Source organism: Plasmodium fragile, assembly GCF_000956335.1.
Source record: "Plasmodium fragile strain nilgiri unplaced genomic scaffold supercont1.32, whole genome shotgun sequence".
Lineage (NCBI taxonomy): Eukaryota > Apicomplexa > Aconoidasida > Haemosporida > Plasmodiidae > Plasmodium > Plasmodium fragile.
This window is the reverse complement of record NW_012192612.1, coordinates 8,056-69,795: the sequence shown is the minus strand read 5'-3', so window position 1 is coordinate 69,795 and position 61,740 is coordinate 8,056. Positions and strand designations below refer to the sequence as shown.

At 37.6% G+C, this 61,740-nt stretch overlaps 13 protein-coding genes across 13 annotated transcripts; 7 read left to right on the top strand and 6 right to left on the bottom strand.

Annotated features, from left to right (window-relative positions):
• Positions 1 to 1,166: 1,166 nt before the first annotated feature.
• Positions 1,167 to 4,899, top strand: AK88_02997 (uncharacterized protein; the record flags this gene model as incomplete). The annotated part of the gene is made up of 2 exons (XM_012480620.1): positions 1,167 to 1,373; positions 1,561 to 4,899. The coding sequence occupies 2 exons, from the start codon at positions 1,167 to 1,169 to the stop codon at positions 4,897 to 4,899; spliced, it is 3,546 nt and encodes a 1,181-aa protein (XP_012336043.1).
• A 2,152-nt stretch (positions 4,900 to 7,051) lies between these two features.
• Positions 7,052 to 8,313, top strand: AK88_02996 (uncharacterized protein; the record flags this gene model as incomplete). The annotated part of the gene is made up of 2 exons (XM_012480619.1): positions 7,052 to 7,123; positions 7,270 to 8,313. The coding sequence occupies 2 exons, from the start codon at positions 7,052 to 7,054 to the stop codon at positions 8,311 to 8,313; spliced, it is 1,116 nt and encodes a 371-aa protein (XP_012336042.1).
• A 4,427-nt stretch (positions 8,314 to 12,740) lies between these two features.
• On the top strand, positions 12,741 to 14,482 carry AK88_02995 (uncharacterized protein; the record flags this gene model as incomplete). Its single annotated transcript, XM_012480618.1, has 2 exons — positions 12,741 to 12,851; positions 12,983 to 14,482. 2 exons carry the CDS (start codon positions 12,741 to 12,743, stop codon positions 14,480 to 14,482), a joined length of 1,611 nt encoding a protein of 536 aa, XP_012336041.1.
• Positions 14,483 to 17,215: 2,733 nt separating this feature from the next.
• On the bottom strand, positions 17,216 to 18,178 carry AK88_02994 (uncharacterized protein; the record flags this gene model as incomplete). The annotated part of the gene is made up of 2 exons (XM_012480617.1): positions 17,216 to 17,977; positions 18,110 to 18,178. 2 exons carry the CDS (start codon positions 18,176 to 18,178, stop codon positions 17,216 to 17,218), a joined length of 831 nt encoding a protein of 276 aa, XP_012336040.1.
• Positions 18,179 to 21,778: 3,600 nt separating this feature from the next.
• On the bottom strand, positions 21,779 to 22,489 carry AK88_02993 (uncharacterized protein; the record flags this gene model as incomplete). The annotated part of the gene is made up of 1 exon (XM_012480616.1): positions 21,779 to 22,489. One exon carries the CDS (start codon positions 22,487 to 22,489, stop codon positions 21,779 to 21,781), a length of 711 nt encoding a protein of 236 aa, XP_012336039.1.
• Positions 22,490 to 25,884: 3,395 nt separating this feature from the next.
• Positions 25,885 to 27,124, bottom strand: AK88_02992 (uncharacterized protein; the record flags this gene model as incomplete). The annotated part of the gene is made up of 2 exons (XM_012480615.1): positions 25,885 to 26,889; positions 27,059 to 27,124. 2 exons carry the CDS (start codon positions 27,122 to 27,124, stop codon positions 25,885 to 25,887), a joined length of 1,071 nt encoding a protein of 356 aa, XP_012336038.1.
• A 1,472-nt stretch (positions 27,125 to 28,596) lies between these two features.
• Positions 28,597 to 29,708, top strand: AK88_02991 (uncharacterized protein; the record flags this gene model as incomplete). Its single annotated transcript, XM_012480614.1, has 2 exons — positions 28,597 to 28,665; positions 29,001 to 29,708. The coding sequence occupies 2 exons, from the start codon at positions 28,597 to 28,599 to the stop codon at positions 29,706 to 29,708; spliced, it is 777 nt and encodes a 258-aa protein (XP_012336037.1).
• A 6-nt stretch (positions 29,709 to 29,714) lies between these two features.
• AK88_02990 (uncharacterized protein) lies at positions 29,715 to 30,053 on the top strand (the record flags this gene model as incomplete). The annotated part of the gene is made up of 1 exon (XM_012480613.1): positions 29,715 to 30,053. One exon carries the CDS (start codon positions 29,715 to 29,717, stop codon positions 30,051 to 30,053), a length of 339 nt encoding a protein of 112 aa, XP_012336036.1.
• A 5,243-nt stretch (positions 30,054 to 35,296) lies between these two features.
• Positions 35,297 to 36,083, top strand: AK88_02989 (uncharacterized protein; the record flags this gene model as incomplete). The annotated part of the gene is made up of 3 exons (XM_012480612.1): positions 35,297 to 35,398; positions 35,600 to 35,767; positions 35,940 to 36,083. 3 exons carry the CDS (start codon positions 35,297 to 35,299, stop codon positions 36,081 to 36,083), a joined length of 414 nt encoding a protein of 137 aa, XP_012336035.1.
• Positions 36,084 to 38,360: 2,277 nt separating this feature from the next.
• Positions 38,361 to 39,446, top strand: AK88_02988 (uncharacterized protein; the record flags this gene model as incomplete). The annotated part of the gene is made up of 1 exon (XM_012480611.1): positions 38,361 to 39,446. One exon carries the CDS (start codon positions 38,361 to 38,363, stop codon positions 39,444 to 39,446), a length of 1,086 nt encoding a protein of 361 aa, XP_012336034.1.
• Positions 39,447 to 40,089: 643 nt separating this feature from the next.
• Positions 40,090 to 42,357, bottom strand: AK88_02987 (uncharacterized protein; the record flags this gene model as incomplete). The annotated part of the gene is made up of 2 exons (XM_012480610.1): positions 40,090 to 42,117; positions 42,292 to 42,357. The coding sequence occupies 2 exons, from the start codon at positions 42,355 to 42,357 to the stop codon at positions 40,090 to 40,092; spliced, it is 2,094 nt and encodes a 697-aa protein (XP_012336033.1).
• A 5,156-nt stretch (positions 42,358 to 47,513) lies between these two features.
• AK88_02986 (uncharacterized protein) lies at positions 47,514 to 52,704 on the bottom strand (the record flags this gene model as incomplete). The annotated part of the gene is made up of 6 exons (XM_012480609.1): positions 47,514 to 48,137; positions 49,904 to 50,511; positions 51,105 to 51,153; positions 51,207 to 51,350; positions 51,463 to 51,506; positions 51,879 to 52,704. The coding sequence occupies 6 exons, from the start codon at positions 52,702 to 52,704 to the stop codon at positions 47,514 to 47,516; spliced, it is 2,295 nt and encodes a 764-aa protein (XP_012336032.1).
• Positions 52,705 to 54,040: 1,336 nt separating this feature from the next.
• Positions 54,041 to 58,694, bottom strand: AK88_02985 (uncharacterized protein; the record flags this gene model as incomplete). Its single annotated transcript, XM_012480608.1, has 6 exons — positions 54,041 to 55,429; positions 55,602 to 56,227; positions 56,669 to 56,680; positions 56,798 to 57,016; positions 57,471 to 58,359; positions 58,614 to 58,694. 6 exons carry the CDS (start codon positions 58,692 to 58,694, stop codon positions 54,041 to 54,043), a joined length of 3,216 nt encoding a protein of 1,071 aa, XP_012336031.1.
• Between the last annotated feature and the right edge of the window lie 3,046 nt (positions 58,695 to 61,740).

Here is a 61,740-nt window from a genome sequence, read left to right as displayed (position 1 = left end):
TGTTTTCTCTTTTTTTTTTTTTTTTTTTTTTTTTTTTTTTTTTTTTTTTTTGTTTTTGTTTTTGTTTTTTTTTTCTATAGCATAATTTTGTGAAGTAAAATTACATGTACTGTTAATTTTAAGAAAACGTAGAAGGCAATTGTTTGCGAAATTTTATTTTTCTTTTGTGATAAAGTCACAATTCCAATTTTATAACAATCGCAACTTGCTGGATGTTATGTATAAGTTCCTAGAAATGCGAACTTTTTTGCATGACTCTCATTTCTTTTAGATGCTTTTATACGTACATTGAAGCAATGACCGAAACGAAGTGACAAAGCAAAGAGGGAGGGATGTTGATACCATAGCATATATATATATACATATATATATATAGAATGAGCTATACATATAGATGTACAATATATATACATATGTATGGATGATCAAATGAACAAGCCTTTTTTTTTTTTTTGAATTCACCCTATGTTATTAGAGGATTTTGAATTTTATTAGTTTTTTTATTTTTTCGAAATGTAATATATATGGAGAGAGTTGCATAGTGAAAACATATGCCAATTCTTGAGAGTTCACTTGTAACTGCTTTTTGTTTTTTTTCTTATTGGTTTTTTGATTTTGACATTTAGCATTGGGCTTTTGTCATTTTTTATAACATTTCATCTTTACTGATTTTGACCGCACGGTTTTACCTTTACATATGCCAATTTTGTACCTTTCCAATTTGGGCAGACTTTTAGCATCTCCCTTTTTTTTTTTTTCGCAAAAGAAGAGTTTGCAAGGAAAAGAATGCGAGTATTAAGCGGCTATAGTTGGCCATACATGCGTGTGTTACCTGTGCGTCTAGAATTACTCGTATGTGAATTTGTATAAAAACACGTACGAATAGGGTGCACCCACACATGTTTGTAACTTGGGTTTGTAGTGCCCATCTTCACCAAAGTGAATATTCTATGAATTTTTTTTTTTCTTAATAAATTAATAAAATGTTTTTAAGTACCGTCTTATGACAAGTTAGGAGAGAAAAACATTTTCGAAGTATTTTTTGTTCATGCCTTCGCACACGTGGAAGCACGCAAAAGGAAGGAGTCTACAGAAACATTTGTGCAAATTACTTTGAATTTTTTTTTTTTTTTTTTTTTCTACACATTTAAAGGGATTCCATAAAAATGATAAATAAACGTTACAGTAGGAGTTTATTTACATATAATGGAAAGAATAATCAACATATGAGTAACATTTCAAACAGAACAGATAAGAGCACTGTGAAAAAGAATGACGCGAAGGAAAAAGTGAATAGATTTCCTGTTTTGTTTAAAGTGATTACATGCGTCGTTTTGATATGGGTATCGCAATCGCCTGAGAACCCCCGCGAGGTAAGCTTGCGGAAGAATAGGAGTGCACAGCAGAATAGGGATTCGCAATCCTGTTCGTGTATATATACATTTATGTGCATAAATATATGAACCCCGTATGAGAGGTTTCGTGTTTGTAGCTCGTCATATTTCACTGCTCAATTGTGTTCCCTGTTTTTTTTTTTTTTTTTTTCCCCCTTTTTCTCAGAATGCCTCTCACCAATCGTGGAACTACGAGAATGGAAAGTTATACAACCAAGCAGATGTAGCGTTTAAAAGATCATTAGCAGAATATAGTGACATAAATGAATTATATTTTGGTGCGAACAAAAATGTCGTTATAGAAAATGAATCCAGTGATAACTACCCATATGAAACTTCTACGGGAATTTCCGAAAGTCATGATATAGAAATTAATAAAATTATCATGGACCAGTTAGAGAACGAAGAAAACTTAAGTAAAGATATGACTAACAACCTGCGAAAGCGAAAACAGGGAGGGAACGAAGGTGGTAATGTAGAAGAAACGGTTGCACCAGTTAGCAGCACATTGGATAATGTGTCTAATAATGTAGAAAACAATGTTGCGGAACCTATAGAAGAGGTTGTAGAAGAAGCTGTACAAGAAGCTGCTGACGAAATCCTAGAGGAGGAGGTGACAAGTGAGAAACCTTCTGGTGCAATCGTAGAGGAGCCCGAGGATGCGGCAACGGTTGAATATGTTCAGGAGGCTGTGGAAGTTGTGCAAGAAGCTGCTGATGAGGTGATTGAGGAAGATAACACACAGAAAGCAGCGGAGGGAGTTATAGAGCAGGCTAACGAAGAAGTAATAGTAGAAAAGGAAGCAATGCATGAAAATATATTAAACGTATTAGAAGAAATAAAAGAAAGCATAATAGACAAATTGGATGTAAATGAGGAAGCACACGAAGCCGTATTTGAAAGCGCAGAAGAACCAGCCGCGGAGGTTGTTGCAGAAGATATATTGAAAAATTTAGAAGAAAATAAGGAAGCAAGTGAAAACGAATTAGAACATATAAAAGAAATGAAGGAAGAATTTTTAGACCATGTAGCAGAAAAACTAGAGGACAACAAAAACTTGCTAGTGGATATGATACAGGGTTTGGGAAATAGCGCGCACGTGAATGAGAGCGTATTAGAAAATTTAGAAGAAATAAAAGAAGATTTGTTGACTAATATTCAAATGGCCGAGGAGACTAAGGAAGATGTGTCGGACATTTCAGCAGAAAGTACAGAGGAGGTAGCCGCAGAGGAAAACATTGTTGATGTTATAGAAGAAATAAAAGAACAGGTATTAGAAAATGTGGAAGAAACGACAGCAGAAAGTGTGGAGGAAAGTGTAGCCCAGGGGGCGGATGAACACGCATTAGATGTTTTAACAGAAGTGCAGGCAAGCTTGTTAGAAAACTTTGGGCAGAAGTTAGAAGCCAGCGAAAATTTATTGGCAAGTGTATTAGAGAATGTGCAAGAAAAAGTAGAGTTAAATGAGAATGCGTTAGTAGACGTCGTGGCGGAATTAAAAGATGAAGGTATGGGAGAGCAGGAAACAGCGGAAGAGGTCGCAGCAGAGTTAGCTAAGGAAGCCGTAGTAGAGCCCGTAGTAGGGGTTATCGAAGATGTGACGGAAGAACCAAATGTTGAAGTAGCGGAAGAAATTGCGGCACATGTTGCAGAAGGATCTGCTACAGAATCCATAGAGGAGGCGTTTGAACAAATTATAGAACATGTTGCAGAGGTAATAGCTGACGAATCCGTAGAGGAAACCGCAGAGCAAGTTTTAGAAGAAGCTACACAATCTGTGACGGACACAGCCGCAGAATCTGTAGGAACAACTGTGCCAGGAGTAACAGAAGAATCTGTTGCGGCAAGTGTTGAAGATATTGTACAGGAAATTTCAGCAGAACCTACACAAGTACCTGTTGCAAGTACTGCAGCAGGGGCTATAGAATCCGTGGAACAAAACTTGGAAGCTGTGGAAGAGGCTGTTACAGATATTACAGAAGAGGCTGCGGCAGAAGCAGTAGAAGAAACTGTTGAGGAAGTTGTGGATGAAGTTGCAGGAGAAACTATAGAAGAGATTGTGCCAGAAACTCCAGAAGCTACTTCAGATGAATCTGTGGAAACAATTGTAGAACGCACCGTAGAAGATAACTTAGGAGACACGCTAGAAACGATTGTGGAGGACGTGGAGGAGGAAGCTACTGAGGAATCCGTACAGGAGGTTGTAAAGGAGGCTGCGGATGAAGTGATGGAAGAGGAGGAAAAGGTTATTGTAGAAGAGAAACCCGCTGTTGTGGTAAAGGAACTCTTAGACGAGGATGAAGAAGAAGAGGATGACGGCGACGAATCCGAGGAGGAGTCCGACGAAGAGGATGAAGAAGAAGAAGAGGATGAAGAAGAAGAAGAGGACGAAGAAGCAGATAAATCTGTGCCGCCCATGGACCAACTCATGCAGGAACAAATGAAAAAAATACAAGAATCTGTGAAACAGTCCCTCGAAGTTGTGCAAGGAGCAGTGGACGAACAAACAGAACAGGCCATGGGCCCCGCAGGAGCAGTCAAAACAGGTGTAGTAGAGGCACCTGTCGACGTTGTGAAGGAAGCGGAGGAGCAAGAAGGAGAAGAGGATGAAGCTCTAGTAAATGAACAATTAGAGAAAAACCTTTTAGATATATTTTCCGGAAAGGCAGTATTTAATCCAAGTATGTTAGGAAATTTAAGTAATATGCAAGGTTTGCAGGAGGGTGTACCTGGCGTAATGGACAATAACAAAGGGGTATCTCCAGCTGATATTGAATCTTTGAAGAATATATTTTCTGGTGCACTGGATGCAAGTGCTGTTAAGGGAATGCCACAAATGCCAATACCACCAGAACTACAATCCTTTATGATGCCACAGAAGGAGAAAAAAGCAAAGCGTAAAGTTCAAGTACCCAAACCTAAAGTTCCAAGTACAGAAATACAGGAGGATAAACCAGAAGAACAAGGTATATTCTCCGCAAAAAATATATCGGATGTTCTTTTATTTGCGAAGAATATATTTAGATCTATTAAGAACTTTAAAGATGCAGCAATAAAATTTTCAGACATGATTGGATTAAATGTTGAAACGATTAAAAAGCATTACACTACAGTTAAGAACTTCCTTATAAGAGTGGATGAACTAGTAGATAAAGAAGTTAATAATTTAATGGAAAGTACAGAAAGCGGTCAGAATGTTGTTGAGGCTAATGAAGGTTTTTTTGTTAAGATGAAAAGACTAATAAATAAATATAAAATATTCTCTATCCCATATTTCACTGGAACACTGGGTTCATTTGGATTTTTGGCGGTTGGAGCTGTGACTATGTCTATCCTATCATCTTGCTTAACAATTTTTGCCGTAACATATTTCGTGTCGAAAATAGATATGAAGGTCCACAAGGATAAAAAGAGAAAATTCTACTCCTTCTATATAGACGCATACAACAATATGTCGTACTTCAGAGAATATGTTGAAGCTGTTTACAACGAACTGGTGAAGTAATCAGGGTGATAGTGTACTGTACGTGAGTTGTGCATGTGTTTGTAGCGCATTTCGAAGAACTAGCTTTTTAGAGTACAAGGATAAAATAAAAATAGGGAAAGGTAGAGAAGAACACAATGTGTTGTTATTGCGTATAGTACTATACGGGGGGTGTATATCTTCATTTGCATGAAAAATTGCGAACTTTTTGAAACTCCCGATATGGTAAAAATGGAAAGGAGAATAGAAGCCTGCAAGAACCATATCATTATGTTTTTTTTTATTTTAGTTTTTTTTTTTTATGGTACTTGTTTACATATAGGGGCTGTCACTAACTTGTGTGTATCCCAGAAAAGGTGCGCTCTGGCAAATTGGGCAACTTTTTTTTTTCTCCAAATATATATATATATATTTTTTTTTCTTTCTTTTTTTTCCACGTACACTTTATTTCAACCAATTTTGTAAATATTGGACATAGAGAATGTATATTTTTGTGTAATTCCCAGTTAGCGCTCATATATGTGTGGTAAGAAGTGCGTGGAGGAAATCATTGCTTTTGCGTCTTCTTCGCATATATATGTACTTATAAGAGCGCAAACTTGTATATAGGCAAAGTGAGTGTTCTGGTATATACATCTTTGTGCACATCCCCAACCAATCTGTAATTTTTTTAAAATCGAAATATAAGTATATATATACATTTCGTGGATTAATTCACAAATTTTAACAATACATACAAATGTGCATAAAACATAGTTTGTATGTTCCGGCAACCCATTGGTTACAGGTACATATTTTAAACTATTTTTATAAACTTTAATTTTTAAATTTTAATTTAAATAAAAAAAAAATAAAAAAAAAATTCCTGCTCTTGTAGAGTTTTTATAGGTACTAAATTATATGATATATGCTTAATATTAACATCGTAGGGATTAGAAAAATTTTGCCGTACATAAAATATGGCCCTAAATGATGGCTTAGTAAAATTTTTATGGATGGAGAGGAAAAAAAAAAGGGGAAAAAAATAAAAAGAGAAAAAAGGAAAGCCCATTTTATACTAAAACTTTTGAAATAAAAAATGTGTAATAGGGCATTTGGTTTTAGCTTCGACATTCTTATATGACTTTTTAAGATTTTGTTTTCCGCTTTTTTTGTAAAAACATATAATAAAATACGGTCGTTTATGAAATAGTGTACTGTATCCCATGGATTTAAGATAATTATATGCATATAATAATGCTACATATTGACATAAGTTTTAAAAAAACCGTATAATATTTGTTTTGACCTATATTGTTAGTAAACACAAATTACTCATTCAGAGGGGTAGTTAAATATTTTTTTCTCTAAAACTGCCTTTCTATACATGTGCACTTAAAGTTGTATCCCGTTACAAATTAAGAATTTGCATAAAGTTGTATAATACAGTTAACCCATTTTTACACTTTTAAATATTCCCTTCATCCACAACGGCACCCGTGTGGTCTATATATACATATTTATTATGCGTTTTCGTAATTTTCGAATTCAATTGTTTTAGTTTGTTTAGGGTTTTAAGTGGTAACCGTGGGAATACATTATATTTTGGAGCAAAAGAAAAAAGTATATAAAAATGTTGCCCTGTTTTAAAATTCAACGACTGATTAATTCATCTATTTGTTAACATGTTGTAGCAATTTCAACTAGTTAAAATTACGTTGATATTATATTGTACTAATTATTAAAAAATAGTTTCTATATTATTACGAATTTGCAAAAAATGAAAAAATAAATTTTTTTAAAATACCTTTTCCTTTTGGGAATGCATAAATTTGTACATGTTTAACTGTCAGGATTATATTTACATACTTGTGTAAAGCCCAATGTAAGAGTCTTTTTTACTATATACCATGAAAAAAATTGAGATAGATGAAAAGAAAAAAAACTTATGTGGCTAACATAAATAAGCAATTTTAAAAAGTCACAACAAAAAAAAAAAAAGAAAAATCTCTATGACATATATATCTATAGAACTATGTATCTATATCTTCTATATGTGAATATGAGTATGTAGAGTATTTGCATATACGTACAAAGGTACTTTTATGTATATAATGGAAGTACCCTCCATCATAGCTACATATATGGCAAAGAACACGAAAGGAAACAGAAATTAGGGGAAAAAAAATATATCATGTTAGCCATTTTGTTGAAATTTTTTATGTTATTCATTTTGCTATTAGTGTATCAGTATAATAATAGCTTGGTAGGTATTATATGTATAATAACATTTCAACATCATGTACATTTTTTTTTTTTTTTTAAAAGCATACAATTCTTCATAATGATGTGGACATTAACACATTTCCTCTCATTGACAATCATGCACTCATTATAATTCTTTCTTTTTAGAGTTCATGTAGTATAAACCTAAAAAGGACGAATAGCGTTGCTGCAACATACCAACTAAGAACTAGTAGACTATTATTAGCAGAAGTCCAGGCGCATCCTGAATCAGTGTGTGAGTTAGAATCGAGCACCCCGAAAAATGAGGAGCCAACTCGCCAAAATCCAAGTAATGTTGTAGCTGTGCATCAAGCGTCCCCGTCAAATGATAAGCAGAAAGGAATTTCCTTACAGGATGGACAAAATTTAAACTATTCTGATGATAGTCATATATTAGAAGAAAATAAGAAACAACAAATATTAAAATGTGTGCAAGATGAAAAAGTAACACAAAATCAGGAACTGCCAAATCCTCCACAACAGGAAATAACGAACGTTAAAATGATTAATACAGAAAATAACACAGAGAAGGACAGAAAAAGTGCCGAAAAGGCTGACTCAATGAAAGAGAAAGCGTTGAGTACAGAAGTGACGAATGGGGTGGAATGTAAAAAGGAAGTAGATGTAGTACTTGAAAAAATTAAGAAGATGCAGCAAAAATTCAACGATCAGGAGGTAGTGAAAACAGAAGTACCTAAAAAAAAGGATGATGGGCAGGCCTCAAGAGAAATTAAGGATTCTATGAAAACAAAAAACAACAATGTTGTTTTCCCCGCCTCAGACAGTATGAAAAACACTACGAACACGAAAACAGGCATACCTAACCCAATTGGCATGTTAGATTCTGCAATAGAAAAAATGATATTTAAAGGATTGCGTTACGTAGATAAATGTGACAGGAATCGAAATATTAGCAAAACTAAACGCTACCTGGTCAGAGTTATGGTATACGGTGGTACATTCGCCTTACCCTTTATAATCGCCCTAGCGGGACTTGCATTTAAGGCGGTTGAAAGTTTGCATTGGGTGATGATTATATTTTGCTGCTTCAACATTATAGCATGCATTTACATCTTTGTAAAGATTGTGAAATATGACTTGAGATGTTCCGGTATACGTAAGCCTCATTTCATGGATTACGTGAAAACATTTATAGGATACATCATATGAATTGTTAGTTCGTTTTTCCATGTCTATATAAATATTTTTGAGCCCCTGACATTTACTTGGTCATATCTAGCTATTTGTGAGAATTTGGGAAAATTCTCCTTTGTTTAATTTGTTTCAAATTTGAATGTTTATTTTATTTATTTATTTTGTTTTTTGTTTATCCCAATGACTTTTTGTTGAGCTTACACGTGTGGCATGTCCAGTGTTTACTTAAGCTCCACCCCAATTTTCATAATTTGCGCAATTTGCAGGCATATGTGGGAATATACACATATGATCAATTGTGCAATATACTTTTCTGTTAAGTACAAGTTGCTACAACGGCGTTGACTCGTTTGATAATCTATATTTGTCGTCACCAAGTGTGTTCATCTGATTTTTTTGTTTTTTACTTTTCTAAAGTTAATTAAGATTACTTCTTATTTTAACTTAAAGGAAACTAACTAGTTGCATTTTTTTTTAATTTTTTAAAAATGACATTTTTTCTTTTTTAAAAAGCGTGGTTACAAAAATTGAGACACGGTGCTTATAAGAAGGAAGTTACGAATGAAATTATTCGAATTGTGTTTTCCCTTATTTCCTTTTTTTTTTTTTTTTTTTTGTGGTAATTTTCTTTATTTCAATTGATTACTTCGAAGCTTATTTATCAGATGTGTTATTCATGTTTTTGTGTTAATTATAAATACGCCTTGTTTTCTATTCAGTAGGACGAAAAGGCTTTGTTTTTCGTTTTTTATGAAATGTGAATATTTAGTAGACAATTCTGCCTTGCGGCCGCGTGAAGAGTCCTAGACGATGGGAATAGGTTTATGAAGGATCATTCGTTTTTACTTTTTTTTTTTTTTTTTTGTTAATCTGCCACGGCACGCATAAAAATATTTACAGGCATTAGATAAATTTATTTCCTTGAGCATATTCGTTAGAGTGGTTGATTAGCTCTGTTAGGTAATAACTCGATTTATTGTGGTAATGAATTTCAATTGAGAGAGGAACCGAGAGCAGCCCATCTTTGACGGTACGCCCTCTTATCATGTGACCCTAATACACACATGATAAAATAATTAAAGGTAGAGAAAATTACTGTTTCTATTTTAATCCTCCTTAGAAGGGTGCATTAACTGCGTTAGAGATATAGGCATATGCTATTGGTTCTTAGGGAGTCATTTCTGATTTGTTCCCTTTTATGGCAATTACATACCCATAGAAGAATTCGCTTAACGTTGAGTATAATGACATGAATTAATAAGTGTAAACGTGTATATGTGTCTATATGTACACTCCACTAATGACAGTACGATGCTTATGAATTTCATATGTATACTACGATTAGGAACACATTTATCTTTTCGCATACGAGCTAGCTGTTTGGATCACGTTGTACTAAATGCGCGATGGTGTTAGTGGCAATAATAAAGGGAGATTGATACCTCCAAATTAAGATTCCTCATTTTGTATAAAGATTAAAACAAGTAATGTTTCATATGTATACACTCCTAACCCAGGAGCGATAGCATATTTTGAATTGTTTATTCGCCTACTATGGGATAGAACCAATACATTGACTTCTATTTGCATGAACGTTTTAACTGTATCATAAAAAGAAAAACAAAAAATTCGCAGTTCTAGTTGCAAGACATCTGTGAGTAACTCATGTTTATTACATTTAATTAATAAAACCTGCTTTCATGTAATGCTGAAGCTATGAGTGAAATTGATACTTCTCTCTGAGTGAAAATTATACGCTTGTCATAACTTAAGTTGGTTTTACTAACCACATAAGAACCTCTCCCACTTTCGTTGTAATTAGTTGCACAGAAAATGGGAGGAGGATTAGCTTGTATGTGCAACATTTATGAGAACAGAAAATTGTCACTTCACTGATAATTAACAACAATTTTAAGAATTAGGGATTGTTAATTCTTTTTTTTTGGACAAAATTTACACTACATAAATACACATTCTTTTGTAGACACTAACATAGGCCAATTACTTTTTGATTGTAATTAATCCTGCGAAATATTACATGCCACAAAAAAATTTAGAATTAAGAGAAACTTTTATTCTTAGCAAAAATGTAGCCATAAAAACTGAGCTGCGTCGCATACCATCATTAACAGTTAAAATATGAATTACATTTTATTTTATAATCGGATTAGATAAAAATTATTTGATTCTGATGAAGAATTATAGTAAGCTTCGCAGTAGGGTATAATATAATTATAAAGGTTATAATTGATAAATCAATAGGATGTTATGAAATGCAATGAATATATGTGTTATATAGGTATTGTAAATTTTTTTAATTAAAAGTCATGTGCAAACAAAAATTAAATTCGTTAAAAGTAAATGCACATTTTTTATGAATTACACTACCACATTTTGTGAACACATAAATGTATAGATCATTTTTACGAACTTTATTTTGTATTGAAAAGAGAAACAAAATTAGAATATTCAAAAGGTTTAGTAAAGGTGAACGCCTATATAGAGTGATTAAATCTGTTAGCAGATAAAGACGAATCTGCAAATTTGTTGCTAAAAATATATCACATATTTTTTTGTAATTTACTTCATTTATGTAATAAATTAATGTTGAATGCATTTACAAGTTGTTAAATGTGTTTTGCACTTTTTCTACGTGCGTTCAAAGCAAATGGTATCACCATATAGAGCCTGATTTAGTGAATACAGAAAAAGTTAAGCATCATGCAAAATGAGACCATGACTATATGTTTAGTGAAACCAAGGAATAGTTACCCTAAATTGTAGAACGATTTTTTTTTTTTTTCTTAAAAATAAAAGGAAGCATTTTAAAATATGTTAATTTTCTTTGCTCATTTTATACCTACTAAATTTATATACACAAAATAGCCACTTGCGAGGAAACGAAAACAACATTTTTTGCGGGTAATTTAAAAATGCTACCAATGTTTCTCGTTAGAGCAATTGTTTAATTAGGGAGACAATTTGCGGAGTTGCATATATAAATAGAAATTATGGTTAAACATGTACATATAAAACATAAATTTATTGTGAGTGCTTATTTTTTTTCATACGTTTGTTGCATATTAGTCAACAAATTATGTTTTTTCTTTTTTCTCTTAAATGGTTATACTTGTATATTTTTATGCTGTTAAAAATGATCCTAAATTTATGAAAATTTTTTTGAAATTTAAATCAGGAAAAATTACAAAGACAGCAACTTCGCAAAATTATGCTGATATTTATTTTATAGCATATTTAAAAGGAAATATATTTGTGTTGCATATTATTATTATTTGTTGGTTAAACATATTGTTTGTTTTATTTGAGGAGATTTTTTCGAAATTTTTTATGCACTGTTATTGAATTTATGTCGTCCTCCGTAAATTTCGTTTCAGACATTTTCTTTTCATTATTAAACTCTTGAGTGTAAGAGATGAATTTATTTTCATACGTAAAAAAAGAAGAACAAATCACGCTGTTCTCAATTTACGAATTCTTTTTTATTTTACGAGTTATATTTAATACATGATGAATAATATATGTATTCATTTTATGGAAAAGTACAAAACAACATTCCAAATTATAGATGCGAATTGTAGTATTAAATAATAATGAAGCCAAAAAGTGAAGAAACAATTCCCGTCAACATTGTTTTAAATACCAAATGTTCTTTTTTCTTTTTAATATATGTCTCATTTGTTTACAACATAATGTAAGGACTTGGTTATTTTAACCTAGTTTTTTTTTTTTTTTTAGAATAAGAATTAGATAACGAATTTAATAAAAATTTACTATTTTTTTTGCTGTTTATGATTCTTATTATATTGGTATAATTTAATGATATTTATTTGTTTATTTATAAAAACTAATGTCGTAGTAAAAATATGTAGGACATTGTGATTTTGAATGTTAGGTAACATATTTTTTAGAAATTCTTTTAAGCCACAATTTTGCATATTTGTACAAGTACATTTTACCTAAATACTATATGATAAATATAGCATACAACTTTTTTTTTTTGAATAACTAGAGGAAGAGTATCTTTCATGGTTATTCTATATAAGGACTGATACGTATATATGTATACATATGCACATATATATATGTATTGTTATTTATGAAGCCATTATTACATACATGATTCTAGGCGAAGTTGTCTTGTTGTAGAAGCATTTTGTACGAATGTTTGAGTAGTACATTTTTGACGAACCCCGTCTTGTTTGTCACCCCATTACGTATTATACGATTAATATACATGTATATGTATACATATATAACCATATATATACACTACGCATGTACTAATAATTCATATATTTATTTTACATTTTTTATACAAAAAAAAAAAAAAAAATGATGAAAGGAGAATAACGTAATTGTAGCCTTACGTTCGATGGTTTATAATTTAAAAATCAATTTAAAATACTGTGTCCATTGATAATATGATTACGTTAAAGGACAAGCCGAGCAAAGAAAAAAGTAGTTGCTTCCTTTTTAAGAAAACTCTTATACTTTCCCTTTTCCTTTGGATATGTCTATATTGGAACAATGAGGTATAGATAACATTTTTGTTTATTATAACGCCCTCCGTTGTTGTTCTTGTTAAGAATAATACTTTTTACATATTTGCTAGCTTGTGAACTCTTTTTCATAATGATCCTTTTTTGCTTTAAACTTCACTTAGGGAACCATTAGTAAAGCATTAGATACGGGTCACAGCATAGATACCACACTTAATCCAAGATGTAATAGATTATTAGCCAAACACGAATTCATTAATACGGTAGATGAGGAAAATATAAAAAAACAGGTAGGACATAATAAACAGAAAAAAACTGTTCATCTAAGAAGTGGAGATAATTCAGACAATGAAGCAGCAAATCTGGGAAAGGTAAAAAGAGGGAATTCATCGAAGAGCCAAGATGTGAAAGGTTTGAATTTAAAATTTGGAGATGAATTAAAAAGGGGAGGAGGAAAAAACGGGAAAATACAAGTTATAAGTGAATTAAACGGTGAAAATAATATGAACCAAGAAGAACAGGAAAATAACCAGGGTCAGAAGAGCGAGAATGAAATGGCTGAAGAAGTAGAGGGAGAGAGCGATGACCGTAGAAGCCAAAATGAATTAACTGAGACAGATGCAGACGCGATAGTCGAATCCGAATGTGATGATGGGAAAAGTGACAATGAAATAACTACGGAAGTATTGGAAGCAGAGGGTGAGGGGGATGACAACACAGGTGGGGATAAATTAATTTACGAAGTTAATGAGGGAAATGATGATACAGAAATTAAGTGTAAAGGGCCAAAAAATAGAATTATAAATATTGAGGTTTTTTTAGAGAAAAAAGTAGAAAAACAAGGAATAATAAAAATAGAGCTTATACTAGAGGAAATTCGGAAAGTTAAAGATAAGCTGTTATGCAATGTCGATAACCTTATACGAACAGAATGTGTAGATTACTTTGATGGAGAAGGAGATGATGATGATGAGGAGGACGATGAGGAGGAGGAGGAGGAAGATGAGGAGGAGGAAGAAGAAGAAGAGGCAGAAGAAGACGACGATGAGGAATTTGATCAAGATGAAAATAATGATAAGGGCCTTATGTCAACGAATACTAAAAAAAAAAGAAAAAAACAATTTATGCTTATTTTGAAAAAAATAAAGAAGATATTGTCAGTATTAAATATTATAGGTATGTTGATAGATACGGTGAATAGAAAATTGGAGAAGCATGTTGAGAAACTTATGTTCAAGGTGTATGCTAAGGTAGACGAATATAAGAAGGATCCAAATATTAGTAAAAATAAATATCAGATGATAAATATTACTTATAAAGCTTTTTTCTTCATAATACCCATTATGATTGTTGCACTAGGAATAGGTATTACACAACTGGGTTCTGTAGGAACATATGGCTCTGGTATATTAATAATGATGGGTATTTCATTTTTCATAGGAAATATAAAGAGATCGATAAAATATCAATTTAAGAGGAAAGGAATTGAAAAGCCAGGTATTGAGGAATATATAGGTCTCTTGGAAAAGTTTTTATTGAAATTTGAAAAACAGGAGGAATGTCCCGAAGGGGAAAAATCTGAAAAGGAAAATATAGAGGACTCCCCCGAAGTGCAAAAATTGAGTAATATTTTAGCTTTTATGATTGATTCTCTTAATTATTAGTTGTTATGAGGTATAAAAAATGTACACAATTAATTTCGTACAATACAAGTAAAAATATATATATGCTTAATCTTAATACGAATTATGCATGTGTCCCTTCCACATTACAATATGAAAGTATATTGTTTGCAATTTAATTTTTTGTTTAAAAATATATAAATATTTGTATATATTTTTTTTTTCTTGTAATATTCAAATTGTTAAACCTGTTATTATACGGGAAGTGCAAAAAATGCATGACTCTACACTTGCATGATATTGCATATATATATCAATAAAAGTTATATGTGGATATGTATGTACAGATATATTGACTATACATTTACACATTCATTATTATTAATTTGTTAAATATTAATTAATACATTTTTGTTTTTTTTTAATTATTTAGTTAATTTATGTCTTTACCTTTCTATCATGTTTATAATTTTTTTAATTGTTTCAGTAACACATGAACATTTGGACAATTAAAAAATTCTCTTATTCGTTTACAAATAAAATATGTACAAGATAATCCTGTCTCGTCTTGTAAAACGATTTGGATAAAGTATGATATATGTATATATAATTTTAATTATATTATCAGAAAACTTAATATTATTTAATATGGCTACTTCGAAAAATACATTATTTTAATAGTGATTACGTTAAAAATATCACGGAGTAACATTCGTAATTGGAACTTTCTTTAAAAACACGTGCATGATGATGTAGTCAGTTTTTATCCTTTAATGAGTTAATTACACTATTATTACTATTTGTGTTATACTCAAATATTGTCAAATGATGTTTACTGTGTTGTGTGCGCACTGAGCATTGTACACATGGATGTGCATTTCAGGAAATCAACATATATCAAAATAAATATGAGTATCATGGCCTTATTCTTAAGGGCACTATTAAATCAGTAGTTTAGTTACCTAGCATTCAGGAAGTATTAAAGCACGGTAACATTGCCTCTTTTTATGAGTTTTACACACATATTAAGCGAATTAAAAATGTGTTGTATAATATTAAGAAAAAGAGAAATTTTGCATTAATCAACGTGTAAAAAAGTTGGTGAAAAATATCTTTGTTCTCTCCTTAATAGTACAATTATTTAACCATTTTATATATTTATGCATGATGGAGTTGACTCTTATATGCAAAACCTTTGTTATACAAAATGGAAGTAGGTCTTTTCACTAAGGAATAGCAATTATTCCATGTTGATATATCTCATTTGTTTGCTAAGAAATGATAAGTACATGGAGTACACATTTTTTTCGAGTTCATTTATGAAAATGCGAGTCTGTTTACATTTATTTTTTTTCGATGCTAAAGGAATGTTACCAAAATAGGAGCTTCACTATGTATAATGATATTTATTAAATAGCAAAAGAAAATTTGTAATTTTTTGCAGGTATTATTGATCTATAATCGTCTGCATGGTTGCGTGAATGTTCTTAAGCATGATCCTGTGTAATTATGATGGATCAAATAAAACAGAAAGGTCAGAACTAATACATATTTTATTTTTCTTCTCGTTAAATGCTTATGGAATTGCGTCACTACCATGGGATGCTAATATTCATACATTGGTTCTCACATTGTTATCATTTCTATGTGTAAAATAAGAATTGGGAGATTACATATTTGCAATTATAGTTCATATCAGTGAAGTTATGTACAGTTGTTTGTCATCGACAATGATACAAGCTGTGTGTCAAAGAAGTTTTTTCATAGTAATATTTATTGACTTATTAATACTTTTCTATAACTAATGCATAATAAGAGAAGACCATATTTCCCAAGATTAAGTCATATAATATTGAAAGTAGAAAAGTAGAACGCAATTTGTGTTATTGCTTGTATTATATAGTATCATTTTTCAAATACAAATTGTACCTGCTATACTTCTGTTACTGTCCTATGATACAGGACTGAAAAAAATTATTTTCTTTTTTTCAAATTATTAATTAACGGTACTTAATTTTTTTTTAATATTATACAAATGTATGGTCCTGTTATTAGTATATATAAACGGATGTTGTTGAAACTATTTCAAAAAAAATTTTGTGTCTTGTAAATGATGCATATGTAAAGAAGTAGAAATGGAGGAAACAGCGAATTGTGAATAAAATATGTCTTTTTAAGATAAAGAGGACAAAAAATGAGGCATATGAATTTAATGTAGCATATTAAATACTGCACAATAAAGTACAGGACTCTAATCCTTTATAAGGAACAAATTCAAAGGATGCCTCTGCATGTGTAAATGATTATTTTCCTTTCTTCTATTATTATCCGTTTTAAACTTTTTCGCAAAAATGTAATAGTGGTTGTACGCACTGACAGCATTCGAATGTTTGCTATGTGTAGATTTCTGTTATGAATTTTATTGAAGCTAAATTTATAGTGACAGATAATAGCCCAGTTCGATTGGGAAGGAGGGCGATACTTCGAAAAGTGTGTATCTTATGGATGTGTATTTATTAATATGGTATGTACATATATACAGGCGCATGTGTCCTTTTATGGAAATTTAATATTACTTATTCTTGTCATCCATCATGGAGGAAGAGGATTTTTAAAAATTGTTGTTTTATGGGCAATTAAATATAAGATTGTACTTTTTAACCTTCTATTTGCGTACATATTAACTATTTAAATGAGTACTTGGTGGCGTGGAAGAAATGTGGTGTTCGTTCTAATACTTCCATTAGTCTTATAGCAATAATCCTGATTTGGAAGCTAATTTTCCTCATTGTTAACCATTATTTCCCACTGCTTTTCCCTTATCCATTTTTTAATAAAGCACTGTCTCCATTGGTTAAACGAGGCATATTTATTATTTTTCCATTCTGACCAAATAGAATTCTTTATTTTTTTAATTAGTTTCTCTTTTTTGTCAGTCCAATTTTCCCACTGTTCATTTTTACTAAATATTTTATTATTCAAGCTGGACACATTTTCATTATTTTCTTCTGTGCTGGTCAACTCTCCATTTTGTGTTGTCTGTGTATAGGAACCTTTCTCATCATTCAACTCTTGAATTAGCCACTCCGCCATTTTTTCGTTACTCCAATTGATCCATTTATTATCTATTAATTTATTCAAACTCAACTTGTTTCCATACATCCAATTTTTCCAATCCTTTTCCATTAACTCATGCCATTCTGTGTTGGCCCAGTATTCCCAATCGACATTATCCCATTCTGAAGATTTTTTCAAAATATAATTTTTGTATGTTGGATTCAAGTTTTTGTCAAAATGTGTCCACTTTTCCTGCATTATTTCTAGCCACTGTTCCCATTCTTTGTCTTTTTCTTGGATCCATATGATTTTGTCATTTTCCAAAGAAGAGGTAAAATCCTTCCATTCACCTTCCAGTTTCATCATCCAGTTTTTATTCTGTTCTTCTATCAAATTAACGTTATTCGCCTCATATTCTTGTTCCGCTTCGACTGGATTCGTTAAATCCGGAGTGGAGCTACTGTGTTCATATTGAATGGACTGAAAAGTGGTGAGAGGAAATAGAGTTTAAGAGAATTTACAAGTTTTACTTCCTAGAGCATATATTTATATTGTTAAAAAGGAATTAAAAGGGGGAATTTTGTATGCATATGTGTGCTATCTCTGTATTACTGGAGAAATATCGCTTAGAAGGCAAGCAGACGATAAAACAAACAAAATAATAGATTTGGGAGAAACCATTTTTTTTTAATTTTTTGTTATATTTGATGTCATAGATACTTCTTATTTTTCTCTATTCAATTTTGGGGATAATAAGAATGTGAGATGTGTTTGAATATATATTTTTTGCATTTCGTGTAGCTTAATAATTTAGAGTATAAAAGAAAAAAGACGAAAACGGAAATGATAGCTGCTTAGCTCTATGATGAATTTTACGAAATATATTGTAAAAAAAAAAAAATAGAAACAGAAGAAATGCGGTTGGAAAAAAATGCACAATAAAAAGTTTGAATGTTAAAACAAAATTAGGCAAGAAACACAATCTGTTAGTGAATAAACCTTTTTGTGTGTAGTTTCATTCCCCCCGTTGGAAAGAACCATTCTATGCCTAACTGAAGTGGTTTAAAAATTATCTGCAGAGTGCATGTTAGTTACACACTAGCTCTATTATATTTATTGAGCTAGTTGTTATATATTCGGTTATAAATATTTTATTTGTACTTTGTTTTTGTTCAGGGAGATAATAGTTACACCGAATAGATGCAAATTTGATGTGTTCTCGTTACAATTACAATAAAAAAAGGGGTCTTAAAATTACAGTACCTTTTAAATTGAGTAGTGTGTTAATTGTGCGTAAGGAATAATTTTCTATGTGTGAGCAAGCCCGTAGTACGTAATAACTTATCATTACCAGGAATGAAGTAATTTAGACGGTTGATTCCTTTTTTTTTTTTTTTTTTTTTAATTTATTGCAACCATAACATATTATGGATGAACTTGCTTTTTCAGATAAGCACATTTCATTTTTCTATAAGTATCAATTTGTTTTAATTAATTTTTATGCGTTAATTTGTTTATTTTATTAATTTTTCATTTTATTCATTGAACGTTTCTCTTGTGTTTAGAAGTGTGTGGTGTGAAGTGTTTTTTAGTATGAAAAAGAAAAAGAAAAAAGAAAAGGGCAACACTTGGCTAAAGTGGCATTGAACATTCAGTAGAACAGGACTGGTTTTATGGGCCTATTTGTTCTCACCTGGTATTTATAAACGAAAATATTAATAGATTGTACCGTAAGAAGTTACATTTATATTAATGTAGAATTTATAACAGGTGGTCTTAAGGGAGTTTTCATTTTTTTATCGATAAAGAAGTTAAAATGTAAGTTCTATTTTGTTATACTTCCATTGGGTAGTGTATGGTTCAAGGGCTTATGTTATGGTTCATATATTTCTAGCATCATTGTACTTCGAATAATATGAGCGGGATTTAAGGGAACAGAAAATGCAACGCGACGATGCAAGAAAGAAAATAAATTAACCTGAAAGCTGAAGAGTGTGAATTTTTTTAAAATGGTATAATGCAGTTTACTTCAGTTGTTACCAGTGATGATAAATAAGTGTGTGTGTTTGAAGGTAGAGCAATTAAATAATTTTTTTTTACCGGACGAAGAAATTATTATGGATTCACCTTATTGTGGGCATTATTAGGCATAAACTGACTATAAAATCTGCAATTTATATTTTGAAATTTCGATTATTAAAAGGATCTTAAGCGTGTTACAAATTTTTAATTACACATATGAAATGGTTCAGGTTGAATAGGGTAATTAGCATTCTACTTATTATTAAAAAAGTGTTATGAGTTTATTTTTTTTTTATTCAAAATAACTACAAAAAGGGAAAATGAGGATGATTGTTCACGAGAGATATGGCATCTATGATGTGTGGATGATTCATTATACGTATGAGTATAATGCATGAGGATGCAGAACGCGTCCTATTTGGATACTCACTAATTATTATACAAAGGAATGCTATGCAAGGGTGTAGCGGACATAAATCCTGTGAATAAGAGGTAATAGGAGCATAACAGGTATGGGTACTGAATGATAGTACTAATTAAGGGTGCCATAGGTCTAAAATGAATAGGGGGAGCCCTGAATGTAAAGTCTAATAAGAACGCGAGAAAGAAATAATGAATGTGCCAACGGTTATGAATATATATTATTTATTTTAATGGTTATATGCAACCCATTAGAACAGTAAGTGTCGAGCTGTTTATACTATTTGGTTTTAACGGTAAAATAAGGATGTGACAGGTGTCCTGGGGAGAGTTATTACAGGGCACTATATGCCCTTTATAATTTCATGGTGTTTAATGGATAGGACAATATAAGAGAAGTTATGGGAGCTAGGAGATGAAGTTATTTTCGTTGTAAGGGTAAGAACAGATCTATAGTAACATATTGAAATAATCATGTGTCCACAAATATCATGAAAAATTGATAGTTTGACAAAAACGGCACACTTCTATTGTAGCACAGATTTATACACGGGAGGAAAAATAATAACTGAGTGTGTGTTGTTTTTGCATTGTAGACACGAAATGGGGAAAATATAAGGATGTGATTTATCATTATAGATGAGAGTTGATGAATTATTTAGACGTGACGCAGTTATGAGGATAGTAGTGTGTAAGAATTGTAGCTTTCGCAAAAGTAAGGAAGTAGAAATGTACATATACCACTCTTTAAATGTGACAAGAGTAGTATGCATAAAATTATTATAGGATGATTTTAAGTAATTATAGATGCTATGTCCTAGATATATGTGGTATGATGGAACATTATAAAGCAGCGAGAGAATTAATAATTTGTGCGCATATATTTCGTATTGGGAAGTAGTCAAAATTACGGTAACCACAAAAATATCTTGTATATGTGTGCATAATGGATCATGAATGAAAAATGTTGCAGTGCAGTGCATGTGTATGTTTTCTTTTTTTTGTTGGGGTGTATACATTAGCAAAATAAGAGGAAAACAAACGATATCATAATGACCGAAAGATATATTTTGGTGTGTGTTATATAAAGATTAAGCCTCAATAAATATTTCTGTAGCGTGTGTATATAACATACACTCTTAATAATTTTAATAGGAAAATAGCTGTTTATTGACTAAGGCATAAATTAAGTTGAGGAAGAATTTCTTATTGTCAAAGTAGCCTATATTGTAGGAACTTTGTCTTAGTGTATTTAAATAACTATACACGTATGAATGTATGAATAATATACGAAAGAGTTATAAGTATAGCATATTATGATTTATACACATATTTTTTTATAATACATGATAAGGGCAAGCCAGCAAGTATATTTAACAGTATGTTATACTAAAATGTGGAAGAGAAGAAATTATATGTGTATTTATATAAAAGGTCAAACCGGAACTATATATAAATATTTTCATAATATATAAATTTAAAAATAATTGGTACATATTGTTATGTTGGAAGAATATGTGTATGCGTTCCCTGTTTTCTATATAATTATTTATTTGCCTTTTTATATATTCTTAAGTAACATTCACAGTTATAGAACTAGAAGCACGTTTTATTTTATATAATTCTTCTATATAACAGAATTATTTCTTAACTATAAGAGTTGTATGAAATATATTTCGGTATTCAAATACATATTAAGGTTTTACAATATTTTTTCGCTTTTCTAATAGAAGATTCGTTTTTATATGGTTTTTTTTTTTTTGTTTGACGGAAGCCTTCATTGTAGCTGATTTTTTAGTTGTATTTTTTTCATGTGTGTGTTTCTTTTGTCAACATGTATTATTCTCTTTCTTTATTCCACCTATTCCACTGTTGTTCACGTATCAAATTATTCAGAAATGATTCCTTCCATTGATTAAAAATTTTATTTTTGTCATTTTTCCATCGTATCCAACTGCTACACTTAATATTTTCAATTATTTTCTCTTTATCCTGTACCCAATTAAACCATTCTAGACTTTGTTTGTACATTCTTTCTTTCCATTTAAGCCACCCTCCTGTATTTTGTACCTGCGAAGGCATTTTCCATTCTATACGTTCCTTCTTTAACCAGTGTATGTTTTCGTCATGTTTCCAATCTCTATTGAGCCATGTCATGATTTGGTAGCTCATCCAATGGATCCATGTATTCTCTATCGATCTGTAAAACTGTGGCTCTATTTTATTAATCCAATTTTCCCAGTCGTTATCAATGAATCCTGTAAGTTCGGTATTAATCCAATTGTCCCAATCGTCATTATTCCATGTTAATGATTTTTCTAGAATATAAGCTTTATACGGTTCATCCATATTTTCAATATAATGCGTCCATTTATGTTGCATGTGTTGCATCCATTCATTCCAGTCCTTTGTTATATCCTGGATGTACTCGTTTTTTTCTTCTACTAATGATAAATGAAACTGTGTCCAATTAACTTCTAATTCTAATTTCCACTTATTCCACTCGTGTTCTTTCCATTCATCTGTTTTTTCTATTTCTACTGTTTCCATATTTAATGTGTTGTGTGCGCAATATTTATCTTCTTTGCTTCCATTTTGAAGTGACTACGTAAATTGTGAAATGTGTTATAAAAAAAAAAAAAATGTTTCTTTTTGATATTAATATAAAAGGTTAAGGAGCGTTTATGAATTGTGCACATATATATGAATATATATACATATATATGCGATATTTCCATCTTACTGTAGGAATGATACTTAAAATTAAGGTAGAGGTTAACTTAAATAGGGCAATTGATCTTGGAGGTACCATTTTATATTTCTATATAATTATTTTATGGCGCATGATTTTCTTTAAATATGTTGTTAAATTTTGGTACACAAATATTTGCACACAAGCGAGTATAATTATGTTTAGTTCTATATATTTGCTCATTGTAATAAACACATCGGTGTACATTTATATATATTAAAAAACGGTTTTATAGAATAATAAGCCAAAGAGAAAATTAGAAAAACAGAAGTATATCCGGGCAAATTTTTTATGTGCTGACAATACAAGAAATTTGAGGAGGAGGCTAAAATGTGACTAAGAGCACATCTAAATTGTAAGTGTGAACAACGCGGTGTTAAAGGGTTCTATATTTAATTATAGAATAAATCGGTGTGTTAGGGTAAAAATAAAGCGCTATGCATGAAATTAGTATATATATTTGCACATGAAAATAGTTTTATCGTTTTCTATCATATATATATATATAAACTAATTTATGAGCATGGCCATAATAAATTTGTACATATATTACATTTTTGTGTTAATGGTTAAAACTAATAGCGTCCTTTTTACTGAATAATTATAATTTTATTAAAAGAACAAGCAAGTAGGAAAAATCGGAAAAACAAAGAATTTCGAATATTAGAAGGACAATTTAACTACTTGAAAATTTAATAATAGGATATCACATAATAGTTCTTAGAAATTAAAGGGCATGTGTACTTTATAATTATTACACTCATTTATTTTTTATGAGCGAAGATGAATAAATGAAAGCAAGAAAGAAAAAATTTATATCATCATTGTGTTAATTCATTCAATAGAGAATTACTTTATTTTTTATGAATGTATTAATTTTAGTAGATAAAATTATGTACTTAATTATATTATGTGTACTCGTTTTTTTTTTTTTTTTTTTGTGTTCAGCATTAATAGAATGTTTCTACTGTTTTAAGGAGTATATATACAATAGAAAAATGAGTTTCATGTGCTGCAGGGGGGAAATAAAGAACAATAATTAGAAAACATCGTAATAGTAACTAGTTCCAATAAGGTTGTGTTTGAATGATCCCTTCAGGCATGAAATATATGTTTTACGTGGACTTAATGTGTATAGCGCAACCAGCATGCTTAGTAAATTGGAGAATTTTTACATGTATATTAAGAGTATATTTTTAGAAAACATATGTGAGTTAAGGTCTTTTGTTTTTATTTGTTGGAAAGTAACAGAATTCAGTTCATTTTGATATTTCATTAGCGAATTATATGTGTAATTTGCAGAAAATATAAGTACTAGTATGGACGAATGTGTTACTGTAAGAAATATTGGTATATTTTAGCTCCTTAATATATGGGAAAAGGCAAAAACAAGAAGAATGAAGTTTGTGAAGGAATGCTAATATTGCTGAATACATTAGCGTGAAGCGTAGTAGAATGAAGTTTAAAATTACTTTTTAAAATTATAGAAACATATATGTTATTATTAATTATGGAATAAATACATCGAAAAATAGAATACGTAAATGTATTTTATAATTGTGAAAAAGTTAAAGGAATGACTTATTACCTTAAATATGTATTGCTTATGAATGATTCCATTTGTGACAGTTTCATATCAGAATTGAATTTATTGTGGTAATTAATAGGTGTGTATACTTTTTAATAGTTATAAAACTGTGAAGCTTTAATTGGTATACAGTTGCTATCATTGCTAATTAGAAACATGGAGCTACAACAATTTCGCGTTCTTGTGAAACAAATCTAGGGAGAAAAATAAAATATACATGCCATCCTAAATTATCCAATGGTTATATATCATGAATGTACCAATAGACCATGTCATGTGGAAGGCACAGATGGGTTATGTGGAAGCAGTAATATATTTTATAATAGTGTATTGTTTCATGTAAAGAAGGGTTTTTATTTTTATTTTTTTTTTGAGGGGGGGGGGCCTTTTTCATGTGTACACTTGCTTGGAGGAAGAGGAATTGATCATTTAATAATAGGTACGAATTTTTAAACGTAGACATTGAGCACACCTTTCTATTTGTAATGAACGGTAACATATTATTTTAAAACTAGGGAAGTGATGGAGTCTAGTTTTTTTCAAGATTAGAACAATTCTGGGAACGATGTATTTATAAGGATTTTTTTATGGATATTTGGAAATTTGGTTTAATTTCTATGTTGATAAAAGGAAATAGGGAAAACGTACTTTTAAGCGGAACGAACAAATTAGTGTGTTCGGTTTAATTCAATTGTCTTTATCATTTGGAATGATTCGATGATACAATGATGTACACTGATGAATGCTATATAACTTGTGAAATATATAAGAAGGAAAAATTCTTATTCTTGTGAATAAAATATGTACAAAATAAATGCAAACTCAGTTTATTCTATTTGGAAGCCTCCTGAGAATTATATATTTTTCTAAGTATATCGTATGTTGTCGTAGAAATTGTTCATGGCTAAGGAATATTTCTGAAGTAGACAACAGCTTCTGAGCAGTCGTCACGTGATATGATTATTTACGCAGTAGACTTTGAATAAGAGCAGGAACTAAGAACATAGGTTTCTATATGATGTGTTCATCAAAATAATAAATCATACTTTTTTCGTTTTGATTTATGATGTTAAGCATAGTTCAGGACTTCATGTTCTTAAATTGTGAATGAAAGAAAACGGAAAATTTTAATATTACACAAAAGAATTACCCGATGCAGGTAGATATTATGGTAATTATAGCATCATGTATGTTACATGTATGATGTAACAAATTTTAAGTTATGAATGTACAAATATATATATATATATGCACATTTATATATGTATGTATATATATTTATGTAAAAAAAGGATGCATTCCGTTCGCAGCGGGTTACCTACTGATAATATGAATGAAGAATTAATTACATAAACAAGCCGCATTATATATGCGCAAACTATATATATATTGGAAAAACATAGACAACAGTGTAATTTAGGATGCACCTACTGGATAAGTATGACAAATATGCATAAACCCTGTCATACAAATAGTGCGAAGTGTTATAAAAAGGTAAATCTACGAAATACATAGAAGCATAGTGTAACATTGAAGCTGCCTACGAGGAGTAGAGTACGCAAGTTAGTAATGTATTCTTCGGTAATTTTAGTTTCTAGGGTACTTTTAGTTTGCCTGGTCCTGAGGTACTTCCGGTTTCTTAGTTGCATCTAATTTTGCAGATGCTCCCTGCTTCTCAGGTACTTCTGTTTTCTTAGGTGGTTCCAGTTTCTTCGGCACACCTGCTGTGCCCGGTGCTTCCGTGTTCTCAGGTTGTTCCGGTTTCTTAGGTACTTCTGTTTTTCCAGGTGTTTCGGGGTTCTTAGGTGCTTCCGGTTTCTTAGTTGCCTTCTGCTTCTCAGGTGCTTCGAGTTTGCCAAGTACTTGTACATTCTTGTCTTTCTGTGGTGAAGTGTTGCCAGTCATATTTTTATTCGACTGTCTCAATCTTATCCTTCTGTAGACAAGGCAGGATAGCGTGATCAAGAATATAGTTCCTAGGATTGCTGTCGCGGCAGCAGCTACTACTAGAAAAGTCAACAATTCTTTCTCAAAGAACAAAGGTAGGGGGGACAATGCTGTAACAGGAATAAAGAGGACTATAACGAAAAGGATCAAATACTTATTCATAATTATAATACGCTTCAATGCACTGCAGAATGCTGCGAGCTTCTTTGTCGTGTTCTCAACTTGTGCTTTAATCCTTGAGGCTAGTAATGGCCTATCTGATCCAACCGCAGGATCTGAGTTTCCCGAGTTCTCAACCGGCGCAGTTTCCTTGGAACGATCTCCTGTGGGAGTCTCGGGTGCTTTATTTTGTTCTGGTCTTTTGTTATCCGTTCCATTCTTCACTTCAGTTCCTTTTGGCTTGTTTTCTTTTTTCTCACTTAGTGCCTTACCTTGTGAGGACGTTGGCATCGGTTTTTCTGATCCAGCCTTAGAACCTGGTTTACCAGGGTTGTTTCCTGGTAGCGCGGTTTCCTTAGGTGCACCGTTGCCAGGTTTAGCAAGAACTTTAGTCTGCGTTGGTGTTTGCATATCCACTTCACCCGTTAATAATCTACTGATCCTGACACCGACAGTGCCATTTTGCGCGGCCGTATGATTCCATGATGTGCCGAATTCATTCGCCTAACATATAGAAAATACGGGAGCATGTATTTGAGCGTTTATACAATGCACAAGTATTCAGATAAAGGATAAGAACGAAGAAGTTTCTAATTTTTAACAAAACAGAAAAAAGGGGCTAATCGGAATAACAACAACGTTTTTTTGGGGGATGCTTTAGGTATTATCATACATGGTAAGGATATTGCCGAAGGTACAGTAGCAAGCTGAATATTAAAAATTTCGCGGAAGGTATCATGTTTTTCCTTTTTTTTTTATTCTTGCTTTTAGCGAAAAGAAAAGTTCAGAATGACATTAAATCTTTTTTTTTTATATATATGTGTGCGAATTATACGGTTATTTTCCCCTTTTTTTTTGTTGTTCACGGCAGATGCTAATGGGAACCATTTGTGTATGAGATTTTTGATTATATGTTCTCAGTATTTATATTATATAAATAAAGTGAAAATTTAATATACAAAAGAATATATAATACGGGGAATGTGATAATGCAGAATAATGGAAAAAAATGCTTTTAGTACATGTTGTATGATTTGAAATTAATTAAAGTGCTTGGTATGTTGTAAAAACATATGAAGCACAATTTTTAAGAATATTGCACTTTTGACGGTCCCGTGAAATGGAAGTTATATGTTTTTGAAAAATGAAAACTTCTATGCATGCACGAACATGTTGTTATTTTAATGTTGATATAATGAGAGGGAAATTATTTAAAAGAAGCATTAGGCCATTTGTATGATGTGAAACGCGAAAAAAAAATATTCAGTTGTAACTTGTAGATTCAGGATTTTTTGTACAGTGTATCAGTGCTTAAGGGGGTATTATTTTAGTATATATATGAGGAAGATTATATATGTACCCGTGTCGAGATTGATAAGGTCGTTGTTTATATCGTTGTTCGATGTATTATGTATTTAGGAGTATTACATGAAGAAGTATAGTTTACAACCGTTTGTATACATATAACTGCATCTCCTTTTTTCTCTTGACAAACTGAGAATGAAATATTTTAAACGTTGTTCTGTTGTTTACGTTGGTATACTTTGCTTTTTATGAGAATGTTCTGTGTAAAATCTGGATATTATATACATTATTTTAATTCTACCTTATGGGAATTCCCTTAATAAAAAAATAATTCAAAAATTACTCTATTAAAATTTTTTTTTTGTTTTTGATGTTGTTAGGATAAAACTTTGTACATAAATTTTTATACAGAAAAATATGTACAGCGGTGTTACATTGTCCTTGTTACTTCATAATTTTCCCTTTTTTCTTCTACTATTCTATGTTTTTATTATGTCAACAGTGCATAACACTTGTTCTTAAATTTTTTTTGTTTGTTTTTTTGTACTATATTTTATACAATGAACAAGTACAAAATGATGGAATCTATGTACTAATGGTATATATGAGCGCCTGCATATTACTCATACTAATACATGCAATCAAAGGGGAAATCGTACTGTTTTCTTTACTGCCTCCCATGTTCCGTATAAAGGAAAAGAGGAAAAAATGGTAAAAAAAAGGATTCTCTCCTTGTTCTTAATGAATAATGCAGAAGGAGAAGAGGGAACTTACGGAGGAATGTAATTCTTATATAATATGATGGAAAAATGCTCTGCCCTCTTCTTCTGTTCTTTTTAAAATGGGGGCCAGATGTATATTAGAACCAACGTTATATTATAAAAAAAAAAAAGTAGAGCTACAACTATGGGCTCGTATTTATCGAGAAGCATCCTTATTATAACCTTGGCTATTGCTCTAAGCCATATTTCAGAAGTAAGTTAAATCCTTAATATAGAGGGGAAATGCTATATACACATATGTAACCTATAAATTACATGTTAGTAAATTGTGATTTTGTTTTTACATTTTATGTGAAAATAGTAGTAAACCGATGTTTTCCATTTTTTCCCCTTCTATCATAACTGTGACGAATACGAGAGCACAATTTGTCCCCTTTTTACATATTTATCCTGGCACATGCTCCCTACGTGCTTCCACCTTTCTTGGCGTTCTTTAGTTTTGATTATTTCATTCAACTTTACTATATGTTACTCTATTCTATTTTATTTGCCTTTATTCCTATATGACTCTACTCTTCCTCTTTGCAGAGTATAAAAGGGGCAACAGAGGTAGGAACCTTCACAAGGACATATGCATCCAGGTATGCACGCAATCTGTCTCAGCTATCGCTGTTTTTGGATGATTGTTTACTCAGCGAGAACCAGTACACGAATGGGAATCATTACACACCCGACAATGGCTATAATGGTATAGTTGAGGAGTGGCAGTCACAGGAAGAGATTGACACAATGGGTAATTTCCCGGAGTGGCAAGTTCGCAACGGGCTCAGTAGGAAGCACCGTGATTATAGCAGGCCCATCATGCAGCAACGCAACCGGGACGAGGGGAAACGGGGTAATTGGATCCATGAGATCGATTGTGAATGGGACGATCAATGGTACAGCACACGGGAGGAACGGGAAGGTTATAGCGATCCGGAGGGGCTGCAGCTTGACTGGTTCGACGGGTACAGCGATACGGGGTCCAATCCACAGGAACGCCATGAAGACTGTTTGCAGGGCAGTTGTAGAGCCCATACAATACAATACTGTGGGGTCTCTTACCCTAAGTGGAAAGATCGTATCTGGGAAATATATCAATCACATCTTCCATGCGGTTGGACCATGGATGACCTTTCAAAGCACCTCACGAGCAAGGGAATATTAGAAATGCGGCGAAAATTTTTTCTTAGGCTGACCAAAAAGAAAGCATTTGTTTTATTCTTTGATGACGTGCTGTATTTAGAAACGAAGTAGTACGATATGGTGAACTATCTAAACAGGTGGTTTTACAACCTAGCCGAAACGAATAATTTGCCTGATGAGTACAAGTTAAAGTTGTGGGAAGAATGCAAAAGGGAGCTTCTGTATGACTTGGAATGCATCCGAAGGACATGTGAAAATTTATTTCGCAATTTTGTTAATAGAAAGACAGGAAAATATATATGGAGCATACCATTTGAGAATCTGGTAGTTCGTTTGAACAAATTAGCACATGAAAGTGTTGTCCGAAACAAGGACAAATGGGTTAACATTTTGAGCGAAAGAGTAGAAAGCTATAGAGCGAGGACAAACAGGAGGCATATTACTCATCGCAGATAAAATGTAGAAGTTAGAACGTGGGAAAAAAAAAGGGGGGAGGGCCCCTTTTTTTTTGTTCATGTTCATTCCTATAATTACATCCCACATGCGCCTAGGAGATGATTGGTTTTTTCGTTTTGGACAAACCATGGTGAGCTTCTGCGGTGTTACAGTTTTTACTGAGTACAATGTAACTGAGCATGGTCACGCCTGAACACTTGTGATGGCCTGCTTGTGCTTTCCCCCTTGTCCATTTTTTACCGCATAGCCACCATATTGCGACGCACTCGTAAACCTAGTCGTCATCCATCTCCTGTCAATGACCTGATGCACACTCCACCTGAAACCCAATAGGTGAGCGTAATAACAGGACTTAATGAAGGAATAATAATTGTTCATTCCTTAGGGTCATGCCGACCAGAGAAGACAATGTGAATGTGCGTGGCATGGTTGTATATACACGTACACACATGTCTTTGTAAACGCGCGCGTTCCGTGTATAAGAAGTTACGTTAAAAAGTTGTCCCGTGATCTCACTCCGCTGCGCGGAACCGCGAACGAAGGGAAAATAGCCCCTTTTTAACAGAGCGTGCTAGCGTGAAAGAAAAAAAAAAAAAAAAAAAGTAAAGGGAACAGGCGTCCTCCTCTTTTCCTTTTCTTTTCTTTCTAACCGGCGACGATGTGATATGGTGTTTCCTGTGGAGATGAATATTTCGTAGATTCATTACATGTAAAGTATAGTGTATAGGGTACTATTTCATGCTACTGGACGCAGTCATTTGTATAACATGCAGGAAAATGGCAGGTGACAAGCATAAGCGCGAATAGGGACAGACTTGCATTCTGCTTCGGTCCTGCATATATTTATGTGAGCACTTCCTGTTATGGTATTGACAAGCCGCGTTGTATATATATATATGTATACACATTTATATCACGTCATGGGTACTTCTAATATGTGTCCATGTTTACGTTATTGGTGCACAGTTTTCTGTGTTACGGTATACAGGATGGGAAACATCAACATGCTCGTCGTGCTCCTTAAATTCCGCGTAAGTAATGTACCCCCCCATTGCTGTTGTATTACGCACTGCAAATCATATGCAATTACGAATCCAGACCCCACGGCTTGCTACTACTACCATCAGCGCCATAATGCCATGCTCGTGGGACGTTCGCCCTACAAAATGCATTGTTCACGCCGCCCCCGTTTTTTTTCGTTCATCAATACATTTTGGCCTTTTACCGTGCTTCGGGAATGAAAAGGGACGGGGGCGGGCATGGGAACGGCAATATTTCGGAGTGCCGCACAGTACTTTACCTTTTTCTGTTTCTCTGGGCATTGACTAATAATTAAGGGTAACGGGAAGCCATAAAGGAAACTGTTCGTTTGCATTTGCAAAGCCTTTCATCCGTCCCTTAGCACATATAATACTATTCCATCGCGAAATCCATTCTCCTAAAACTTAATGCAGTCATATGCACATACTCTAATTTCATCATCGTGCTTTTATGATTTCTGGCATACAGTTGTAGGTACTTCCCAGAGTCATTCGTTTTACACATCGCGCGTGTAATTCATTTTGTTTTAAAGAAAAAAAGGAAAAGAGAAAGAGCATAAGAGCTGAGTTAGCCGTAACGCTAAAACAAATTGAAGTTCGAAAAAAAAAAAATAAATATTTGTACAAATGAAAAAAAATAAAATAATAATAAAATAACGTAAAAACAAAGAATGCCTGGACAAAATTACACGCGCACAACTTGGAATTTGCCGCAGCCCGGACAAAAAATTAATACATGTGTTCACATGTGTTGACGGCAATGCACATGTAGGCCGTTGCGCTTGTACTGTTACGAATAAAATGTACCACGAGAAAACTACACACAACAGATTTAGAGCAGCGGCCACAGTTTTCCGCAATGCATTTCGGCGTAGCGGCGCGAACAATATATGTGGGATCATTTATTTCATTACGCCCTTTTTAATTATTCCACAAGAACAATTCTTCCTGTATTCAATTTTGTGCCATATACTTCTAACGCGTTCATTTCTGAAATTGGGCATCATCCCGTATGAATATGACGCGGCGCTACGTCTGATATGTGTCTGCAACCACATATGTGCCTCGCTGATCATTTTAGGCATCCGTATATTCATATAGTATGCATTTTAGTACATTGTGAAATATGAAATTGGGTATTCAGTACGCGCGCCAAAAAAATTAACGATGAAATATAAAGTTTACTCAGTTCTTTTGTCCGTAACCATTCCTGTTCCTTCCTTTGTTGGTATGAAGCTATAGCCGCCCTTTCTTGTGTACTTTATTCCTTACGCCAAGTCCCAATATGCGCACTCACAGTGGACCTCGGCAGCTCCCAATGAGGTCATAGATCGTTACTCAATGTGCTAATTTGTTTTTGCCCGATTTAAATACATACTACTTACATTATCATAACCGCTTGTTACTACTTCCCACGCACCCCTTTATGGTATCCTGTTGACCAATCCATTCATTGTTATCTTCCCAAGTGCGCGCATCTATGACGTCCATATTTTGCCTTTCCTTTATATAACGTCCGTCTTCCCATAATCCACAGGTGTCATGTGCTCAAAGGGGACAAGGATCAGGAACAAATTACTCATCGTTTACAGCATATACAGGACAGTACACAGTAATAATGCCTGTCTAGGTTGCAGAACATAATATACCGCAGGGGAAGAACAATTATGATCCGTATAATATGACACAAATGTGCTCGACATAATCCCCCGCACACATCATTCCCAATGGACGGAACCCTTCCCTTCCTTTATAACTTGCCGCTGAACCCGCCCCGCACCATGATGTCTCCCACATTTTTGCACCCTACACGCTCCACTACTTGAAGAGAGGCACAGTAAATGTTCCCGCCACAATACTAACTCCTGCTCATAACAGGGTTCCTGTTAATGGAAGGCGGATGACACCATACGTGGTCATCTCGTAACCCAGAATAAACACAACGTGGAATAGTATGTACGCGGTCAGACGCATTTTTCCGCCACGTCTAATCATTTCCTAATATAGACGCGGAATATATACCTGAAATTTCCCTTTTAAGCATCCATATTGCTTATGCGTAGTGTTGGATGTCTTGAAAGTATCCTTCCATTCTTACTTATATATGTGATCGTTAATTTTCCCATGGGAGGAGAAAAAATTTCCTGCCATTCGTACATTGTACCAACGCAGGATAGGAGCCACTGTTTCCCCTCTTCCCCTACACCACACAGCTAAGCAGGAATGTAACATGGTTTAACCGTTGTTCATTTTCTTTACTATTATAATGCGGGAAAAAGGACAAGGAAAAGGGAACAAAGGACAAGAAAAGAAAAGGATACTATTGAATTACTTAATGCAGTCCAACATTCTAAGAAAACGTCCGATTCAATGTATGTACAAGGCACAAACACAGGGGGAGAGGGTTTCCCATCCTGTAGCAGTTAATAGTCACTCTGGGAAAAAAATGAATTAAACAGACTCTACAACTGTACTATACATATGGTACGCACGTGCTCGTTAAGAATATAGTACGCCGTTATATAATATAGAGTTCGATATTTCCGCCTCCTCCCATCCACCTCGAATAAATTATCAGTCCTATTGTACGTAATCCTCCTTTTCTTTCGCCTAAGAAGAGAGCAGCAGTGTACTCATTGCGACTTATTCCTTTTTCAGTCGAAAAATGGATTCTTTATGGTAATGCATACATTACTGACAACATACACAGCATGCTACATTTATACAGATGCCGAAATCTCCTACGCAAAAAGTGACAATATTGGTATTCGTCCCCTATTATCACGTGAACATTGTCGTATGTGGTAGCAGTTATTACGCTTTCTTATACATACATACGTAAGGATTTATATAGGCATATGTCACATAGGACAGAAAGGGGAAAGAAACGGGAAAACTTGAAACATTCACTTACATTACTCCCTGTACGTGTTCTTCTCGTTTTTTTTTATGAGACTACTGGAAATATTCCATGCAGAAGCATATTACCCCCAGGCGGTTGTCTCCCGACGACTGCAGTCCCAAACAGTCCATAACGACATGTTCCGTGCTCATATTTTCGTCACATTGCTATTTTCTACATATATATATTGTGTATATTCTCTGTGTATGTTCGTCCTACATTCATAGGTTGTACACTCATATGTTACTTTATTCAACGTTCTTTGCTCTACTATTTACCATAATACTATTTGTTCTACTATTCGAAACGGCTTACAAATTATTATATTTTATCAGAAAAAAATTTTGTTCAGAACAATATTTTTAAATAATTGACCCTACGGTGTTTTTGCATATTTACATACTTGAGCCTCAAAAGCATGGAACTCCGAATGCGTAACCCCTAAACCCTTGAACCCTGAATGCTGTACATAATATATCCATTCTATACAAAATAACCCCTTTTTTGACTAATCCGCTTTCGCACATTTTTTCGTTTTTATATTATCATTAACTGTAACAATTCGGCATGGACATTTTGGTGTATATGAACACAAAGGGCTCTATACATTATTTAATATATATACATTAAATGAACCAAGCGCATAACGGTTGTATAACTTATTCTGGCTATATTACCACTGTTGCCATAAGTAAACTATTTTCATAATACCCGAAAGCACCGTTCTGTATATGTACTCTCATAATTAGGTGATATTATTATACATTTCACAAGTGAGTGCCTCTCCCCGCGCTGCAATTGTTGCTTTGTGATGCTCATACTTTTCTCACCGTTTTCTTTTGCTTCCATACACGTGTAAAAAAATTCGCTAAGCCTTTTTCCCTAGTAATAAACATAACAAAAATGCTTTATTTGATTTTTTTCGGAAAATATTATAAAAATAGTAAAATAACCTTTTTATTCTTCTATTTATGTTTACTGTATTTTGTGTCATTTTATCACAAATTACAATATCCTAAACATGTATTAGGTTCCCAATGATTTTGTGTAATGCACGTAATGCCATTGTGACTACTACTAAGAAAAAAATATATTTCTTGTTTTTGTCGATTACGAGTAACCATTTCATATTATTTTTATTTTTATCGCGAACAAAAATAGCGCTAGTTTTTTGTCATTTTATGTCACTTTCAATTTGATGTGTAAAAAGTTGAAAACAATTCGTATTGCTTAAAAAGCAATTGAAGCTGTTAAAAGCAAAAGAGTTAATTACAAAAAAAAAAAGAAAAAAAGTCAAGAACATGAAGAAATATACGGCTAGTAATAGGACTAAAATACTCTTCCTTTGCTGCGAACTGCTTCTATTTATTTGTTTCATCTGTGTGTTACAGAATGTTAATCATGTAAGATAATAGTATATATGCATGTGAAAAATAACGCAAAATGAAAAAAAGAAACCGTTATTGTTGTATTCTACATGCTTTTCTAATTTCCTCTTATGTAACTAGCACTGTTCCATTACTAAGAGGCATATGCGAATACCTCGTGTTGTAGAAAAACGCATACATGACTGTTGTTGTTTCTTTTTTCTTATCTGTTTTTAGGGCATACATTATAACCCTAGGACCTGTCAACAAAATGACAAATCCAGGAACAACTTAATAAACAGCAGACAATTAGCTTTACTACATGGACCTGGCTTTCATGACCACTGTAGCGAGACCATTGTGGAAACTCCTAGATCAACAAATCCCAATTCCATTAATACATATGTACGTAATGAAGGAGGACACGATTGGCCATTTGATCGAACCAGGTTAAATAGAATACACCACCACACAGTACCATATTCCCTTATGCTTCATGTACAACTACATATATACCGGCGATTACCAATTACATTAATAATCTACCATTTTCCCCCTTCTATATTCCTCCCTGCAGGACTCGTATTACTCACCATTCACATCATCATCATACACCCATTGTTTCACCAGTGCACCCGGCAGTACCGGTTGTACCGACAGTACCAGGAGTACCGGCAGTGCCGGTTGTACCGACAGTGCCGACAGTAGGGACAGTAGTTGATACTGCTATTCACGGTGCCCTCGGACATGCGCCTTGTGCTTATTCACCATTAACCGGCTATATGGGATTCAGGGCGAGATATATTACCCCAATGATGTCGATGTTTTGGGGGTTACCATATTATGGTAGAGGATTGGTAGCACTACTGTTACTCGCGCTACCCATACTTATTGTTGTACTTGTTGTCACATTAATGGGGTCGGGCTAAGGCCTATATTCCTTAGTTAGTTTCTGTATAATGGAAAAGAAATAATACAAAAAGAGGGTGTATTGTATATATCAAAATGAAAAGTATGATTAATCAATACGATGACCATTATAAATAACCGAAATTAGTAAAGAAGAATATCATAATATTATGAAAAAAACGAAAGACCCCAAAATGACTAAACTTATCAATATAACTTGCGCATGGTGACTTGCGCATGTACTGAACATTAAACAGGATACAATCCATATGACCTATTCTAACTATCCTATACAATTACTTACACTTTTCAATGAATGAATACTCATTTTTTCTTTAATATATAAATATTCTCTAGTAACTTCTGAAGATATTGTTAAATTTTTTTTCTCCTAAAAATATCCATATATTAATACATAAAAATAAAGTTAAATCAAATGTTACATATATGTTAGTGTTAATCTATACGACTATTTGTTTTATGCAAGCCACAAATTTTCAACATTTAATACATGTGTATATATAAATTATTCATTTGTATCACATATTAATTAAATATTTATTAAAAACAAAATTTATGCGGCGAAGGGAGAACATTGAAGACTTTAGGGTCAGCATATAGAGGTCTACGGTCTAATGTCTAGGATCTTGGATCTAGGATATAGGGGTCTACGGTCTAATGTCTAGGATCTACGATCTAGGGTCTAGGCTATAGGGCTCTCAGTTCTAGTGTCTCAGAGTTCAGGGTTTTAGGCTTTATGCTTCAGGAATGTATGTTTTCAATGTTCACATTAAAAGGTGTAAGTTTTCACAGTTAGCGACTTTATGAGTTTTAGGAATTAGCGGCTTCTTTCCGTTGTTTTTTTCTGCATGCGACATCGCACAAGAACACTGCTCCTGCCTACTGTTCGTGTGCTGTTCTTTGGTTTACCGTTCCTACATTCTATCCTCTCGTCGCATTTTTTTCTTTTTCTTCCTCTTTTCCGTGCGCCTTTTGCCCACTGCATCCCTACTATTCTGCTGCAATGCGCCGCTTCCGCTTCTGTGGCGTCACCATCACCGAGTCCTCATACACGGGATTATCTCTCCGAGCAAACGTGGCCGAGTAAAGGGATTCGACGAAGGATTGTCCGAGTGACGCGGTCCCAGGAAGTAGCCGAGTGTCAGAAGGAGGATTGTCTCTCCGAGCAAACGCGGCCGCATATAGGGGATTGTCGACGACGTAGCCGAGTAAGAGATTGTCCGAGGAAGTAGTCGAGTAAGCCGTTCGAGCGAAGGATCGCGTGAGGCAGCAGAGAGCGTGGGGGTGGAGAAGGAACACACATATTATGTGGTAGGGCGAACAACCACGGCAACGACGGAAGAAGCACTTGATGTTGTGACTATGTTGTTGTTCGTTTTTAGGTGTACGCACAGAGAGACAGTGTGAACAGGGTATTTGTTGTTAAGTGGGGTTTTTGTTGTTCAGGCGGTTATTTGTTGTTAAGAAGTGCTGTGGTTAAGGATTCTAATGAAGGGGGGGTAATACTGTAGGTATGTCATAATAGAAATATTTATGCCAGTAAGTATGCTTCACGGCGTAAGGTAGAGTTCATATAGGGTTTAAGGGAATATCGGGGAGGAAAATTATATATTACATATTGAGGATAGTGAGATCATGGCACAATATGCACAAATATTATGGGACGAATATATTAAAAACAAGGATACTGGAGTACAAACGGCTGATAAGGAGTTTAACCTAAGTACACATATGTGGACATTTGCTCGTAACGCGCGCATAGTACTATATGGCTATATCAACACCACTGGAGCACTACATACAAAAGGTGCATGTGTTCTTCTTGTCCGTTCGTACACTTTGTATGGGTCGCACGGGAATATATGTCTAGGATGCGCAAGGCGTAGTTATATGTAACAGTATATATAGGGAAGGAATATAAGCAAGGTCGCATACTTTATATATGGATATATGGTGAATATTTTACCTGTAGCAACTATTCTGGAAACATGTCACAGCAGTGTGGGGGAAATTTAAAGAGCATATGCAACATGCAGAACACGATACATTCATAGAGCCCCTGTGTGCAATGCATCACGATGGGCACCAGGCGGGGGAAATATTCAATGAGACGGACAAAGCTGTGTGCTGGCTAGTATTAAAGGCATTAAGTTTCAAACATGGGATCCAGTGGATGGCAGGAGGTACACACTTGAATAATGTGCACACGGAGGATGCTACAATAGAGCCGTATATGAAATGTATTTTAGTGAATATATTTATGAAAAAAATAATAGGACACAAATGTTTGCACTTAGACGGAGGAAGAAATGCATTTAAAGCTGCGACAGCAACGCGCAGGCAGGGCCAGTACCAGGAGCCCAATATGGAATGTGAGAAGGAGGACAGGAAGGACGGTACAAAGACAAAAGGACAAAACACGGCAGAATGGGATCCATGGGACATAATGAAAAGATGGCTTCAGAGGAATAAGCGCTACTTGAGCGATGGGGACTGGGGAGTATTAGGGAAGGAATGCATAGTAGACAGAGACAACGGCGCAGTAGGAACAAATGAGGAACAGGTGATAGAGATAAAACATAGAGCGAATAACAAAATTGAGGAAGTAGGTACAGCACTGGAAGCAGTCGTAAAGGAGATACTAAAGGAAATAGATTCCTCCAGTGCGGGAGAAAGTATGGATTCTATAATAAAGAAGGTGAAGCAGGGCAAGGACTCCGCTTCGACCACTCCACAACAACACGGACAATCAGCGGGGGAACAACAGGCTACATCGTCATCAACAACAACATCATCACCGGGCATGTCAGAACCGGGTACTACACATACTGCAGTTGGCAGCGCCAAACCAGCAGATAATGAACCGGCAACACAAAAGGAACCGACAGGTAAGGACACATGGGAGAAAGCACGAATGCGGACAAATATGACCGAATACGTACCGTACGAATATGGATGCCGCCACAACAACAACGCACACGCGGCGGAAGCAGCACAGCAACAGACTTCGTTGACGTTGATCGGCCACGACCGGCGCGACGAGCGCACCGTTGGCAGCGTTGGCCACTGTGTAGACGAGCGTACCGTGCAGCGGCGCGGTGACGAGTGTGGAGCGTACGGGATTTATGGATATAAAAGGATTATATGTGCATAGTTTGTTTCCAGATCATTTGAGAAGCTTTAGAGAAGTGAGGACAAAGAAGAAGGGGTGCATACGCTGTTCTCATGACAAACGCTGTCATAGTATGTGATGTGGTAACGAACGATAGTGTTACAGAGCAAATAATTATAACTTCGAAGACATTTCTGACATTTATCACAAATTGTTTGAGTTAGAAGAAAAATAAAAACACATTTTATACATTATGAAAGTACTTACTATACATATTGCGCTTATAGTAACCATTATATATAGGACACAATATACTTGTGCATTATATACATATAAAAGTGAAGTAGGACATACTCTCTTTTTCTCTCTAAAGCTTGTTTCCGTCCTGTCTTTTAACTCGCATGAACAACTCATTATATCAACAAACAATACAACATACACACGAACAACTATGTATATTCGGAAAAATGTACATACAAAAAATTATAATGTACAAAATGGAACTGCAAGGTGAATGCCACAAAACCGTGAATGCACTCTATCATGGAAATAGTACAGAATATCATACGGAAAAATGCCTGTCTCATGCATGTGTAGGAACATACTATAACATTGAAGTTGTTTACCAAAAGTAGAATAATAATGTTATTTACGATTCTACGGGCACGGTCGCTTTGTTAGGTGCCTACGGTTTCTTAGATACTTCCGTTTCTTTTGGTGTTTCCGGTTTCTCGGATTCTCCTGCCTTTTTAGGTACGTCCTGCTTCTTAGGTGCTTCCTTGTTCCCAGGTGCTTCCGGGTTCTTAGGTGTTTCCGATTTCTCCGATTCTCCGTCCGTTTTAGGTGCGTCCTGCTTCTCGGACTGTCCTGCCTTTATACGTGCTTCCGTCTTCTCAGGTGTCTCCGGTGTCTTAGGTGCTTCCGATTTCTTGGATACATCTGTTTTGTGCTCTGCGTCTGATGAAATTTTATCCTTCAGGGCTTTCTTGGGCACTCCTGATCTTCCCTTCCGGCGTTTAGACCAAAATAGCACAACCAGAAGCGTAAGTGCGATGCCTGGGATAACTATTAATAAAGACGCAATCCATCCATCTAAATTCCCAGCTTTGGGAAGCTTAGGCAGCGTTGCTATATAGACACCAAGAACGGCCAATGTAGCGGGGATCCACCATTTATTTCTACTTAAAGTTCGCGCTAGTGTACTACACAGTCCCCTAGTTTGCTCGCTCGTTTCTTTAATGTGTGCCTTCTTTTCTGAAGCTACTACTAACCCCTCTGATCCATCTTTGGTTTTCGATTTTCCGGAATTTGTTCCCGGCACAGGTTCTTTAAGGGGGCCTCCACTGGGATCGCCGGGAAGTTTCTTACTTTGGTGTGGTGTTTGAATGTCAGTGCCACCATCTAGTGAACATTCCTGTGCCTTCTTTTCTGCTGTTTCGGCTTGTTCCTCATTCTGTGAAACTTGGGATGATCGCTCTGCTCCAACTGATGTATCTAATTTCCTGTTGGAGTCGTACGGCATACCCGGAACTGTAAAGCCTGGAACCCTCATCCCAAAGACATTAGGGTCATTCTCGTGGTATATGACTTCCAAAGAAATTGGTTCTCCAATAATGGCTATACATTCGTCTGCTGTCTTAAGGGTGACTTCTTTCCATGATTCTCTGAAATCATATAAAATCTTCTCGAATTCATCTCTGCTCAATTTTTCCTTTGCAACCATGGTATAAAATACATCACTAACATGTTCATGCTGTTTTGTCAAGTTATTATTAATTATCTCTTCACATTTTTTCCATTTCTTGTTATATATGTCGGGAGTTGCAATAGTTTGTTTTTTTTGCAATTCTAACAATTTTTCCTTCAAAGATTTTTTAAGAGCACGATATTTACTTCTTTCATTTCTGTATGATTGCCAGTATAGAGAGAGTAATTCCCATGTATGAGGTTCTTCTTTCATTTGTTCTAATTTTTTATTTATTTCAGAATCTCTCAATCGTTCATCGAAACAAGACATTTCGTAATGGAATGCAATCGACCTATGGATTCCATATTTTTCCCTATCTTCTGCTAGTGTGCCTTCATATTTCTCAATTGTATATCCTTTCCCCATCCTTTGTTGCTGCCTCCCTTGCCTTTTCTTGTTATCATTACCTAGCTTGTGATGTGATTTGGGGACTGTGGAGACATCATCATATATGGCATCAGCTAGGACGTCATGTCTTTTGACCCCTACTTGTTCATCTGATTCCCGCGTTGTTTCTGGTCCGGGAACTTTTGTTGCTCCCGTAACAGATTCTGCATTATCCTTCGCATCTTTTTCCTTAGCCCGAACGAGTGGTTCCTTAAAGAAATCCCCACTAGGATTGCCGGGAAGTTTGTGACTTTGTTCTGGTGTTTGCCAGTCAGCGCCACCCTTTAGTGAAGGTTCCTGGGGCTTGTTTTCTCCTTTTTGGCTTTGTTCCTCATTTTGTGAGGACGGTGGCAATGACCCTGCTTCACCAACCTTCGATTTTGGTTTACCGGACTGTCCTGGTTTTTTCCGCGATGCGACTTTTTTATCTTGACCCTTACCAGGACTGAGCAGTAATGTATTATTTGGTTGTGGTGGTGCTTGCATATCTAATTCGACCGTCAGTAATCTACTGATCCTGACACCGAGAGTGTCATGTTGCTTGGCCCAATGTTTCCATGATGTGCCGCATTCATTCGCCTAACATATAACAAAAAAAGCGGGAAGGATGTATTTGAGGGCGTTATGCAATGCACAGGTATTCAGTTAAAAGAAAAGAACGAAGAAGCGTTTTCAATTGTTAGGAGCATGAATAACATCATAATCATAGATGTAAATGCACATTCTACGGCAGCGTTAATTATTGGGTCGTACCTTTTCGGGATCTTGCCAGGAGTACAATATGAAGCTGAATATGGAAAGCTTGAGAGCGAACATCATTTTGTTTGTTTTTTGGTTTTCTTTTGCTTTTAACAAAGGGGAAGTTAAGAATAGCGATATATCCTTTTTTTTTGTGTATATATGTGCAGATTATGCAGTTCTTTTTTTTTTTTGTACACAGAATAGGCTCATTAAACCATTTGTGTATGCGATTCATTATTCTCTGCTGTAAGTATTCCGATGTATAATTTAAATGAAAAATTCATATTCAAGGCAGTATATATTAGAAATGTGGTAATGCTAACAAAATGAAATAAACATGTATTGCCTATACATGTGATAGTATTTACAATTAATTAGGGCTGTCGGTGTTTTGAGAAAAACTATTACCCACTTTTCAATTATATCTAGCTGCTAATGGTGGAATAAATGGAAATTATGTGTTTTTGAAAAGGTAAAAGTTCTTTGTATGCACAAACATTTTGTTGTTTTAATGTGGATATAATGGTGGGAAATTTATTTTAAGAAGAATTAGATTATTTGCATTATTAGAACAGTAGAATTTTTTAGGGTTTAGGGGTTTTTAGGTTCACGATAAATATTTTCCTGTATTAAGAACGACAGGATATTATGTGACATATTTCTTAATGAAATATTCATCATGAAATGTAGTCACTTGCAGGCCATGTCCAAATGGTAGAAAATGGTGTTACAGAGAGTATGAAAATTTGAAATATCCAAATAAGAAATATACATATTAAACATATGAATGTAGAACGAATGAATGTAGAAAATGTGCATGTGACAAAAAATACATGCAAGGAATACATATATGGAAGGTAGGAAATTGGAGAATATGAATGTCGCGAATATTACTGTAGGGAAGTACATAATATATAATGATCGAGCTAATACTCCCGTGGAGTATTGACATAAGTTATCTAGGATAATGGAGAAAATATATAAAGACTCTAAATAGTTATCATTGTTCTTTTTTCCTTTCCATGTGTTATATATGCTTATATTGATTCATCAACTTGTATGTACGCAACCGTGGAAACGGTTCCTGGGATGCCGCTTTCCTTTTGATAATGGCAGAACGAATATCTGCTTTATCTTCTGTTTATTTCCGAAGGTTCTATGTTACGGAATCAGCATGTTTTTTTAACTTGTCATGCATATATTATTTTTAAAGGAAAGGGTTTTTTTCTGTACAAAATGACAACATAAAAAAAAGGAGATAAACACGCCACTGCCTGTTTAGCAGAAGAATCAGTTCAGGACATTTATAATAATTTTAAGAAAGGGGAATTATCTGTGTTCATGGTATACAGGTGGGTACACTGTAATTTTTCCCATACTTGCACTTTATCACAGGTGCTCTATTTGTATACAACCATATAAAGAAGCACATTGCTACAATATGTAAAATGTATTGTACACTTGTAGAATCTGCGTAGTTTGTGTCACTATGAGCATTGCATATGAATTACCAAGTAGGACTTCTATTTGCTTACCCTGAGCCGAACGATGTACATCATCATATTTCCCTTAAAATTTAAGATTTAATTAAACGTCCCAGGTTACACTCCTATGTCGTTGCGCTGTTTCCCTGTTATTCCTTTTCTTTTTCCCGCATTATAATAGTAAAGAAAATGAACAGCGGTTAAAAGATGTTACATTGCTGCTCAGCTATGTGATGTAGAAGAGGAACAAGGGAAACAGTGGCTGCTGCCCTGCGTTCCTCGAATATACGAACACAAGGAACTTTATTCTCCTGAGGAGAATCAACAATAATATATCTACGGAGGTACGCGCAGAGGATACTCTTAAGACATCCGACAAAGTAGCATAAGTAATATGGAAAAATGGAATAAATAGGAGGTATATATTAGGCCCGTATGAGTAAAGCATTTGAACTGACAGAAAAATGCGTCTGACCGCGTAAATACTATTCCACGTGGCGTTTATTCTGGTTTACGAAATGACCACGTAAGGTGTCATGCGCCGTCCATTAGTTGCAACAGTGTTATGAGCAGGAGTTAGTATTGAGCGGAATGTTTACGGTGTGTGTTGAAGTAGTGGAGCGTGTATGTGGGAAGACATGTGGGAGACATCATGGTGCGGGGCGGGTTCAGCGGCAAGTTATAAAGGAAGGGAAGGGTTCCGTCCATTGGGAATGATGTGTGCGGGGGATTATGTCGAGCACATTTGTGTCATATTATACGGATCATAATTGTTCTTCCCCTGCGGTATATTATGTTCTGCAACCTAGACAGGCATTATTACTGTGTACTGTCCTGTATATGCTGTAAACGATGAGTAATTTGTTCCTGATCCTTGTCCCCTTTGAGCACATGACACCTGTGGATTATGGGAAGACGGACGTTATATAAAGGAAAGGCAAAATATGGACGTCATAGATGCGCGCACTTGGGAAGATAACAATGAATGGATTGGTCAACAGGATACCATAAAGGGGTGCGTGGGAAGTAGTAACAAGCGGTTATGATAATGTAAGTAGTATGTATTTAAATCGGGCAAAAACAAATTAGCACATTGAGTAACGATCTATGACCTCATTGGGAGCTGCCGAGGTCCACTGTGAGTGCGCATATTGGGACTTGGCGTAAGGAATAAAGTACACAAGAAAGGGCGGCTATAGCTTCATACCAACAAAGGAAGGAACAGGAATGGTTACGGACAAAAGAACTGAGTAAACTTTATATTTCATCGTTAATTTTTTTGGCGCGCGTACTGAATACCCAATTTCATATTTCACAATGTACTAAAATGCATACTATATGAATATACGGATGCCTAAAATGATCAGCGAGGCACATATGTGGTTGCAGACACATATCAGACGTAGCGCCGCGTCATATTCATACGGGATGATGCCCAATTTCAGAAATGAACGCGTTAGAAGTATATGGCACAAAATTGAATACAGGAAGAATTGTTCTTGTGGAATAATTAAAAAGGGCGTAATGAAATAAATGATCCCACATATATTGTTCGCGCCGCTACGCCGAAATGCATTGCGGAAAACTGTGGCCGCTGCTCTAAATCTGTTGTGTGTAGTTTTCTCGTGGTACATTTTATTCGTAACAGTACAAGCGCAACGGCCTACATGTGCATTGCCGTCAACACATGTGAACACATGTATTAATTTTTTGTCCGGGCTGCGGCAAATTCCAAGTTGTGCGCGTGTAATTTTGTCCAGGCATTCTTTGTTTTTACGTTATTTTATTATTATTTTATTTTTTTTCATTTGTACAAATATTTATTTTTTTTTTTTCGAACTTCAATTTGTTTTAGCGTTACGGCTAACTCAGCTCTTATGCTCTTTCTCTTTTCCTTTTTTTCTTTAAAACAAAATGAATTACACGCGCGATGTGTAAAACGAATGACTCTGGGAAGTACCTACAACTGTATGCCAGAAATCATAAAGGCACGATGATGTACATAAAGCGCGCATATGACTGAATTAAGTTTTAGGAGAATGGATTTCGCGATGGAATAGTATTATATGTGCTAAGGGAAGGATGAAAGGCTTTGCAAATGCAAACGAACAGTTTCCTTTATGGCTTCCCGTCACCCATAATGATTAGTGAATTCCCAGAACACCAGAAAAATGTAGTGTGCGGCACTCCGACATATTGCCGTTCCCATGCCCACCCCCGCCCCTTTTCATGCCCGAAGCATGGTAAACAGGCGAAAAGTTGTTGATGAAGAACAATGGGTGACGAATCTTTTGGGCCTAGGGCGACGGCAGCATGGAATTATGGCGCTGATTGCAGCAGTAGCCCATAAGGAATAGATTGATAACTACGCATAATTACGGTGTCCTATGCAACAGAACAAAGGGAACATTCCGCACCCAGGTTGTAGGAGCAGCGGGACATGTTGATTCACTGTAGTGTGTTCACCGAAAGATGATGTGCGTCATATGATAACAGAAAAGGGGGAAATGCGCTCTTTTAGAAGGCATGGTTCGATTCACTTTTGCCGAAGATTGCGGCCACTTCAAACGAATCGCGTATTTCCATGTATACAAAAATCAGAAACGAATCCCGTGGGACATTACGCGTCACACAGCACATATACGGGAAACACAGGATATAATGTATTATGTGTGCAAATGACACATGTCACCCTTCCGGTGAAGGACTTGTCGCATATATGGACTTTTACAATTTATAACATCCTCCATTTGTGTGCATATGAAAAGGTAGGGTGTTAAACCGTTTCATTTGGCAATGCGGAAGTTTGTATACGCACGAAATAAATTATTATTACGGAAAGAAGAATATAGGCAAATGTGTTACATATTATAAGAATAGGCACTGTATGAGTTATTATATAATATATGTTACATGTATGATGTAAAGTATATGTGCGTTATATATATGAGAATGTATATGCGTACATATATATGTATTTATATAGGAAACATAAGGACGCATCCTTTTTTTTTTTTTTTTTCAAATGCTTTGTCCTTTCATCGTGTCTATGGATCAAATGATTACAGAAACAAAACAGAACCATATATCCACGGAGCATTTCTATTAGGAAAAATGTAAACCATATTATAATGTAGAAAGCGGAAATATACAGTAAATGCATAAAAAATCATAAGCCATATCATACAAAATGCATACAATATCATTATGAGGGTCCATCTAAGAAAATATGTACAAGCATACTGTAACATTGACGTTGCCTACCCAGAAGTGCAATACAGGAAGTTATGCTTTGTTAGGTGCCTCCGGTTTTTCGGATTACCTGTAGATTTTTCCGGAGTACCTCTGGTTTGTGCTCTTGTTTTGATGCAATTTTGGTCTTTCACAACTTTCTTTGGCACTTTTGCCTTCGCCTGCGGTAGCAGCGCCGGAATAGCCCAAGTGAGCACATACTGACTGTACCCATTGCAACTGCAGTGGAGGCTATGGCAATCCCACCTATACACCACGGTCCTGTCTTAGTTAAAAATACAACTCCAACGACACAACCAGCAACGAGCAGTATTATAGTGTAAACGACAATAGCCGCAACAAAGAACTTGCAGTACCTATATAAAATATACGTAGCCAATTTCCGTCTACTAAAGCCTCTTCCGGTTTTGACGTTAACTGCCTTATTCTGCTTGCCATGCTTTGTGCTTGCTGTCGTTCCTGTAAATTAGGCGTGTGTCATAAGATTTTATGAACATTCTATCTCCCCAACAAGGCGTTTTTAAGGGAACCTTCATTACAAACTCCCGGAGATTTTATTTTGTCGCCCTGTTTGGGCATATCCGCTTTACCTGTACCCGAAGATCCTTTCGGCTCCTGGTTCTTTGTTCCATGTTGTGCCGTATTTTGTAGGGATGGTGGCAATGAGGACCCTGATCCAACCTTCGACAGGGATGTGCTACACGTTGCAACTGCCTCGGTGACTGCTACATCAGCAGATAATGTGTCGGTGCTGTCGACTTCTTCTTCCCTTGCATCATGTTCTATTTTCCACTTTCTTTCATAATGCACTTGTTGTGGTATCTCGTACTCCACCATTTTCCATGCTTTTAGTATAGTTCCATCTTCCTCTTCCTCCCATTGTGCGTCAGAATATATGCGTTTCGGGGAAAATGCATAGGCTTCTTCATAAGGTTCGTCGACATCGTCGTAGGCACCTTCATAGGTTTCTTCATCATCGTCATAGTGTTCGAATGCCATCGGATCTAATTCAAGCTCATCTGCTGATGGAGCTGATCTTCCTTTTGCTAAACTGCGGGCAACTCTTTTATGCACGCGTAATTTGGCCAAAGGCTCTGCGTGTCTGTCGAATTTATCTGGATGCTGTAGAAAGGGGAAGCGAAGAGGAGTGGTAGTGATGCGTTGAATTAATAAATGAAAGGTAATATGAGAAAGGAAAAAAAGGGGAAGTAAGAACCGGAAGGGAAAAAATATACATATAAATATTTGGGCATGTTGCGTACGGCATATATATAGCCCAGTGCGGAACACTCCAGTGTCCACATCTATACGTGAACATGTAATCTTTCATACTGGGCTTACCGTTAAGAAGATGCACGCAACAACAAACAGGATAGCATATTTTTTGAAGAAGAAGAACCTATGCGCCTGTTTTCCATGTGTGTTACTTCCTTTCCTGGATGCGCTAACCGTTTTGCCATTTCGGGATTGCAACGCTCCTTGTGCAACGTTGCTTGTCGATGTTTGTTGTTCGAGTGTGCCATATTGATGTGGATACTTATGTTTAAATAATATGCAAAGTCGTACAGATCCCTTTTTTCTGTAAGTATAGTGCTCTTTATGATGTGTAATAAGGAAACATATATGTATCATTCTTATATGGAAATTACAGTATATAAAAAAACACAAGGAATTACATATGATAGGGCATACTTTATATATGTGCATTCTTTTTTTTTTTTGGAAGCAGGCTTTTTTGAGTACTTCTAATTTGTATTTTGCATTTCTACATAATACGAGAATTCTGAAAAAAGGTGCCTTACTTGTACAACATTAGAAGAATGGAAACATTGCCTTTCGTTTTTTTTGGAAAAAAATATAAATATATATAAATTATAGCAAACTTGTGAGAAACTCACTTTTTAATAATATTAATGAACAATTGAAGAAGAGGGAGTTTACAATTCTTAAATGGACGTCAATAATAATATATGTTAGTTCCTATTTTTCCTTGTGTTGTTATTGTTGTTCATATCAAAGTTTTTATTATGAAAAAAAAAAAAAGAAACAGGCACTTGTACTCGCAATTTGTAGTTAATTTAGATCAGCAATAATAAGAGCGAAACAGAATTAGAAGTGTTGCTGGAAACAAAGTGAGTGAAAGGGGAGAAATAGTGTTGGGTGAATTTTTGTTTTATTATAGGAGCCAGAATATAATATGTGAATACGGGAATTTATATATGCCGTGTGTTAAATAAAAAAAAAAAACAAAAAAAAAAAAAAATAGATGTACCCTAATGTATTAGTAAAAACAGCAGAACATACACTATAAATTTTTTTCTGTTGCATTGAAAATGAGAAATATCTAATGTATTTATCCGAAATAGGAAAAGAGTTATGTTAAGCTAGTTATAAATACGAATTGTGCCATGTTTGTTCTTGTTCTGGGTTTCACGATTGTTTCAATGGGGTTTATGATTTAGGGCTTTTTTTCTTTTCTTTTCTGTTTTTTTTTAAATTAATAAACGATTATAATTGCAGTATATGTATACTCGCCGTGTGGTATCAATCACATTCATGTACTTTGCCCATGAATACCAAAATATCTAATATGGTGTCGTACAAGCCAAACTCCGTTGCCTCAAATGTACAATGTATCCGCCATGTAGTGACATACGTCCGTAGTGCGTTTTTTTTTTTTTCTTTCTTTTTCGTTGTCCAGTAGTCCAAAGGTAACGTTTGTTCGCGTTCCTTTTGGGAACATGGGACGGAACAGTGGAATTGCGAATGGCAACGGTTGTTCCATTTTTCCACTCGGTTATATTTTCGCGTTGTATGTGCGTTGTGCGTTTAGTGTGCGCTTGTGTGCGCTTGTGTGCGTTGTGTGCGTTGTGTGCGTGCATGCTTACTTTCCACAGAGAATATCCAAGAAGGGCGACGGTGACGGCGGACAGGAAGAAGAGTACGGGAGTAGTGGCGGTAAGGACGTGGGCGGTTAGGTCGGGGACAGCTTGGGGGACTGCCCCGGAATCCTGGTTGTTATTCTCTGCCGTTGTAATATGTGGATCCTGAGGGGTACGTAGCCCATATGATCCTCCAAGATTAATAGTGCCGGGATTAAGTGGTACGTCTAACTGCAGATCACACTCATGGGGGGCACCATCCTTGGTACAGTGTTTGTCCTTGTTGAAGCCAGAAGAACTACCTCCCGTACCATTGAAGGACGAGGAAGTGCCCTTATCGAGGAGCCCACCGACATCTGAAATCGTGAAGTCAGCACCCATAGAATCTGCCTTGTCCTTGTGTTTCCCTAGGGAACCATCATCAGCAGTAGCTCGTACAGGTGCAAGGGAGGACTTCCCAGGATCGGTGGGATTGGCAGGACTAGCGGGTCCAGCGGGTGCTCGTGGTGTTGCTGCTCCTGCGACTACTGGTGTTTGGGCTTCACTTGGGTCTGGTTGTGGTGATCCTAATGTCTCTTTGCCCTTATCCGTTGTATCCACCCCAGCACCGTTACCTACAAGTTACGATGCAACAGGACGAAAAGAATATGATGAAACTGACGTCTATTCGATGAATGGTGCGCAATACGGCTGTTGGCCGTCGTTTTACGCTTGACACCATTGGTGCCACGGGGCACGAGCCGCACGGTGGGCCACGGTGCGAACGATGATTACGGTGCCACTCCGGGAAAAGACTCTCTCTGTCTCCCACACACAACACACAACACACAACACACACAGTGTGTCTGTCGACGTCTGTCGACGTCTACATCCAGCGGCGGCGCACTGTCCCCGGTCGCGCCATCATTCTCATTCGACGTGTGGTGTCGCTCACTCCGTGTTCTCGCCGCAGTTGCTTGTTTGTGGTTATTTTTTTTTTTCCCCTCTCTCGCGGCGTCGGAGTGCTCACGACTACTCTTGCGTGAATAGAGGTTCCTCTGTGCCTACAAGGAGGGACCCTCAGTAATACTGTGTACTTTGTCGTGCCAATTATCAGTACCTTCAGGTGTTCCCTCAGGGACATGGATCGTGGGTGGAGACGTATGTGTGGTTATTGTAGTTACTGCTGTTGTTCCAGTAGCACCTGGGACAACCCAAGTACCCTTACTGTATCTCTTCTCTTCCCCTAATTCTATGTTACTGATGTGTTCTTCCCCCTCTAGGGGGGGCACGGGCGGAAGTTCAATATTTGCATGTGGATCAAACGTACCTGTAGCCTTGTCATCAGGCAGCGCCTGATCCCGGCCTGAATCCTGAGGTGGTGGCGGTGGTGGAGGTGGGGGTTGTTGTCCAGGTCCTGGTCCTTGACCCGGTCCTTGTCCTGTGGATCCTCCGCCTGAACCTGCTGCGGCCGCTGATGAGTCCGGTGGTGATACAGGGGGTGGTGCCACAGGTGGAGGTGGTGGTACGGGTCCTTGCGGTGGGTCCCCAGCTTCCTCTGATCTTCCTGCGGGTGCTGCTTCTACCGGTTTTGTGGTAGCCGGCTTCGTCGCCGCCGCTCCTGCTGCGCCTGCAATGACGGAAGAAAGACAGACATAAAGATGATAAAAAAAAAAAAGGGACACAAGTGGTACAAAGAAGGGGCGGACGGTGTGGTGTGGTACGGTCGGGTCGACTCGGTGGACTGCGTACGCCGTGAACTGGGCTAGATGGTAGCAGTGCAACTTTTATGTTGTGGCCGTCATCTCAACTCCGGTGTATCCCGCGCCGCTACCGCTATCGCCGTCGTGGCGGCCGCTGTGGCCGCCGCTGTGCTCAGCTCAACGAAGGGACCGTGCTTTTCCGCCGCGGGCGCGTGGTTTTGTTGTGGCGGTATCCATATTCAGCAGTGTGATCCCGTGTGCGTCCGTATGATTGGTATGCTTACGAGTCGTATGCTTACCTTTCGTTTCCGTCATGTCCTTGTCTGCGTTGTTCTGCTCTTCATCGTCGCCGTCCTCCTCATCGTCCTCAGAGTCAACATCACTATCTGCAGAGTCCATGGAGTCCCCTGCTTCCTTACGAGCAGTCACCACCTTCTTATGTACTGTTTTGGTAATTGTCTTAAACATGTCTTGCATCTGCTTTTTCACTAAACCTTGCATGCCTTCCTCTTTAAACATACTGAAACTATCTGCAGCTTCTCCTCTGGCTGCCATGTCCTTCTTGTACGTTGCCCATTGTATGTTGCATTTCGAGTTCTTCTCTATTGCTTTTATACTAGCACTTATCTTTTTACTTTTCTTTAACCAGTTTTTTACCGCCCCCTGTAACTTCCCGGTCCCTATGTTAATATCCTTGTACTCATCCAGTATACATTTGCCGGTGAAAAGCGGATTAGAGGTGTCTGCCGTTCCCACTGCAATCTGCTTCATTATCTTCCAAGCTTGATCTATTGCTGGCCACTGAAGTCCACACGGTATTTCAGCCAATATATACGCAAAAACATTGGCCACGATGCACCTCATAGTAGCCTTCATGGCCGTATCATTTGCCGATGTGGCCGTATCCGGCTGCTGAGTGGATTTCCACCCAGTTACAAAATATAATGCTCCAACCATCAGTCTGCATTTCATTACATCCCCAACTGAATGATCTTTGTACAAGTGTCCCTTATGCGGGTGTCCTCTACGTTCCCAACCTTCATCCCCGCAGCTTGTAGCATACGAATCTATGTGCTCTTCTATTTTTTCCATGTAAGGCACAAAATCATTCAACACGGTTTCCATATCTGCCCATAGTGCCTTCTACGAAATATATACATAGAGAAAATGATTAATGTATAACAACATATGAACTTTATAGGACTCTACCTTCCGTGCCGTATGTGTTAGCGCATATATATGTACCAACACTATTTTGCGCCGCGCTTCTTCGCTGTGTCGTGCAATCCCTTGTTCTGAGGTAATACTTACATCAAGCTGTTCCTGTCCCCATAGTCCCCTTGCGCGTGCCCAGGGGACCAGTACATCTACTAAGTGCCCTGCCATGGTGCATTACGTGCCATAATACAGGATATTAATGCTCCCTGTGAATACTATGCACATTATTAATATTCCGCCCAGATGCTATACACACGTCGGGCTCATTAATATTCTTACTACTCTATAAGTGAGGGGAAGCCGATCACACATATAATTTACATAAGGCAAATGCACAATACAGAATTGCACGGTCCAGAGCTGTATGAACTATTCTGATATGGTTTAGGAGAGAATAATATGCACAGAATAAAAAAGGAGTACAAAAATGAAGAGAAAAATGAAACAAAAAAACTACTACTACTACGTACACACAACACGCGTCATGAATAACACCCGCCTTGCCCCGTTTCTACAGCGGTCTCCACTAAACGCCTGTCACACACACTGTCTCTATGTGCGTACACCTAAAAACCGTGTACACTAAAAACCGCAGTATAACAACAACATGAATTTGCCCTACGCGCCGCGTCCTTGTTAGTGCGCTGCCCCGCCTCTCGCGGCTCCCTCTATTGATCCGCACTCGGAGAGACAATCTCTCCTCCTTCTTACACGCGGCCACTTTGTCGAATCGCTTCACTCGGACCGCCCACGTTTGCTCGGAGAGACAATCACTCCTCCTGCTTACACTCGGCCGCTTTGGTCGACGCGTTTGCTCGTAGAGACAATGCTCCTCCTTCTTACACGCGGCCTGTGGCGCTCGGAGACAATCTCCTTATACTCGAATGCGTATTCGCATGCTATGTGTGTTCTGCACTATGCGCGTAGAATCCACGTGCGCATCTTTTAATAATTAATGTCCCATAAAGGAGAAGACTACCCCTTCATATTATTCATTTAAATGTACATGTTATATGCATGTGAGCGGTACGGACCCTGTTCCTATGGTCATGTTAAAAGTTGACTACACAGAAAAAGAAACAAAAAAAAACAAAAGCAAGCACAAGCAGAAGAGAGCAGAAAAAAAAAAGAAGGTATGTAATAGTGCAAACAAGAAATATATGATGTATATCACATAATGAAATAAAAGTGGTGTACGGGTAGCATGCGTTATTTCCCATGCATGAGCGCCGTCATCCGAATGTCAGAGCTTCTCCAATAGGTCATCTACATATAACTCCTTCTCTTGCAAACGACATTCGCGCTCGCACTGTTCTATAACGGACGCGAGAAGGAGCATCCACAATTTGAGGGCGGTTAACACTTTTTTCATGTGAGGGGGCTGATGCAGTTGCGTGCATGGTGCATCTCTGACTTGTAGCACATCCTCTGTGCCCATTACTTTTTCCACTTCTAAGTCTTTGTCGACTACAGCTGTAGCGCCTTTTTCCGGTACTGTCTCCTCCTCTACATTATTCAACAAATGTTGGAACCACGGCTCCTCACCATATATATGCATAAGCGCATGTTGATGTGCGACCCATTCTTTCCACAGGTCCAATTTCTGCGTTTCCATGGTTGCGGCCGTCGTGTGCTCACCGGATGCTCCGTTTGCCACCATGTGCTCGCGCAGGTATTGTTTCCATTCCGATTTCAATTGCAGAAACCACGGCTGCGTCGTGCAGTCCTGCAATAGGTATTTGTGGCGATCAATCCAGTTAATCCAATGGATACAGTACGACGTCGCGTGCGCGGGGTTGGAATGAGCATGCTGTTGTGCATCTAAGTCGATATTTTCCATACACTTCCATCGGTGCTCTGCGTTAGGTGGAGAACGGTCCGTTGGTAACTGTATAGTTTCCATACAACTCCATGGATCGGGGTCCTCTTCGTTAGGTGGACAAGGGTCCGGTGCTAACTGTATGTTTTCCATACAATTCCATCGGTCCTCTTCGTTAGAAGCAGAAGGGTCCGTTTCTAACTGTATGGTTTCCATGCAACCCCATGGATCTGGGTCATTCGGTGGAGAAGTGTCCATTGCTAACTGTATGGTTTCCATACAACTCCATGGATCGGGGTCCTCTTCATTCGGTGTACAAGGGTCCGTGGCTAAGTGCATGGTGTCCACACAACTGCATGGATCGGGGTCATGTGGTGGACATGGATGTATGCGGTTGCTGTCAGTGGGTGGATCGAGCATGGAGGAAACATTGGTACCTGGTGAATCGTGATTCGACGAAGAAGCCGGGGAACTACTATACTCGTTTGCATCCCGCATCAACTCCTGTGCAAACTGCTCCACAAGTATCTGCCAATAGTCGTCTTTGACGTTTTCCCACTCGGTCGCTTCACATTCGTGTAGCACTTCTAGATGTAGTTCGATAATCGTGCGCTTATGCACGCGTGGATGACGTCGTCGTCGGGCGGGCAATCTGCCGGGTTGCCTATCCCGAATCATCGTGTACCCGTAATCGGGTGGCGGCAGTTCGCCGCGTTGTAGATGCGCCAATATTTCTGCGTCGAGTGGCGGTGACGGCACGTCACGAACGGTTCGATATGTTCGTCGTCGTTGTTTTCCGAGGTGCGCAAAGTACTAAGCAAAGAAACAGGGGGTCAAGAGGAGGGTGAGGACGGTAGGAAAAAAGGAATGAACGCGGGTGTAGGAGTATATTGATTAGAACGATCATATATGGGAGCCGGTTGGGATGTTCTGAGGTATAAACATCTTGCACATGCGGCATGCGCGCATTGTCGTATATACTTACCGTCCAAAGGGAATAACCAAGAAGGGCGACGGTGACGGCGGACAGGAAGAAGAGTACGGGAGTAGTGGCGGTAAGCACCGTGTCGGTTAGGTCGGGGGCAAGAGGGCCGCCTTCCTTAGGTGTACTGGAACTTGTATCATGTGGATCGGGTGTTGGTCCTGTTCCGAAGTGTCCTCCCGTACCGTCTGCATATCGAGGAACATCTATTAATAGGACAGAGGCGCTACTGCTGGAACCTGAATTTGAGTTCGAGGAAGCATCTTTCTGAGCACTTTCACTTCCTCCCCCACCGCCGCCACTGCCAGGTGCTCCACCACCTCCTGCGGAACTACCTGAGTCACTGAAGCCGCCACTACTGCCCGATTGATTTGGGTTCGGGTTCGGTTTTGGTTTGGGTGGATTGAGAGGAGGGGGGTCATCGTTGCCGCCAGCGACGACGGCGTCCCCGGAGTCGTCATCGTTCTTGGCACTCGTGTTACCGTACCCTCCTGTTCCTGTTGATTTTGTTTCTGGTCCTGTTGATGGTGATGTTGGGTCCGATGCTGCTGGGTCTGATGCTTTCGGTGCTGCCTCTGCAGGTGCAGATGGGGATCCTGACGAGCCTGGACCATTTGCACCATCCTTACCTATAATGTCAAATGAAGCAGTAGGGGATGTGATGAAACTTAAGTTTTGTGTGCGGTGGAACGTTATGGTTGACCACACGGTTGGTACGATGGTTCATGAACTGGGGACGGTGCCACCCCGGGAAAAGACTCTCTCTCTGTCCAACTACACAACACAACACACAACACACAGACAGTGTCCGTGTGTCGACGTCTACATCCCGCGGCCGACTCGTTGCTCGGCCGAGCGCTCTGCCGCTCACTCTCATTCGACGTTTGGTTTCTCGCTTTCCGTTGTTGCGCTCTCCGTGGTGTCTCTCCGGAAATTGTTGTTTGTGTTGTGTTTACTCCTGTGCCCTACTGTGGGACATGGATCCCTGTATTATTCTGTGGGCCGGGTGCGCAGACGACGGTGCGTAGTACTCTATACAGTGGAGGCCTTAGAAGGAGTATGCCCGTTACCTTTACATTCAGCTGAGGAGGATGGTCCGAAACTAACTGTGACGCGGATATCGGCTTCCCCTGCTTGTTTATGATCAGTGTGAGTCGTTGGCCCACATGTTGACGTGTTCACAGATACAATCTCCTTACCTGAACTGTCCTGGGGGATATCCCTCAGCGTCTTGTTCTGTGTTCCATCGTCCCCTGTCGCTGATGTGCCTTCTGCTGATGGTGCCGAGGGCCTCGCCCCTTTCTGGTCTCCTGCTCCCGCTGTTACCGGGTGTGTGGTTGCCGGCGTCGCCGCCGCCGGCTGCGCTGCGGCAGCGGCGGGGGGTCCACCCGGCGTGTCCGTGTCCTTGCTCTTGTTTTCTGCAAAAAGGAGAATGGCAGGAAGATGGTAAACAGATGATAAACAAAAAATAGCACACAAGTGGTACAGAATGAAGGGGCCGGGATGGTGTGGTCAGCTAGCGGCAGGGTGGGGGTCCGGCTCGATAGAGTGTGTCGATGCATGGGTCGATGCGTTGGATCGAGATGGACTCCGTGGATTCCGTACTCCGTGAACTGGATGAGGCGGCAGCACGCGTACGGTGACATGGTATGGTAGTAGTACACTTATGTTGTTGTTGCCATCGCCGCTACCGCTGCCGTCGTGGCCGCCGCTGTGCTCATCGCTCAACGAGGGGGTCCTGTTCCCCCCCGCGTGTGCATTGTTGTTGGCGGCATGCGCACTATGCGGCAGTATGATCCCGTATGCGGCCGTATGTGTATTCCGTGTTATGGATATACCGGCTTCTATGTGTATGTATATGTGTATGCTTACCATGCGTGTTGTCGTCAGCACTTCTTGTGTCCTTATTGCTGTCCTGTTGTGCTGCTCCTGGTTTCGTGGTTGGCGCATGGGTTCCTCCAGCTGCGTTTGTCCCGGATCCTGACGTCCCTGCTCCTGTACCCGGTTGTCCAGTCTTCGTTGGCTTGCTTCCTGCGTCCAACTGTGCACCCATCTTTTGCATTATGTCGTGCATGCCGCTTCCTATGACGTGTTTTATTCCTGTCTCCAGTTTTTCCCTTACTTCCTGTTCTCCATAATTATCTGTATTGTCCGCCCCCACGCGCCATGTACCTTCTTCCGTCCCTTTTCTCCCCGCCTCTTTACTTTTTTCTTGTGCAGTTGAGCACATCCTTTTAATTGCTGTATCCTGCACCCAAGCACTTAACTGCGTGTTCTGCTGTATCCAGTCCTTAATTTTTGCCTTCATACTCCATTGCCCCAGGTGCGTATCTTGTACTAAGCCTTGGACACATTTCTTCTCTGTTATAATGTTTGGCGGTATTCCTTGCATCTTCTCCCTCATGACGTACCAGGCGTACTGTAGCCCCCAGTGTCCCTCACATACTGTGTGCTCCAGTATATGCATAAACACATTTACAATTGTGCACCCTATAAATTCTTTTAACTTTTTTACTGCCTCATGTTCCCCTTGCATAAATTCCTGTAACCCATGGGTGTCGGTTAGGAAGAATAATGCTGTTGACATAATCTTGCACATAACCTTGGTACCTGGCCACCTAACGAGGTGCGCATACCCTGTTCCACTATGGTAATAAAAATGGTTATTGCAGTTGCTACCGTAGTCTTCCCAGTTGTCCTGGTTCTCGACATATTCAATAAACTTTTGTAATATCGGGTTTATCTCGTCCCACAGCCATGTCTGCAGTTCAAATAATGCACATACATTCTTATGTACATGTCGTGCGCAGCGTTGTGTTCGTCCTGGTTCCCTGTACCTACACTGAAGTATTCTTCCCTGTTACTGTATGAATGCTGCTTGCGCACTGTACTTAAATTAAAAACGTACAAGTGTGATGCATAAGTGCGATTCACGTATATTCGGCATCCTGCATCGGTCGCTGCTAGTGTCCACAAATCTCGTCTCCGTGCTCCCTGTAGTTCTCAATAGCTTACCCGGTAATCAGTCCACACGTCATGTGGATGGCCTTGGGCCCTATATCTCTTCCATTCGCTCAGTATTTTATCCTTATCCATATTATACTCACTGTGTATAATATTATTTTATGTTGCCAGTAATACTATAATAACTTAATATGACTATGGTCCCAACATTAATGTATCTCGCCGCACACATGTATGTCGTGCGTCGAGTGTAAATCTAGAATGTTGACAATAAATACATGTCCTCAAACATTCCCTAGACTTCTTTACTTCTAATACTTCCGAAGCTCCTGCTGTACTTCATGCACCACAAAAGAATAGAATGCACACAAAGAAAACAGCAAAATTGAACGATAAAATCAGAAAAAGCATAAAAAAAAAACAACAAAAAAGGAAGAAAAGCAAAAAAAAGGTACTACTGCACTACCGTACGCACGCAACGCGTCATGAATACAACACCCCCTCGCCCTTTGTACACCAGTCTCTACTAAACGCCTGTCACACACGTTGTCTCTGCGTACACCTAAAAACCGCAGTAAAAACAACACCCGTTCTCCACTAAACGCCTGTCACACACACTGTCTCTCTGTGTGCGTACACCTAAACCCCTTGTACACCTAAAAACCGCCGTAACAACAACATCAATTTCCTCTGCCGTCGTACACTCGGTTGCTTCGTCGAACTGCTTCACGCGGACCGATCCGTGTACCCGATCGCGTTGCTCGGAGAGACAAGCTCTCCTCGTTTCTTACACGCGGCTACGTCGTCGAATCCGTGTTACTGGGGTAGGTACGCGGCCACGTGTGATCGCAAGAGCCGTGCTTAGTCGGCCGCGTTGTTCGGCGGGTGTGAGCGGCTGCGAGGTCGAATACGCGATGCACTCAGACGGATGGTGTGCGCGTAGGCCATATGCAGCAAGCATGCAAACGCAAAACTATGAAGGGAAGCAATAGCGTGGACGCCAAAGATGACAAATAGTATGGGACGTAGTGGAAAATAAAAGATGGTTTGCGTGCGGAGGGCATATGCAGCAAGCATGCAAACACAACACCATGAACGAACGCAATGGCGTGGACGCGCAAGATGACAAATAGTATGAGAGGTATTGGAACAAAAAATATGGATGCTCGCGCAGGTCCAAGATGCATTCAATAGAATAAGCGCGTGGAACGAACAACAGGCTGGAAGCGAATGCAAAAGCAGAAAGAACATAAGCATAAAAAATGCGAAGAGCGCGGCAGATGAGGCATAGAATGCCAAAAAAACAAAAAAACAACAAACCCAAAGAGCCGTACGATGCACGAATTGAAATCGCGAAAAAAGCGTAGAATGGCATGCAACGGTAAGGATACGTGACAACAGTGAACAAAAGGGCGCTGCGGACCAACAGCTTGCAGGAAGTGCATATGAAAAAGGCGAAGAGGGCGCAAGAGCAATGCGCAAATGAAGCATGCAGGAAAAGGGAATGAAAAAGGGATGCAGTAGAAGGATAGCAAAGAAAGGAGGAAAAGGGGGGAAATGAAAAAAAAAAGGAAAAAGAGAAAAAAAGGAGAAAAAAGGAGAAAAAAGGAGAAAAATAAACCCCAAAAAAAATAAAATACAATAAAAAAAGGAAAACAGGAAAAAAGAAAAACAAGAGAAAAAAGGAGAAAAAAAAAAAATAAAATAAAATAAAAGAAAGGGGAACAACAGGAAATATGAACATGTTGGCCAGAAGAAAAAAGAGCGAAGGATATAATCGCAAATGGAAAACCGAAGTAAAAAAGTAAAAGGCAGAAAGGTAGGTGCACAAAAAAGAAAACAACAAAAGCACCCAAAAAGGGAACAGCGGCAGCTGGAGGGTGATGAGAGGAAAAAAAACAAAACAACAAAAAGTGGAGTCGCGTGACAGGCATAGAATCGGAAGGTACAGCACACAGAAGGACGCAAGTGGATGCAGTGGCATATGGAAAAAGCGTGAAGGCTACGCGCGAGTGGGCGATGCAATGGACAAAGGGCCATGGACCAGCGCATATCAGAACGAGACACGGTGGCGAAGAAGAGCAACAGACGCAGCAGAACGCGCGCGTGACTGCGTGAACAGGAGTGCACAAAAACATACACAAGTACAAACGGCGACACGTAAAGCAGCAAACAGCGCAAGCACAGGACTCGGGCATGACCAACCGACCAAGGGGAAAAAAGGAGGTGCGATGGGAGAGGATGCTCGAACAAGTGCGAAACACGGCGGCCATGCAGTGCAAGGTGCGTGAAGCACGAGCAGCTGGCAAGAACCGAGCGTGAACAGGAAAGTCCCGCGCACGTGGGAAGCCGTAGGGCTTGAAACGCGGTGCTCAAGAAGCGCAGCAGAAGACGAATAGAACGACAGTGCATGGCATGGCATCCACGACGGACACGGTGCCAACGGCGTGACGCACAGAAAGATGACAGCACCGGGTGCAGCAAAATAGAGGGACTCACCAAAAGCGTCAGGTACAATACGCAGCAGGCAACAGCAGTGCACGAGCACGTGAGGCGCGCAGTGCACTGGGCGCGGCAGAGCGCCCAGAACTTCGCGGCATGCGGCGTGAACGCGGCGCGCGGCTGGTATCCGATGCGCACGGCAGGCGGATACATACGATGCACGAAAATGAGCCGAACACGTGCGCCACGCGCCAGGACTATGCGCAGACTGTAGCAGCGTCGCAGCAGGTGCTCGCGGCGCGCGAGACAGTACTGTCAGCAGCGCGCGCGCACTATAGAACCATGAGCCTGGAACACGAGGCCGCCTTGCGCATAATGTAAGTGGCATGAGCACAAGCGTGCAGCAGCAGCCAACCGGCGAAACACAACCACGACGCAGACAACACCAGCGCAGGCACAATATAGTGCGATGCGCGTACAGTGCACACATAGCAGATATACAGCATGACATCATGCGCACAGGACACGCAGGCCCAAGCGTGGTATGCACCGTCCGTATGCATACTACGGCTGGCACACGCGCGCAACCAGTACTAGGTCATGCATCATCATGAATGGTCCCCATGCGCGGCCCGTGTTACCAGGGCGCGCGCCGCATGCATGGCCCCTCGCCTGAAACATGGGAATCACGCGGGGGCACAACAGCAAAAAAGCACATAGAACAGCTTCGCTCGGC